Consider the following 72,089-nt stretch of genomic DNA (forward strand, 5'->3'; position numbering starts at 1 on the left):
GGCCGTTTGGAGTCAATGCGATGGCTCTAAAACGGCGTCGTTTTGAAGACCCGATCCGAACGGTGACCCGATCCGGGAAGGATCCGCGCATTATGGATCGTTTGGTTTATTTATCCAATAGGTCCCTCCGTGTTTAAGGGGATTGCAATTTGATTTCCTTTAATGATTTGTAATTTGTACCTCATATTTACTTCTGTATTCATTTAGATCCCAGCTTAAACGGTGCCATTTCTGTGATTGATTTGTATTATCCCAGTGATTGCGTTGAATTGCTGATTTGGTCCTTCAGTTTTAAAATAAATTTTAATTTAATGCAAGTTTGGTTTTCTTTCTTAAAATTCAACAATATTTTTTAATTATAATAAATCCTACTTTCATATATTATAGTATTTAATATTATTTGTAATATTTATTTTTAATAGTGTTTAAATTTATTATTATAGTTTAAAATGTAATAAATTATTATTTTCGTTTGTATTTTATTTTTTAAATTCATTGTACACCAATATTTTGAGTCAATTGTATTTTAGTTTTATTTTTATTTATTATTATTCTAATTTTATTTAAGCTTCGATTTAAAAATTTGTTGATTATTGTTCTCAATTTCCAAAAAAATAAAATATTTTTCATATTTAATTCTGATTTCAAATTTTTTTAGATAAATTGATTCTTATATTCATTGTTTTTAACATTATTTTAATATTAGCTTAATATTGTTTTCAAACTTATTATTAATATAATTCAAAGATATAATATATTATTCTTTGAAGTTATTATCAATATGTTTTAAATTCATTAAGTATTATTTTAAATTTTTATACTTTTATTTCTCAATTTGATATATTATTATAAAATTCATAATTTATCAATACACATTTTAATAGATTAGACATAATTTATATATTTTAATGTTGTATAATGTGAGTAAAATTATCGTTGCTACTTTATTTGTATTTATTTATTGCATATTTGGCTACACCTTAGTTCAAGTTTGAATTATTATTCATCGTTTTACATTACCTAATCCTTTTAAAATTTTGTACTTTTATCATTCTATTTCATATTTAAAAGGCCTAGCATTTATAATTCTCGAGAGAATTGTGTCCTAACATACTGGGTTCCAATTTTTCTTGATGAGTTTAAATAGTCATGTGCTTATTTTATTCAAACCATACAATTTTAAAATAAAGCTTTTGAGACTTCAAAATTTTGGATCCTAACCCACTGGATACGATATTTTGTTATCCAGACTTTTAAAATAAAGGCGATGTTTGATGTTTAGGAATTTCGAGAAATTGAACCCTAACTTACTGGATTCTAATTTCTCGTTTGACTTAAATGACCAAATAAACTTCTCAGAATACATGAATTTTAAATTTTAAAAATTTGAAAAATAAACTTGATTTCAAAGATTAAAATGTTACACCCTAACTCACTGAGTGTGACAATTTATTTCTTTGAAATGAGTATGTCTTATCATCCAATTCGTTTATTCAAATTTTCTTTTCACAGGATCGTATTTTAAAATCTTTTCAAAATTTCGACACTAAGACATTAAACAATCAATTGGGTACCAATTTTGGGTGTCACGAGGGTGCTAATCCTTCCTCGTGCGTAACCAACTCCCGAACCAGGTTTCTCAAAATTCGTAGACCTAAAATCATTTTCAAGGTGATGCGATCACACCTCATTAAAGATCGGTGGCGACTCCGATTTTCATTTTTTAAAGTCGATCCCCATTATTTTTTTAAATAAAAAAGAGGTTTCCACAGCTTGGCAACTCCACTGGAGAAACCATTTAGAGAGTCAAGCCGTAAATTTAATTGTTTTCTGTCTTATCATCAAAAATTGAAAATTTGATTTGAAAAATTACGATCCTTTCTTTGAATTTGATTGTATGATTATTGTAGGTTGAGTTTTGTAAAAATCTTCGCATCATATTGCATAAAGGCTATTTTGGTCTTACCCCTCTAAGTGGGAGTGAGAAGCTACTCCTTCGTGAGGTTTTCACCTCCGTGCAGGATAGTGGATCACTTTCGGGATACATCCGTACCTATGTCTTTGTGAGATTTTTATCTCCGTGCAGCCATAGGGAAATGTATTCCCCTGAACTGAACCCAGTCTATATGATCCTATAATTGGTGAAGATCGAGGAATCTGCTGGTTCGGGTACTTTAACTTTAGAACCAAACTCCATATAGTGAACTTAGGAACCTAACCCAGGTAGAACTACTCCAAACTCTAGCGATTGTCCAAATAGGTGCTTGAATTTCTTATACTTGCTTTGAATTTTGTTTTGTGTTGTACTGACTTGTTTGTGTTTTGTTGATATTTTTGCATGTCACTGCATATCTCAAAGAGTGTCGATTCAAGTTCAATTACTAAATTAGAAAATTTTCATGGAAAAAGAATTTCTTGATAAAGTGGAAGACAATGCCATTGTCCGTATATGGTCAGAGAAGGTGCAATTGGAGAAAGGAGACAGTTTAGCTAAGGGATATGTGTCAGAGCTTTGGGACTACACTCGTATTAGTGTGACGCAAAATAGCCTTCAAGAGTTAAATGAGATTTGGGATCGGTGGAATGATGAAACCAAGTAGTTGTTCTACTCTAATTATGGGGACTTGTCGTACTTACTTAACATCAAGGTGGATGAACGACTGTTTCGCGCCCTCGCTCAATATTGGAATCCTGCATATAGCTGTTTTACTTTTGGAAATGTAGATTTGATACCTACAGTGGAGGAATATACAGCTTTACTGCACTGCCCCAGGCTTCAGGTTGATAAAGCATATTCCAGAGCCGCATATGTCCCAGCGTTTTGGAAGAAATTAATGAGTATTACGGGAATGAGCGAACAATGGATCACGACCAGGATCAAACAGAAGGGCGAGTGTAAATATATCCCATGGAGGAATTTGCGAGACTTGATCCTAGCACATCCTAATGGGAAAAAGAAGGTCGATGTGTTTGCTTTGAGTATCTACGGGTTAGTAATTTTCCCTAGAGCATTGGGGCATGTTGACGAAGCAGTTTCAGATCTCTTTGATCGGTTGGGTAAAGGGGTCACGCATGTTCCTGCGATTTTGGCCGAAACGTTTAGATCTTTGAATGTGTGTAGGCGAGCTAGTGAGGGTAGATTTATAGGTTGTGCACAATTTTTGATAGCTTGGTTCCATAGTCATTTCTGGAAGGTCGACAAAGTTTCGTATCGGGTTTTCTCTGGGCATTACTTCCCGTTAAAAGAGATAGTGGCTACGCCAAGAGGATGACGTGGAGTGGAGAGCTCCTTGGATGATTCCTGATGGAATTCTCTACTGTTGTGGAAGCTTTGACTGGGTTTTGTTGCTTGGGATTTGGGGAGCCGTCGGGTATGCACCTTTGCTGGTCCTAAGGAAATACAATTCAAAACAGTTTGTGCCGGCAACGTATAGTTTAGCTCAATGTGAGTTCTCGTATCGAGGAGACAATTACAAGAAAAAGGTGAAAGAAATTTTTTAGGCTTGGAATCAGGTTCATAGGATGAAAAGGCTAGCTGTGGGTTCGATGACAACTCCAGAGTACGGTGAGTGGCGATGTAAGAGAATTAATGATAACATTCCAGAGTTAAACTTGGAGGGTGTTCGACCAATGGAAGAGTACCTCCAAGTGATCTCATCAGAGTTGGAGATTATAAAACAAGATTTTGAAAAGAGCAATTTAGAACTCGAAAAGAAAATAGAGCGGTTGGAAGAAGAGAAGATGCATTTGAGGCTAGACGTTGACGTCCAAAAGTTAGAAGCTAAAAAATTAAAGAAAGGGAATAATAAAGTAGAGGAGGATCTGGATAGCTTAAAGATAGACTACAAAAAGCTACGACTATTAATGAGAACTGCTGGGTTGGGAAAGACTTCGGAGCAATGGCTACAGGAGATCCAGGAAGAAAGAGACAAAGCCGATCGGTGGGAAAGAAAGTCCTGGGAGACTCAAGTTTAGAAAGAGACCTTAGAACGGCAGGTGTTAGAAACTCAAAACTATCAAGAGAACTTAAAAGCTAGAATAGCGTAACTCGAGAGATCACTTGCTTTGTATAGAAGTCGTAATTCTATGGTGGAATTAAAGACAAGTCTGTGCAAGATTGAAGAAATGAAAAAGAGGATAGGAGAATTGGAGTACGCATTACAAGGCTGTGGACAACGGATCAAATTCTTGGAAGGAAATGAAGAGCGTTGGAGGGAGCAACTTTATCATTCGCAGAATGAAATTTAGAACAGAGATTACATTATGGGCAGGGCTATTGCTCAGATTCGGGAGGTAGCTGATCATTTGCAAACAATGGCAATTCAGGCTGATGTGTTAAGCGTAAAGTATGAGCTGGAATCAGATCGGGGTCAGAAGTTAGCTTCATTGTTAAAAGAAGTTAAAACTCTTAGCATTAGGGCAAAGCCATATTTGTAATTCATTTTATGTAAAGAATTTTGTTTATCAATAAAGTTTTCTAAAAGAAATTGGATTAGAATCGACACCTTTTTGCATTCATTCCATGCATTTGCATTACATGACATAATATGCATTCAGGATTATTAAGAAGGGTTTTAATTAGTTAAAATTGCCTCAGTTAATCTGGAAACCAACAAAAACTCATCAACCAAGCACCGTTTCGGTACCCGTGCAAAGTCAAAAATTATGGATCAAAGATTGGAAAAGTTGGAGCGACTTCAAAAGGAAATGCAAGATCAGTTACAGATGCAAATGAATGAGCAATTGGAAAAAATTCAACATGACATGATAGAAAGGATGTTAAAGTCTCAAAAGGACATGATGACTGAGCTGACGCAATTACTAACCAAAGGAATAAATAAGGGGAAAAGTCCTATGATTAATGATGAAGAAGAAGACAAGAATGGACCCACCTATCCTCTAGGCTTTAAGCCTCTGTATGCGTAGGTTCAGACTGAGGTGCATCCACGTAGATCCTCTATTTCAATAAGGCCTCAGCAGTTTCAAACCGATATTCCAATACCGATGAACTCCTAAGCTGGATCAGGTTCTAACCCTGGTGAGAACTCGGTTAATCTACTATCCCAGACTTCGATGAAGTAGTTGAGAAGGATAAAGAAAAGGAAGAATTACCCAAACAGTTTGAGGAGAAATGGAAATGGATTGAAGAGAAGTTTAAGGCAATAGAAAACATTGAAAGTTATCGTGGAATAGATGCAAAAGATCTGAGTCTGGTCCCGGACTTAATGCTTCCTTATAAGTTCAAAATGCCAGCATTTGAGAAGTATAGTGGACCAGTTGCCCTGAAGCCCATATTACAATGTTCTGTAGGAGAATGACTGGGTACATTAACAATGATCAGCTATTAATACATTGTTTTCAGGATAGCCTCATTGGGGCGGGATCTAAATGGTATAACCAGTTAAGCCGAATCAAAATCAGCACTTGGAGGGATTTGGCGCAGGCTCTTATGAGACAGTACAGTCATGTATCTGAAATAATGCTTGATAGAATCACTTTGCAGAACTTGAAAGAGAAATCAAACGAAAGTTTTAGACAGTATGCACAGAGGTGGAGAGAGATTGCAGTTCAAGTTCAACCACCACTTTTGGAAAAAGAAATGACGATGCTTTTCATCAATACATTGAAGGCCCCATTCATTACACACATGTTGGGAAGCGCTTCAAATAATTTCTCAGATATAATCATGAATGGTGAAATGATTGAACATGCTATTAAAAGCGGAAAAATAGATAGTGGGGAGAATAATCAAAGGACAGCTCCAAAGAAAAGAGAAAGTGAAGTAAACAATGTGAATGCATACAGCAAATCAATTACGGTAAATTAACCAAGGAAGATGGTTGCTAATCAACAAGGCTTATCGAAACAAGAATCAGGGATGAGGCAAAATACTGAGAAGCCCAGTTCACGCCCATTCCAATAACATATAAAGAGCTGTATCAGAATTTATTTAATGCACATGTTGTTGCTCCTCGTTACTTGAATCCTCTACAACCCCCGTATCTAAAATGGTATGACACGAACGCACAATGTGACTATCATGTAGGAATTTCAGGACACTCAATAGAGAATTGTACTGCTTTCAAGAAGGTAGTAGAAAGACTTATCAAATTGGGTGTTACCAAATTTGATGACTCCCCAGCACAGAAAGTCCGTTGCCCAATCATGATAAAGGAGTGAATATGTTGAGTGAAGGTACAGGGGAAGAAGTCAAGACTGACATTGCTGAAGTAAAAACTCCATTGAAATGGGTCTGGAAAGAGATGGCAAAAAGAGGGTTAGTTATTTCGGGTTTTGAGGAAGGGTATGAGATGGGAAATTATTGTGAATTCCACCATAAAACAGGGCATGAAATCCAAGAATGTGAAGGATTCAGGGCTTTGGTTTAGAGTATGATGGATAACAAGGAGATGAGGTTCTATGAAGATGCGGAAGAAAGGAGGAGCATATGCGCGACAGAGTCAGGAACAGGGACTCCGAAAATAAATCATCCTGTGGTCATTATCTCACGCCCTAAGAGTAATGAGGCTAGGGTTCAGGTAACACCAAAAATTTTAATCACAAAACCGTCAAGTTTCACATATAAGGATGACAGAATGGTCCCGTGGAATTACAGATGCAATGTGACAATCCCAAGAAAAGAAGTTGAGGGCAATATAGTAAAAGAATATCAGGAATGGGGTTCTTATACACGTAATGGGAAGCGTTATGACACTCAAGCAGAATTTCCAAGAGAAAAGACTCCGATGGTAGAACAGAGGAAAGGGAAAGTAGCGGAATCTGAGCTATTGGTCAATGAACCAATAAAAGAAGAAGAAGCAAAAGAATTCTTAAAGTTCTTGAGACATAGCGAATACAGTCTTGTGGAGCAACTGCACAAACAGGCAGCCTGTATTTCAGTATTAGCTTTTCTCTTAAGCTCAGAAGTACATCGAAATGCATTGATGAAGGTACTAAATGAAACATATGTGGCCAATGACATTTCAGTCAATAAGTTGGATCGGTTGATCAATAATATAAGTGCTGACAATTTTATTTTCTTCAATGATGATGAAATATCGTCTGGAGGTAGGGGTTCTACTAAAGCTATACACATTACTACCCGATGTCAGGGGGACACATTACCGGGGGTTTTGATCGATAATGGATCCGCATTGAACGTATTGCCTTTGTCCACTCTTAATCAACTACCTGTGGACAGTTCACATATGAAAGCTTGCCAGTATATAGTAAAGGCATTTGATGGAACAGAAAGAGGGGTTATAGGAAGAATTGAAATACCACTAAGGATTGGCCCAACTACTTATTAGGTGGACTTTCTAGTAATGGATATTAAGCCATCCTACAACTGTTTATTGAGGAGACCGTGTATACACTCAGCAGGGGCAGTACCTTCATCGTTACATCAAAGGGTCGATTGGTAACAATAAGTGCGGAGGAGGATATCATTGCGATGGTAACGGGTGAAGCACCTTATGTAGAGACCAATGATGAGGCAGTGGGATGTTCTTTCCGGTCCTTGTAATTTGTGAATGGAACATTTATCGCTGAGGGAAACAGAATTTCGGTACCAAAGATATCCAAGACTACCGAGATGGGTCTACAGTTGATGGTAAGAAGAGGAGCTTCGCCAGGGAAAGGGTTGGGAAAGTATGTTCAAGGAAGGATTGAAGCACCCATGCTGAAGGTAAAGTTTGATTGTTTTGGCTTAGGTTACAAGCCAGATATAAAGCAAAAGAGGAAAGAAGCAAAGAAAAGACAGGAGAAAAGAAGGGCACGTTTAAGCGGAGAAGAAGTCAAGTGGGAGCCTTTGACCTTCCCCCACATATCTAAATCCTTTGTGTCGGGTGGGTTTATTTACCCTGAGTGAGGGGTGTCCAGAAGGGAAGGCATTGAAGAGATGTTGGAAAATGTTCATATCAATGCTATAGAGACAGCTGAAAGAAGGACCTTGTTGGAGATTTGCCCTTACGAACATGGGAGTGCGCTAAACAATTGGACTGCGGAAAAAAGTCTTTAGAGCTTATTCAGAGTAATGTTCAAAACATTCTTGTTGTTTTAGCCTAAGAATGATAGGAAATCCTTTGTGAAATAGGCTTAAGTTTGAATATATTATTCTAATAAAATACATCTTTGCATTCATTTCGAGCAATTATTATTTTATTCTTTCCAGGCAAGTAAATATTTTCCATTTGATTGATTGTCTTCCAAATGATTCTTTCATTTATAACCTTATTGTACAAATAATTATTCTTAAATTTATATATTTTTTGTATATTCTTTAGTGTATCCCTATAGGTCCTCAGATATCAATGATATGAGTAATGCTGTTTCAAACACGGAAGCTCTTTTTGAGCAAGACATGTGTTTGGAGGGATCTCATGACTTTGAAAATGACGAAGACTGTGGTGTATCTCTGGACTTGTTGAGAATGGTGGAACAAGAGGATAAACAAATCCTACCTCCTAAGGAATCATTGGAAATTGTGAGCCTAGAGGAAGGAAAAGAGGTGAAAATTGGGACTGGCACCACCATAAAGACAAAACATGACCTCATTGAGTTACTCCGAGAGTTCAAAGATGTTTTTGCATGGTCATACCAGGATATGACAGGGCTAAATACTAGCATTGTGGCACATCATTTACCTATAAAAGAAGATTGTAAACCAGTTCAGCAGAAGCTCAGAAGAATGAGACCTGATGTTGTGTTGAAAATAAAAGAAGAGGTCAAAAAGCAATTCGATGCTGGGTTCTTATAAGAGGTCAAGTATTCAGAATGGGTAGCAAAAATTGTATCTGTTCCCAAAAAGGATGGAAAGGTACGAATTTACGTGGATTATAGGGACTTGAATAAGGCTAGTCCAAAAGACAATTTTTCGTTGCCACACATTGACACTTTGGTAGATAACACAGCGGCTACTCATTATTTTCTTTCATGGATGGCTTTTCTAGATACAATCAAATAAAGATGCATTCTGAATATATGAGGAAAACCATATTCATTACCCTATGGGGAACATTTTGTTACAAAGTAATGCCCTTTGGATTGAAGAATGCGGGAGCAACGTATCAAAGAGCAATGGTCACCCTGTTTCATGACATGATGCATAAAGAGATTGAGATCTATGTTGATGATATGATTGCAAAATCTAGAACTAAAGAAGATCATCTCCGAGTCTTAAGGAAATTATTCTTAAGATTGAGAAAATTTCAGCTCAAGCTCAACCCAGCAAAATGCATATTTGGAGCCAGATCAGGAAAGTTATTGGGCTTCATAGTCAGTAGGAAGGGGATTGAGATTGACCCGGATAAAGTTAAAGCAATACGAGATCTGCCTCCTTCAAGCACTCAGAAAGAGGTCTGAGGTTTCCTAGGAAGGTTGAACTACATTGCTCGGTTCATTTCACAATTGACTGAGAAATGCGATCCAGTATTTCGTCTTCTGAAGAAACATAATCCGGGAGAATGGGATAAGGAATGTCAGAAAGCTTTTGACAAGATAAAACAATACTTGGCTAATTCTCCAATACTATCACCGCTTAGTCCATATAGGCAATTGATATTGTATCTAACAGTGTTTGACAATTCCATGGGATGCGTCTTAGGCTAACATGACGAAACGGGAAAGAAAGAAAGGGCAATATACTATCTCAGCAAGAAATTCATTGGTTGTGAAATGAGATACTCATCAATTGAGAAATTGTGTTATGCTTTAATCTGGGGAACACGAAGACTAAGGCAGTATATGTTGTATCATACGACTTGGCTGATTTCAAAGTTGGATCCTTTAAAATATATGATGGAATCAACTGCTTTAAACGGGAGAATGACTAGATGGCAGATCCTGCTCTCTGAATTTGACATAGTATATGTAAGTCAGAAGGCCATAAAAGGGAGTGCAATAGCTGATTTCCTGGCTAGTAGAGCCTTGGAGGATTATGAGCCTTTAAACTTCGATTTTCCAAATAAGGACTTGATGTATGTGGCAAACACTGAAGAAAATTCTCAAAGGGATCACGTGTAGAGGTTAAATTTCGATGGAGCTTCAAATGCTACGGGTAATAGAATTGGGGCAGTCTTGGTATCCCCGAGTGGAGATCATTACCCTGTGGCTAGCAAGTTGGACTTTGATTGCACAAATAATATGGCAGAGTATGAAGTATGTATTATGGGCATTCGTGCAGCTATTGAATGGAACATCAAAATGCTAAGAGTGTATGGGGATTCCGCATTGGTGATATACCAACTCAAAGGGGAATGAGAAACTAGAGACCCTAAGTTAATCAGTTATAGAAAGCTGGTCATCGAACTGGTTGATGAGTTTGACGATATCACCTTCTGTTATCTCCCACGAGAGGAGAACTAAATGGCTGATGCATTAGCTACTCTAGCTTTGTTGATTCAGGTAAATAGATTAAAAGTAATGAGGCCTATTCAGATGAGTATTTACGAAACCCCAGCTCATTGCTACAGTATTGAGGAGGAGGGAAAAGATGATCATCCTTGGTATCAGAGTATCCTACAATATGTGAAGAATCGTGAGTACCCTAGTCAAGCAACGGAGAATGACAAGAGAACTCTGAGAAGAATAGCTATTGAATATGTCTTAGATGGGGAAGTGTTGTACAAGAGAGGAAAAGAACATGTGCTGTTAAGATGTGTAGATGCCGTGGAGGCTAGAAAGATCCTGGAAGAAGTCCATGAGGGCATTTACGGAACCCATGCAAATGGTTTTACAATGGCCAGACAGATCATGAGATTTGGATACTATTGGTCTACTATGGAAGGGGATTGCATTAGCTATGCCAAGAAGTGTCATAAATGTCAAATTTATGGAGATAAGATACATGTACCTCCTTCACCTCTGCATGTTATGACTGCTCCGTGGCCGTTCTCCATGTGGGGCATGGATGTTATTAGGCCAATATCACCGAAGGCTTTGAATGTGCATCGTTTCATCTTTTTGGTCATTGATTACTTTACCAAATGGGTGGAAGCTGCTTCATATGCAAATGTCACGAAATCGGCGGTTTGTAAATTCTTGAAAAAGAGATCATTTGTCGATATGAAATGCCTGAAAGAATCATATCCGACAATGCATTGAATTTGAATAATAACACAATAGCGGAGGTTTGTAGTCAGTTCAAGATCAGTCACCATAACTCGTCGCCATATCGCCCAAAAATGAATGGTGCAGTGGAGGCGGCCAATAAGAATATTAAGAGAATTGTGGGGAAAATGACTGAAACCTACAAGGATTGGCATGAAAAGCTTTCATTTGCTCTCTTAACATACCGAACATCTGTTAGGACCTCTACTAGGGCAACACGCTTTTCTCTAGTTTATGGGATGGAAGTCGTTTTACCCATTGCAGTGGAGATTCCTTCTCTTCAGGTATTAGCTGAATTAAAATTAGATGAAGCAGAATGGGTTCAGTCTCGATACGACCAGTTGAACTTAATTGAAGGGAAAATGTTAAAATCCATCCAACATGGTCATATGTATCAAAAACGGATGATGCGAGCCTATAACAAAAAGGTTTACCCCAGAGAATTCTACGAAGAGGATCTGGTGTTGAAGAAAATTCTTCCTATACAAAAAGACTTTAGAGGAAAATGAATGCCAAATTGGGAAGGTCATTATGTCATAAAGAAGGCCTTTTCTGGTGGAGCTTTGATTCTAAATGAGATGGATGGAAAAAATTTGCAAATCCTGTAAACTCAGATTTAGTTGAGAAATACTTCACTTGAAGGAAAGAGACCAAAGTGAAAACCCGCAAAGGGCGCTTTGATTCCTTAAAAAAAAGTAAAGTAAAAATAGAGAGGCCAAGGTGAAAACCCGCAAAGGGCGCTTTGATTCCTTAAAAAAAGTAAAGTAAAAATGGAGAGGCTAAGGTGAAAACCCGCAAAGGGCGCCTTGAGACCAAAGGGGATTTGAGTTGAAAACCTGAAAAACGCGGCTCAAATATTGATCAGAATGGGGCATGAGGTGATCAGAGCAGTTCAAATTTTGATCAGATTGGAGTATGTAAAGATCTTGCTATACCTGAATCAACAGGAAAGGGTATGCGACATCTTGAAGCATTGACAGAGTACTGTAGATCTCCTAAATACATGTCAAACTCAGAAGGGTCTTCAGAAAGTTTGTACAGAGAAGTTCAAGCTGCGATATCTGGGGCATCTAGTTTTTATACTATTCATATTTGCTTCCTTGGAATACTTCATTCTTTTTCAAGATACAAGTCAATTCCTCTTTTATTCTCAATATCCTTGATATTTTATTCATTGCAAGTTAGGCTCTCAAATTAAGTCTATTTCTATCCATTGTTGTGTTCTCTTTGCACGCATGTTGCATTAGAATAAAAGATTAATGGACTAATAAAACTTTCACAAATGAAGTTCTGCATATTACTCGAAAAAGTTTCTAAATAATACAGTAACCTGAAATAGAACTTTTGTTTAGAACGAACCAAGTTTAAATGTCAGAAATCTAATAAGGAAAAGTCTGAATCAAGACAATCCTTTTGGATTTTGTTGACAAAACATTGATTGAACAAAATAATCATGAGTTAGTAAGAAGATATCTCTTTGGTAGAAAATTTTTCGTGCATAAATTTTTGATGTGGCATTTTGAGAGTGGTATAAAGACCAAAGAATTACACGTTTGGCATCCTTAAATGGCGATGGGAAAGGATTGAGAAAAGACCAGATCTCCTCATTTTGTAGTTACATCTTGAGAATGAAGATACAACTTTTTGCGGCCCAGAGGATTGAACTTGTAGGTTTACAGTGGGGGCAATTTAATTAAATGTTTCATTGAAGACACCGGCCAAGAAGGAACGTGTTGAATCATGGCCGTGACAAAGCCTTAATAAACTTTGAACAATGATAACCTAAGTGATAAAGAAGGATCATTCTCGAAAAAAAAATATATATAATTCTGCATTCATGCAAACACCATTCACACATGTCTAGTTAGGAGCATTTGATTCATTTTGATCATGCCATCCCAATCATTAGGCATAATTAGGTTCATTATACAGGTCATGTCCCCCAGAGAATAGATCAGTGAAGATAATAGATCTTGTCTTCCTGCAATCGATAGCGAAGCAGATCGAAGATGGCGGATCTTATCTCCCTAAGATTACAGCGGAGCAGATTGAAGCCAGTAATCCTATTTCCCTGAGATTACAGTGGAATGGATTAAAATAAAGGATCTTATCTCTCTGAAGTTACAGTAGAGTAGATCGCATCAGGTCTTATCTCCCTGAGATTACAGTGGAATAGACCGAAGAATTACAGATCTTATCTCCCTGAGATTACAGCGGAGCAGATTGAAGCCAGTAATCCTATTTCCTTGAGATTACAGTGGAACGGATTAAAATAAAGGATCTTATCTCTCTAAAGTTACAGTAGAGTAGATCGCATCAAGTCTTATCTCCCTGAGATTACAGTGGAATAGACCGAAGAATTTCAGATCTTATCTCCTTGAGATTATAGCGGAGCAGATTGAAGCTAGTAATCCTATCTCCATGAGATTACAGTAGAGTAGATTAAAATAAAGGATCTTATCTCTGAAGTTACAGTAGAGTAGATCGTATCAAGTCTTATCTCCCTGAGATTACAGTGGAATAGACCGAAGAATTTCAGACCTTATCTCCCAGATAATGTACTGAAGCAGATTAAAGCCACAACGGCGAATCTTGCTTTCCCGACATTGCAGTCAAGAAGATTAAAGCTACAACAGCGAATCTTACTTCCCAGATAATGCAGCGAAACAGATTAAAGCTATAATAGCGAATCTTGCTTCCCCGACATCACAATTACGAGTTACAAATATGATCTCCTCGACATTGCGGTGGAGTGGATCGAGGCACCGATTCCTATACCTCTGAAGATACAATAGGATGGAATGAGGCAACTCAAAGTAGAAGAGCACTAAGGTCCAACATGACCAGGCAAAATTGGCTATTTTCTAGAGTCTTTGCTCCGTTCTCGTTACAGGATAACGAGCAAAGAGGGGCAGCTGTAATACCCAAATTTTGCCCGACCCGAACCCAAGTAGTAAAACCCAAATATAAAATATATATATAAAATAAATATAATAAAAGTTCAATACTGTCCAGTATTACAAATTTAAATCCAAGCCCAGATTACATTAAGCCTCAAACCCACTAAACACCAGTCCGAAAATTAGCCCAAACAATTAAGGTCCAACATCTAATACCCAACCCAATAAGCCCAATACCGAATCTAACCCCAATCAGGAAACCCTAAACAGCAACAACTTCATGCGCCGCAGCCAAGCCTTCTGCGCATGACTAGCCTCCGTACGCCCCAGCCACGCACGCCTTCGTACGGCCACCTCCGTACCTCCAGGCTGGCCGACTACCTACAAAAAAATGCACGAAAATAGCAGCAAATTGGAAAATAACAGAATAGGGGGAACCTTTTATTTATTTTTTATTTTTCTGTAAATCGGGCTATAAAAAGGCCATTCGAACACTATAAACGGATTACGCATTCAGAATACAAAAATCAAATACCAAAAGGTGATTTCCGAGTATCTTTTTCATTTTTCATTCTGCTAGTATCAGTTTTCTTTTTTCTCTTTTCTGTGTTCAATAATCATTAGTTAAGAGAGAAAACAATAAAGAGGAAGGGGAAAGACGTACCTGGTGAGGAGATCCTGGCCCTCTCTCCATTGTCATCGGAGTCTCGGTTGGGTTCGAAAACCGTTCATATGCCGTTAGTACAAAACGGCGCAAAACTCATCTGATGCTACTTAGGTTTTGACAAAATGAAATAGAATTTTAGGGTTTTGGCATTTAAGTACGAAGATGAAACGCGGCCATTTGGAGTCAATGTGATGGCTCTAAAACGGCGTCGTTTTGAAGACCCGATCCGAACGGTGACCCGACCTGGGAAGGATCCGCGCATTATGGATCGTTTGGTTTATTTATCCAATAGGTCCTTCCGTGTTTAAGGGGATTGCAATTTGATTTCCTTTAATGATTTGTAATTTGTACCTCATATTTACTTCTATATTCATTTAGATCCCAGCTTAAACGGTGCCATATCTGTGATTGATTTGGATTATCCCAATGTTTGTGTTGAATTGTTGATTTGGTCCTTCAGTTTTGAAATAAATTTTAATTTAATACAAATTTGGTTTTCTTTCTTAAAATTCAACAATATTTTTTAATTATAATAAATCCTACTTTCATATATTATAGTATTTAATATTATTTGTAATATTTATTTTTAATAGTGTTTAAATTTATTATTATAATTTAAAATGTAATAAATTATTATTTTCGTTTGTATTTTATTTTTTAAATTCATTATACGGCAATATTTTGAGTCAATTGTATTTTAGTTTTGTTTTCATTTATTATTATTCTAAATTTATTTAAGCTTCGATTTAAAATTTTGTTGATTATTGTTCTCAATTTCAAAAAAAAAAAATTCATATTTAATTTTGATTTCAAATTTTTTTAGATAAATTGATTCTTATATTCATTGTTTTTAACATTATTTTAATATTAGCTAATATTGTTTTCAAACTTATTATTAATATAATTCTAAGATATAATATATTATTCTTTGAGGTTATTATCAATATGTTTTAAATTCATTAAGTATTATTTTAAATTTTTATACATTTATTTCTCAATATGTTTTATACACATTTTAATAGATTAGACATAATTTATATATTTTGATGTTGTATAATGTGAGTAAAATTACGGTTGCTACTTTATTTGTATTTATTTATTGCATATTTGGCTACACCTTATTTCAAGTTTGAATTATTATTCATTGTTTTACATTACCTACTCCTTTTAAAATTTTGTACTTTTATCATTCTATTTCATATTAAAAAGGCCTAGCATTTATAATTCTCGAGAGAATTGTGCCCTAACTTACTAGGTTCCAATTTTTCTCGATGAGTTTAAATAGTCATGTGCTTATTTTATTCAAACCATACAATTTTAAAATAAAGCTTTTGAGACTTCAAAATGTTGGATCCTAACTCACTGGATACAGCATTTTATTATCTAGATTTTTAAAATAAAGGCAATGTTTGATGTTTAGGAATTTCGAGAAATTGAACTCTAACTTACTGGATTCTAATTTATCGTTTGACTTAAATGACCAAATAACCTTCTCAAAATACATGAATTTTAAATTTTAAATTTTAAAAATTTGAAAAATAAACTTGATTTCAAAGATTAAAATGTTGCACCCTAACTCACTGATTGTGACAATTTATTTCTTTGAAATGAGTATGTCTTATCATCCAATTCATTTATTCAAATTTTCTTTTCACAGGATTGTATTTTAAAATCTTTTCAAAATTTCGATACTAAGACATTAAACAATCAATTTGGCACCAATTTTGGGCGTCACGAGGGTGCTAATCCTTCCTCGTGTGTAACCGACTCCCGAACCAGTTTTCTCAAAATTCGTAGACCTAAAATCATTTTCAAGGTGATCCGATCACACTTCATTAAAGATCGGTGGCGACTCCAATTTTCATTTTTTAAAGCCGATCCCCATTATTTTTTTTAAATGAAAAAGAGGTTTCGACACACACATTACATTGAAGCACCTATCTTTCACACGCTTATTCAAGACGTAGCTTACTGTTGCCATATATCCATTTTGGTTAGCTTTGTGAACTTGCTTGTTGTAGTCGATCGATGTGGGCTCGTTAAGTCAAATGGGCCAGGACAGAAGAGAAGCGCGTAAAGAACAAGCAGATGAGTTTTCGGAGAATTGACATATTATTATAGATGAAGGTTGGAGAAATAGGTTTGGATGTTTTTTTTAATTTACAAAAAAATAAAAAAAAATAAAAATGATCATTTTATAAAATTTTAAGGTTAAATTTATTAAATTTTTTTAGAATTTGAGCTAAAATGACAAATTTTGTAAACAAGGAAGGATAAATTTGTTGAAAATTTTATATTTAGGATCAAATTGATAGAATGTGTAAATATTAGATAGCTATATTTGTTATTATACCAATAAAAAAATCCACATCAGCACTTCCATCAAATTTCAAACATCTGATAATGTTTGGTGACCAAATAATTATAAGTTTAATGATCAAAATAGAACACAACTTTATAAATTTAAGTTTTAAATGATAAATATTTTCGATAATATTTATAAATCTTTAGCATATTATCGTAAACAATTGTTTCCTCCTTTTTCTTTTGGTAAAAATGCGATAAAACGAACAACCAATGGTGGAGCCTAGTAGAGGCCCAGGGGGCCATGGCCCCCTAAAATTTAAAATTTTTGCAATTTAGCCTTTTGTAGATATACTATGGCCCTCCCAAAAATATAAGGAGCCCCCCAAAGTTTAAGATTTTTACAATTTCCCATTTATATATATACTTGTTTTTGGATGATCAAATTTGGTTGATTTTGGATGATGATGAATTGGTCAAATTTAGATTGAATCGATTGTTATGTTGAAATATTACTTCTTTTAAATCGATTGTTTTTATGTTTAAATTGATTGTCATGTTAGAATACTGCTTCTTCTGAATCGATTGTATATATGTTTAAATCGATTGTTATAGTGGAATACTATTTCTTATTCTTTTGAATAGATTGTTTATATATTTAAATCGACTATTATATTTTGTATTGATTGCTTATATTTTTAAATCAATTGTTACGTGATATTATCTAATTTTATTTTGGCCTCTCAAGCTTAACATCTTGACCCCTCGGCGAATAACCAAAAAATTACAGACGAATACTCCTGCTTATGGATCTGCCATTCTTATCCTCCTACAACAGATGCAGTGCTTCATTCGGTGCTTCTGAAAAAACCTGGACTCCCACACCATGGTCAGCTGCTAGTTTCGACAGTAAATCTGCCACCATGTTAGCTTCTCGGTAAATATGTACTACTTCCACTCTCCATGCACGTCTGAGAACGTTGAGAATAGCTCTTCCAAGGCTGGTAGTTGCGCCCTCCCCAATTCTATCAGTGAATTCTTTAACAACAGTTAAATTATGCACCTCCAACACTAGTCCGCATACCATCGACCAAGCCAACTCAGCTTCCTCCACTGTAGTACAGCCAACATTCCGGTTATAGCCCGTTACCCACTCTCCTCTATAGTCTCTCAATACCCCGCCTGCATATGCGTAACCATTCACTCCTTTAACCGCCCCATCAGTGTTAAGTTTCAGCCATCCACTTACCGGCGGCAGCCATTTAATTTCCCAACTCGCTGCCTCCCTACCTCCAGCTGCATTCCTTATTTCCATATTACGCGCGTGCCTCCAGGAAACAAGCCAGTTATTGTAGCCTGTAGGCATACCAGATTTCCTCGTCCTCCATGTACTCCGTATCAAATAGCAATTTGTTCCTTCGATTCCATAATTTCCAGCGCAGCAGTCCAAATCGTAGGTCCCAGTCTTCCTCCTCCTTGGCAAAATATGTCAGTTTTGGTATGTTCACAGTTACCCAGTTCTGCATATGAATAGTCATAAATTCCAACAGCTTATCTTGTCTGACAGCTCGAGTCCAAACCGATACAGCAGCAACGCACTTGCGAAAATTATGATTAATATCTTCCATATCCTCTCCACAAAGTTGACAAGTGGTGCTTCTTGCTCTATCGGCATTGGTGTGCAGCCCGTTCTTACAAACAAGCCAAAGGAACATTCTCACGCGTTGAGTGCCTCCAGGTTTTTTCCTCTATTTGTATTAAAACACAGCTAAGGGTTGTTTCAAATTTTAAATACTGATTTTAAAACAATATACATTAGTCAAACTCTGACTAAATTTTTGCTATAATTACTTCCTATTAAGGTTTTGAAAACACTATGAATTATAAGGAATAGAAGTTCCATAAAAATGGGAAAAGGGAATTACGATTACGGTGGGCTTGACAGTGGTGGAGCAGGTGATGTGGCCAAGTCGGACAGTGTTGGTCTTTAAGGGGTTGCACAAGACAAGTCTTCTGAACTATAATTTTTCATGTTGGTAGTGGAAATTCGACGCTTTCTAAGAAACGTATAACACTGGATGCATACGGCGAAGATCTCTCTCCGGGTGTCGCCATTGTACCGCCATCGAGAGAAGAGATTGCTTAAGATTCCTGAGAAGTAGGAAAGGATTTGACATTTCTATGTTTCTATTAACGAGTTGACACCTATTCTTTTAACTGTTGTCTTTTGATCAAATTTTAGTTTTCCGCCTTTTACCATGGTCGACATTGTGATTTGGCCCATACCATTTTATGCACTTTCCACATTCCCATAACAAACGACGGCTAGAGTCTCAAAACCTTAAGTAATCCCATAACTTCAGGCCTAAAATATGGCCACTAAAAGAATGTGTTTAAGCTTTCTGGAACCTCTAAATAGACTGATTGTTTGGATTCAGGTTTAGACTTTAAATTTGGACCCTGAAAAGTAAAATCTTTAATGGGTTGTCAGTAATATTTAAAATTTATTTAAAAAGAAAAACTGTCATAGTAGAAACCAATTGTATTTTTGTTATTGAATCCATCAAGGTAGATTTTAAGGCCAACTGAATGGCGATTTAACTAAAAAAATTATTGAATTGTGTCGAAAACAATGGAGGGTAGTGATCCAATATGTCTCAAGGCAGGTTAATATGATTGCACATATGCTTGCCGGATTGATGAAGCAATTTTCTGTTGGTTCACATGTTTTTTAGGATATACCTTTAGTGGCAGTGAAACAATTATGAAGAGAAAATTCTTCCTCTAATTTATGATATTATGATTAATGTGTAATTGATATTATTTTATAAAAAAAATCAAATTTTCATTATTATTCATGTTTTCTTACCCACCTCATCAAATTTTTGAATGGATTTAAAAATTAATTCAAATCCAAAATTATGCCAATTCTAACTTAAAACGAACATGGGACATTATGTTCGGTTTGAGTTTTAATAAAAAAATTGCCCCCAAGTTTATTCTCAAAATTTGGAAAACTTGGGTTTAGCCTTTGTATTAAAACTGAAACTTTAACTTTAATTTTAAAACCAAATTAAAAAATTAATTCAGTCTAAAAATAGATTAAAAGTATATTTAACTCAAAAAGTCTAACTAAGCTCCTGTTTTAATAAAATCAAGGCCCAGTAAATTTAAAATAGAAATGTCTGGATAAAATTAGGTGTCAAAACTTATGAAACATTTGTTGGGCTATATAATGTTGTTTGGTCAATGATAAAGTGGTAGCATCCACAAAGTCCCAAAAGTATACAAAGTTGCTTCGATGGCAAGAAACAAATCGAATAGAATAGGGAAGCTCTAAACCGATCCTAAAGATGCTTTGGAGAATGACTCGGATAACAAGAAATGATGGTAGACCTGAACAAAATTGAAAAACAAAACACTAAACAATCAAAATCAAATAGCAAAATGAAGGAAAATTTTAAAATCAGAAAAGAAAGAATCGACTTAGGGAGAAAAGATGGAGTTCGAATAGAGTTGATGGTTTCCCAAGGCCGTCCGAGTGCTTAGATGTGCTTTTTTGAATCTGGAAAATGAGAGTCAAAATTAGAACAATTCAAGAAAAATAAACTAAGTAATTTAGAAAATAAGAAAACCAAAATTGATAGATGGAAAGATAAACCGATGGATATGGATATAATGATTAGTGTCCGATTAAACCTTTCAAGAAATATTTCCTGACAAACTCAAGACTTTAATCGACTATTCAAGAATGAGTTCTTAGGAACTTGGGGTTTGAAGAACTTTTCTCAAAATCTTGAATAATATTTAGTAAAAAAAATTTTCTGAATAAAAATTACAATTGAATCTTGTAAAATAAAATACTCCAAGAAGTGCTTTCATTCAAAAAAATGCATTGCAAATTAATTGATTTATTAGAATTTAAAATTGGCAGTTTTAGTGGACTAAATTTAAAGAATGTCAACCTATCTGCATATGTATCAGTCTAAATACTAAAATTGAACATTGAAGCCAAACTCAAGTATCAAATTGAGATTAAAAGAAACTTAAATATCCAATTAAATATTAAAACCAAACTCAAATATCAAATACTGCATTAGGCTTAAATCGTTCTCAACTTGCAAGTTGCAACAAGTTCTAATTCCAGAGGACGATAAGAAATTGAGAAATTATTTCAAGAGAAAGTGAGAAAATTCTGTGAAGAAATTATTTCAGAAGATTTCTGGAGGTATTTTTCTTATTTACAGCTTAACCTCAAAGTTTAGAGAAATTGTAAAATTGCCCTAATAGTAATTTTGTGGAAAATTTTCTAATTCGAAGCAAACCCACACCCGGCAGACGTAAGCTTGAGGATAGCAGAGAAGGCTACTCGATCAAAGTGTTCATCCTAGACAAATCGAAAAAGTAAAATTTTGATTAAGTGTTTATTACTTATCACAACTAAGTTTTTGTTTTTGGAAAAACAAATTAAAACTCTAGATTTTCCCTTAAACATATTTTTTGCCGCGTTTTTTTCCAACAATAATTTTCCAAGTTAATTACTTTGGCCTAAAACTCCTTCTCTAAACCTGTGTTTAAAAGCATACATCGAGATTTCTCAAGTAAAGTTTTGTTCATCCTTTCAGCAACACCATTCTGTTGCGGGGTAACAACTGTGCGTTGTCTTTTGATTCTTTCCCATTTGCAGTAACCGTTAAACTCAGGTGAACAGAACTCGAGACCATTACCCGTTCTTAACCGCTTTATGGACTTCCCAATCTGCTTTTCAAGTAAGGTCTTCCATTGTTTAAAGATCCCAAAGACTTTATTCTTGTTTTTCAGGAAATAAACCCAAACTTTCCTGGAGTGGTCATCAATAAAAGTTAAAAGATATATGCTACCTTATTTGGACACTACTAGAGTCGGACCCCATAAGTCAGAATGAATGTAGTCAACGGTCCCTTTTGTCTTTTGCACTGCCAAATCGAAGTCGACTCGAGTCTGCTTCCCATAAATGCAATGCTTGTAGAAATCAAACTTTCCTACTCTAGTGCTTGTTTGAAGACCTCTTTTATTTAAAGTGGGCATACCTTTTTTGCTCATATGACCAAATCACAAGTTCCATGACTTAGTTGATTTAGAATCCGTAAAGAGGGAATTTTGTCATGTCATCGCGACATTATGGGAGTCCTTGTCGCTACGTGGCGACGATTTCTTCTTTGTTTTCGTAATTTTTGCCGAACCAGTCACCGTTGAACCTTGTAGAATGTATAGGCTACCGACTTTCTGCCCTCTCATCAAGACAAGATCTCCATGAGATATTTTCAAACCACTTGACTTAGTGATGACCTCGTAACCATTCGAGTCTATAATACTTAAAGAGACGAGATTCTTCTTTAAATCAAACACACGCCTGTCATTTAATAATGTTCTAATTATCTCATCATGCATCCTAATCTGAATGGTACCAATGCGAGTTAATTTGTAGGGTGAGTTATTTTCCAAAAGCACAACTTCACCTTCAATTGAACTATATGTGGAGAACCAGTCCTTGTTGGGACACATATGGTAGGAGCACCCTGAATTCAAGATCCACTTGGATGTGAATTTAGACCTTTGAGTCATTGGCACCAACAATAAATCATCACCTCAGTCCTCGACTACACTAGCACTTGCTACATAAGCTTTCTGCTTCCCTTTTCTCATCATTTTTGGTAGCTCACTTTTTTTTAAAATGACCCATCTTTTTGCAGTAGCCACATTGTTTATCTTGACTTATTAATTTCGATCTCGCCCTAGGCTTATTCTGATATGATTTTCTAGATTGTTGCTTGCCTTTTGCAACCAAAATTGAAGCTAGCCCATCTGACTTGTTGTTTGAACCTAACTCCTTCTTAAGTTTATCCTTACTCAATAAGTTTACCTTCACATCTTCAAATGAGAATCTTTCTCTACCACAAATTAGGGTTTCTGTGAAAGTTTTATATGAAAGGGGCAAAGAACACAACAATAACATAGTCTGATCTTCATATTCTATGTTGGCCTCGACATTCCTCAGGTCATTCAAGAGAGAAATAAATTCACTAATGTGAGCCCTAATAGACTCGCGTTCGGCCATAGGGAATGTGTATAATCATTATTTCAATACCAAGCGATTTGCGAGAGACTTTGTCAAGTGAAGGGCTTCTTATTTTCTTTATAAAGCTGTTGTCATTTTCTATGTAAGCACCTCGTGCAATACATTGTTTGTGAGGTACAATTGAATTGTTGATAGAGCATTCTTATCAATATCCTAACATTCCGTCTGATTCACATTCGCGGGCTTTTACCTTGTAACGACCTTTTTCAAATTGTTCTGAACAAGAATTGTTGTCATTCGAACTTACTATAAATTGAAATTTGTGATTCCATCGAACTTCTCAATATCGTATCTCATTTCTATATTTAAACGGTTTGAATACAAAATCTAAACCAAGCTCTGATACCAGTTTGTTGGGGATAAACCTGAATTAATCAACAAGCATGAATGAATAGAGAAAATTGGACACAAATATTTATATAGAAAAACTCCTCTTAAGAGGATAAAAAACCACGGACAAAGAAAATTTCACTAAAACGAAAAATAACCGATAAGGAATACAAGATGGAGAAACAAAAATAAACTCAAACTCAAGATACAAAGTTCTCTCGAAATTCCCACAAAACTTCGTCTTGATTGTGTTGTTGATTCTAACTCTTTAGGGTTGCTAAAAGCCCTATTTATACACTAAAATTTGTTAGCCAATCTGGTTACAATATCCTTAGAGTTATTAGAGTTCAACTAAGAAAAGATAGCAGATTTTAACTAGGAGAAGAAACCCAGTTTAGTAGGGAACACGTCGCTACGTTGTGACATCACTATCGGCTCGTCGGGATGTCACATGTCGCGTCTTCAAGACTTTCGGTTCTTCTCGTCAGGACGTTGTGTGTCGCGTCATCGGCTTTTTGTCACCATGACTTCGAATGCATTTTAGCCAAAGTGTGAGGCACACTCCACAAAAAACCTTAACGAAAAACAAACTCCTAATTGAAATAAACTTCTAATTTTGCTAAACAGTAAGTAATTCTAGTTAAACTAAATCTTCTTGTTAACTAAGAATAATAAACTTCTAAACAACCTAAAATATTTAAAAGTATCCTAATATTCAAAATAAATAAATACAAAAAAAACATAAAACTTAACAAATAAAATATCGGGGATTACTATAATCAAAATTAAGCCTTAAAACCAAACTCAATATGGTTCAAAGACGAATAAGATCCCAAAATTCATAATTCCCATAATATTCTCACCTTGAAAATTTTACTCATGTAGTTTTCATTAACATGGTCATAACTCGAGCTACCGAACCCAAAATAAGGTGATTCAAAGTGAGTTTTGAATATAAGAGATCGATCTTTCATTAATCAGAAGACATCTTGACTAAAAAAGTCTAGATTTTATTAAAAAATACGTTGCAAGTTAACTGATTCTTCAGCATTTAAAATTGTCGGCTTTAATGAACTAAATTTAAATAATGTCACCCCATCTACGCATGTACCAGTCTAGGTACTAAAATTGAATTTTCAAACCAAACTCAAGTATCAAATTGAGATAAAAAAACTTATATATCCAATTAAATATTAAAACCAAACTCAAATATCAAATATTGCATTAGGCTTAATTCTCAACTTGCAAGTTGCAACAAGCTCTAATTTTGAAGGACAATAAGAAATTACTCAATTATTTCAAGAGAAATTTGTAGAGAGAATTTTTTGAAGAAATTATTTCAGAAGATTTCAAAAGATATTTTTCCTATTAACAAATTAACCTTAAAGTTTAGAGAAATTGTGAAATTACCGTACTAGTAATTTTGTGGAAAATTTTCTGATTCGAAGTGAACCCACATTCGGAAGATGTGAGCTTGAGGATAACATAAAGACTACTCGGTCGAAGCATTCATCCTAGATGAATCGAAAAGATACAATTTTGATTAAGTGTTTATTATTTTAGATATCACAACCAAGTTCTTGTTTTTGGAAAAAAATTTCAAACTCTAGTTTTTCCCTTAAACTTATCTTCTGCTACGTTTTCCAAACTTGTTTTTCCAACAATAATTTGCCAGGTTACTGCTTCAACCTAAAACTCTGTTTCTAAACCTGCGTTTGAAAGCATACATCAGGATTTCTCAAGTAAAGTTTTGATCATCCTTTCAGCAACACCATTCTTCTGCGGGGTAACAACTGTGCGTTGCCTTTTGATTCTTTTCCATTTGTAGTAATCGTTAAACTCAAGTGAACAGAATTCCAGACCATTACCCATTCTTAACCACTTTATGGACTTCTAATCTATTTTTATAGTAAGGTCTTCCACTATTTAAAGATCCCAAAGACTTTATTCTTTTGCTTCAGGAAATAAACTCAAACTTTCCCAGAGTGGTCGTCAATAAAAGTTAGAAGATATCAGCTACCTCATTTGGAGACGACTAGAATTGGACCCCATAAGTCAGAATAAATGTAGTTAAGAGTCCTTTTTTGTCTCGTGTACTACCAAATCAAAGTTGACTTAAGTCTACTTCCCATAAACGCAATGCTCGCAGAAATCTAACTTTCCAACTCTGGTGTCTATTGGAAGACCTCTTCTATTTAAAGCGGTCATACCTTTTTCACTCATATTACCGAGTCGTATGTGCCACAACTAAGTTGATATAGACTTCATAAAAAAGGAATTTTTGTCTCGTCATCACGACGTCATGGGAGTCCTTGTCGCAACATGGCAATGATTTCGTCTATGTTTTTGTAATTTTTGTCAAACCGGTCACCATTGAACCTTGTAGAATGTATAGGCTACCAAATTTTTTCCCTTTTATCAAGAAAAGAGCTCCATGAGATATTTTCAAACCTTTAGACTCAATGACGACCCTGCAACCATTCGAGTCTAGAATACCCAAATAGACGAGATTCTTCTCTAAATCAGGCACATGCCTGACATTTGATAATGTTCTGATTATCCCGTCATGTTTCCTAATTTGAATGGTACCAATGCTAGTTATTTTGCAGGGTGAGTTATTTTCCAAAAGCATAACTCCACCTTCAACTTAACTGTATGTGGAGAACTAGTCCCTATTGGGACACATATGATAAGAACACCTTGAATCCAAGATCCACTTGGATGTGAACTTGGACCTTTCAGTCATTGACAACAGGAATAAATCATCACCTCTGTCCTCGGCTACACTAGCATCAGCTACACTAGCTTTTTACTTCCCTTCCTCATCATTTTCGGTAGCCCTCTTATTTTTAGTCTAAAGTTTATAGCATTCTATTTTGATGTGATCCACCTTTTTGTAGTAGCCACATTTCTTGTCTTAGTTTCTTGATCTCAATCTCGACCTAGGCCTGTTTTGATCTGATTTTCTAGATTGTTGCTTACCCCTTGCAACTAAAATTGAGACTTGCCCATCTGACTTGTTTTTCAAATCTAATTCATTGTCAAGTTTATCCTTGCTCAATATGTTTCCCTTCATGTCTTCAAATGAGAGTCTCTCTCTACCATAAATCAAGGTTTCCTTAAAAGTTTTATATGAAGGGGCAAAGAACATAACAATAACATAGTCTGATCTTCATCTTTCATGTTGGCCTTAACATTTTTTTAGGTCATTCAAGAGAGTGACAAATTCACTAATGTGAGCCCTAATAGACTTACGTTCGACCATATGGAACGTGTATAATTGTTATTTCAATACCAAGCGATTTGCGAGAGACTTTGTCATGTGAAGGGATTCTAATTTTCTCTATAAGGTTACTTTTATTCTCTCTGTAAGCTCCTCCTACAATAGATTGTTCGTGAGGCACAATTGAAATGTTGATAGACCTTCTCATCAATATCCTCCCATTCTGTCTGATTCACATCTGCGGGATTATGTCCTACAATGACATTTTTCAAACCATTCTGAACTAAAATTATCGTAATCTAAACTTACCATAAACTGAAATTTATAATTCCATTGAACATCTCGATATCGTATCTTATTACCATCTCTAAACGGGTTGAATGCGGAATCTGAACCAAGCTATGATACTAGTTTGTTGGGGATAAACCCAAATTAAGCAATGAACACAAGCAAATAGAGAAAATTGAACACAAATATTTACGTAAAAACTCATTTTAGGAGAATAACAAAGCCACGAGTAAAGAAAATTTCACTAAAACAACAAATAATCGATAATGAGTATTAGATAGAGAAACAAAAATAAACTCAAACCCAAGATACAAAGTTCTCCCAAAATTCTCACAAAACTCTCTCTTAACTGTGTTGTTGAATCCAACTCTCTAAGGTTGCTAAAAGCCATATTTATACACTAAAATTCATGGGCTAATTTGATTAAAATATTCTTAGAGTTATTAGAGTTCGACTGAGAAAATATAGAAGAGATTAACTAGGAGAAGAAACCCGATTTAGTAGGGAACACGTCGCCACGTCGTGACATAACTATCTGTTCATCGGGACGTCACATGTCACGTCGTTAAGACATTGTGTGTCGCGTCGCTGAGACGTCAGCTCTTCGTCGTCATGACATCGAATCCATTTTGGCCAAAATGAGAGGCACACTCCACAAAAAACTTACTGAAAAACAAACTCCTAATTCAAATAAACTTCTAATTTGGCTAAACAATAAGTAATTCTAGTTGAACTAAATCTTCTTGCCAACTAAGAAATATAAAACTTCTAAGCAACCTAAAATATTTAAAAAAAAATCCTAATATTTGAAATAAATAAATTTAAAAATATTAAACTTAACTAATAAAATATCAGGATTATATATAATCAAATTAAGCCTTAAAACAAAACTCAATATATTTTAAACACGAATAAGAGCAAAAAATTCATAATTTCTATAATAATCTCGTCCTGAAAATTCTGCTTGTGCAGTCTTCACTGAAATGGTCATAACTTGAGTTACCGAACTCGAAATAAGATGATTCAAAGTGAGTTTTGAATATAAGAGATCGATCTTTCATCAATCATAAGACATCTTGACTAAAAAAATGTTTATATTTTATTCAAAAATGCGTTGCAAGTTAACTGATCTTTCAGAATTTAAAATTGGCAGCTTCAGTGAATTAAATTTAAAGAATGTCAACCCATCTGCTTCTGTATCAGTCTAAGTGCTAAAATTAAATATACAAATCAAACTCAAATATCAAATTAAGATAAGAAAAACTTTAATATCTAATTAAATATCAAAATCAAACTCAAATATAAAATACTATGCTTAAATCATTCTCAAGTTGCAACAAGTTCTAATTTCGGAGTACAATAAGGATGATGAGTGAATATGTTATTGTTAGTGGGTCAAATGTTTAGTCATTGATGAGTCAGCCATTCCATATTCAATTTGTCGTTATGATAGGATGATGCTACAATGCCAGACTGTATGTTGCAGAACCTACTGAATATAGAAAATCATTTCAATTGTGATTGCATTAGGTCATCCAAGACCCACCATTTTTGGAACCTGCTTAAAACAAACACCATGTTATTAATTTCTAAGCATACATGCATAAATACACTGAGCTTATAACTATTAAATGTGTCAAATAATAATACTAAAATGGGCCATCATAGAAAGCAAAAGATCAATTAACCATAAAAAAAAGAAAAAAAAGGAAAGGGATAAATGGGTGGTGACAAAAAATGAGGGTTGTTGCACAAATAAAGCTGCCTAATATGACAAAGGGATTGGCTTTCCAAAAGATTCTCGTTATCAACTCTTTATTTTTAATGATGAAGTCCCTTTTCTTTTTCTTTTTTCAATAAAGTCCTATTTCATCATTAATAAGACTTCATTTCAACCTTAATAATTAAAATTTAATTGATGAGTGTCACAAAAAAACTTTAATTGATGATTCAGTTCATGATTTTTTATTAAATTAAATTATGTGATTTGTTTTTAAAAAATATTTGTTTGGTTAATATTATATTTGTGAGAGGTTAAATAAGCAAATAAAAACATTAAATATGATGTTGTAAGATTATTCATACTTTTTTTCATGGCTTTCATTGTATTAATTTAAAAATATCACATAATTCACTGCGTCATAATCAATTTTAAACAAAAATAAATTTACGAATTTGAGAAAATATAAAAAAATTTAATTTCAAAACATTGGGTTTTTATTAAGAAAACACAAGATCTTTTTCTGTTAATAACAATAGTCATGGGTAGAAAATAATCATAAAATTCAAAAAGCTTGAATCTTTTTATTGTGCAAATCAAGCTTAATTCGAGTTTGACTCGAACAAAAAATGCTTACAACACACTTTAATATAAATATTTTAATGATTTTATTAATTAAAATTTAATTATTAAATGAACAGAATTGAGGGATTTTATAGAATTAAAAAAAAGGACTGAATTTCAAATGTGAAAAAATACATGAACTGAGAGCATAATTAGAACATGAAACGTTCCAAATATATTGCTTACGAACTTTCCATATGTATTACGGAATTTAGCATTAATCTTTAGTCAAATCAGGAAGAAACAAACAACGTATGGCAATTATGAAATTACCTCTCAAATGTGGGCCTTTTTTTACATTAAAATATCATTTTAAATACCTACTGCTATTCGCTAGTACTATTATATATGCCACACTCTGTGAAATAATAACTAAGCCAAGTTGAAAGCAATAGCTAAACCCCATTTTTGTCATTGTAACAGTGCGACGAATATGGGATATTCGGACAATGAATTTGACGTAATTGTCGTAGGGGCGGGCGTCGTGGGGAGCTCCACGGTGTACCAACTAACCAAAAGAGGCCAAAAAACGCTACTCCTCGAGCGGTTTGACTTTCTGCACCATCAAAGCTCCTCTCATGGTGAGTCACGCACCATACAAGCAACATACCTTGAAGACTACTACCTCGGCTTAGTCGATGAGTCCTATCGGTTGTGGGAGTAGGCTTAATCTGAAATTGGGTTCAAGGTTTACTTCAAGGCCCAACACTTTGACATGGGCCCATCCGACGCCAAGAGTCTCCTTTTTGTGCTCGCTACTTGTAGAAAGAACACCATCCCGTACCAAGTCCTCGATCACCGGCAAGCTGCTGAGAGATTTTCAAGACAGATCGATATACCGGAGGTCTAGATTGGCATGTTGTGCGAGCTCGACTGCATCATCAAGCCCACCAATGCAGTGCTAATGTTCCAAATGTTGGCTTTCAAGAATGGTGCATGCCTTAAGGACAATACCACACTGGTTAGCATAAACAAAGATGGTGACCAATGATTGAAGGTAGCTGCAAGCAATGGTGAAATTTTTTGGGGTAAAAAATATGTGGTGGTAGTGGGCGATTGGATGAGAAATTTGGTTAAAACAGAGGGCATTGAACTTCCTATCCAACCATTGGAAGCCAATGTATGTTATTGGCGGATTAAGGACGGACACGAGGTCGAGTATGCAATCGGGAATGATTTTCCGATGTTCACTAGCTATGGACATTCGTACATTTTTGGCACACCATCATTGGAGTACCCGGGATTGATTAAAGTAGCGGTACATGGAGGATATCAATGTAACCCAAACAAAAGACCATAGGGACCAGAACTTGTGCTCGACTCATTAAAGCAATGGATCGAGCAATGATTCAAAGGGAAAGTCGATTTGAGCAAACCGGTCATGATTCAATTGTGTGTGTACTTGATGACACCTAATGAGGATTTCATGATCGATTTTTTGAGAGGGGAGTTCAGGAAGGATGTGGTGATCGAAGGTGGGTTTTCAGGTCATGGAATCAAGATGTCACCTGCAATAGGGACCCTTGACTGATTTAGCGCTTATAGGAGAGGCATAGGGAGTTGAGCTAAAACAATTCAGGATAGCAAGATTTGAGGAGAATCCTAAAGGGAACATTAAGGAATATGAAGATCAAGTTGGGTTATTAAAAACTTCATTGTGAATATTTGATTTTGTATGTGTTTTTTATTCATTCATATTAGTTGCCATCAACATCACCCTCCTCCCCTCAAATCTTAATCTTTTCTTCTTTTTCTTTCGCTCTAGAATAATCATCAAGAAAAATAAATAAACTTCTATCATGTTGATAGAAAAATTTGCTATTGAAAAGTGATTTAAAATTTCAAGTCCAAACCATCAACTCCTAGTATAGACACCCAAGTATTTTATCCAATCTACTAATTATTTAGATTAGAAGAATTTTTATTGCATTAATTTAAATTTGAGCCATTTTCACTATTTGAGTCATGTTTTAAAAGTTTTGGGCTTCAATTCATTGGTATGTATATATAAAAAGCCTTTTGACTTTCACAAATTATGCATTTCGATCCCTCACATAGTCACTATCTCATCAATTGAATACATTCCTTGCCCTATCGCTCCTACGTTGCCACCACCATACCTTCTGCTGACAAATCCCATCAAGCACCCTACTGCACACACCAGCTTCACCAAAGTCCCACGCCAATGCTCCGTTATAAGCACCCTGCAATAAGAAGTGGAGGTTAGCAACATTTTCATTAAAAAAAGAAGACAATAATAGCACAACAAGATTCTTAGTTTGTCTGAGCTAACCCAGAAGCTAAAACCTCCATTACCAACACCAATCAAGTACCCCACTGCCTTCACCATTCAACACCTTCCCTCGTCTATACACTAGCTCCCCTCCCTCAATTAACCATTACCATATCTAAATAGCAACCTCCTCAACTTGCCTAACTCCACCATTTCCATAGCCATCTTACAACACCTTACCTATCCATCATCATACTTTAACACCAAGCCTAGATCCCCAATCCATAACTCACAAACTCAACAGCCCGAGAAGAGAGACCGATAGAAAACCAACCACAAATTCAAAAAAAAAACCAAAAGAGAAAGAGACCTGAATCGAAGCCTACAAAATTGAAAAAAATGAAGAGCTTCATCTGAACTGCATCTTCAAATAGAGAAAAGTCGGTATTCAAAAAATAGTAAAAGAAATGCCACTAATCTTTTGGGTTCAGAGCTCCAGTTGAACATCGGTCCGATCAAAAAAAAGAGCCAATTACAGAGAATAGCATATTGGAAAATCTCTAATGGGTTTAAAGTCCTTCAAGCATTCGATCCTTGATTTATGAATAACATCAAGTCATTTTCTTATAACTTTTTATAGATTTGGGGTAATGAAAGCTTGATTTAGCTAGCCCATGTACCAATTTGATAAACTGTTACAGCGTGTTTGGTTCGCTGTAATGGGTATGCGATTACCCATCTATTCCGCGCGCCTCACCTAATCCGGCGTTTGGTTCACTGTATGCCTATTACAGGCGTATTACATTACCGGCCTATTCCCCAAAATCTCTGCTTTTGTATTCCCTTCCCAAATGACGATTAGCTATTACGGACGTCTTCCCAATTTCTATGCCCTGTTTTACCCTCCCAGTCTTTTTCAACCAACGCTGAAAACTCGACTCTTTCCAGCTCCCTCTCTGAACAAGTCTTTAACAACCATTTCCCCATTTCCCGTTTCCCCTTTTCCCCAAATCAGAATCCCTAAACCTTGCCCGACTTTGAACAAGTCTTTAATTTATTTTTTTGTTATGTTGTTAAACTTTGTTAGTTCTTTGGTGCCAGAGCTGAAAACCCGAATCAAGAAGTACTTTGAAGGGTATGAAGAGGCACTCCCTTCAGTTCTTGAGGCCATTTTGCGAAGAAAGTTGGCTGGGAAGCATAAGGAGACCGATGATGAATTGATGGATGAATTGGAGGTGCAACCACGAGTCGATGTGGATGATGAAAAGTTCGAGTCAAATTTTACTAATTTGTACTCGACTGGTGATGAAGAGGACTCTTCGCTGGGACAAACTCCTCCCAGGTTTTTATTGATTTTAATATCATATATGTTCTTTTCTATGTAAGGCTTTCTGGTTCATTATACTGGATTGCTTTACTTTCTATCGTGGACCTGTAAATCCCTGCCAATTCTAGCTTATCATTTGCAATACTGATGGATGTTCAGATTATCAATCTATTTTCTTGTGAAATGATCGAATGCAATATTTTCAGGGTGTCTTTGTGTAGTGAAATGAGTGGTAGACTTGGTAAACTTGCATGTGTTACAAAATTGAATCTAGAGATCCGTTTCCTAGTCTTGACTTGAGCAACTTACTGCCAATCTTCCTCCAAAGTAGTTTCCTAATCAATTTGGCTTTATGTTTAATAATGAGAGTTTGCTATTGGTTTTTCTTGTTAGAGATCTGTGTGTTTGTTATAGTTGGTTATAGGTAAAATGTAGGGACGAATTGAAAGAGAGTAGAATGAGTGTGCTTCAGGTTATTATTGTTGGATTGAGAGAAAACCAATAGCTGACAAGGTCTATGAATCTTATGGTGCAAAGGCAATGTGTTTGGCTTCAGCATATATGGAGTATATAACTGGGCTTCATTTTGACTGTCCTTATGGTAATTGATATTTTCTTTGATTGCAGGATGATTCCTTGCAAAGACTAAGCATGGGGTGGCAGCTTTCGCTGGTGTGAATTGAAGGCTTATGAGGGGATTCTTGCACCATATGACAAGACAAGAGAATGGTTATTCCTGATGCTCTCAAGTTTTGCAGTAGTTGGTTTCTTTTGTGGAATTTAGAATTTCGTTTTCTTACTTGCTTCTGTGGATAGTTAGTCATGCTCAATGTTTTTAAAATTGGTGGAGAAAATAACATTAGCCTGGAGTAAATATGAAATATACCATTGAACGCTTTTATGTAGGTTATTTTCAAGTTTTGTTTTTGGCTGTTCGTAATTCTGAATTCTCTTCACGAACATTGGTGTTGCCTTGGATATTATATAAGTTTCTGTTTCTGATTGTTCGTATGCTCGACTATGAAATGGTTCCTATTAGCACAAAGGAGTGCATAATGAATTAGACTTCCTTCCTGTCATTTAAACTAAATATTCTTTATTGCTTACTAACTGAGCATGTTGTTTTCTAATTATGCCGTTTTCAAGGTATTCATTTTCATTTTCTTTCATTCCTGGAAAACCCCTTTTCTCTCCTTTGCTTCTTCTTACCAAGATTCGGCAATATATATCAGTTTGAGGGCTCATAAGGTTTCTGCAATTAAGCTGTAGGTTAAGGGGTTGGACTGGTACTTGTGGCTTGTGATTGCGGTTGCTTTTAGTGCCCAAACAAATTCAATCCTTGACATGCTGGTTCTTGTGACTTGTGGTTTACTTTTGGTGCCAAAACAAATTTAATCCTTGACATGCTGGTAGTTGTGGCTTGCGGTTGCTTTTAGTGCCAAAACATAGCAACTTTTCTGTAATTGATTATGTGTTCAATGTCACACATTTTGAAGCTTCATTTTCTTTGATTATTTTGAACTTCAATTTCATATGCTTATTTCAGATGTATGGTTGCCAAGTTAATGGCTTTGTTTTCCTTGTACAAGATCCAGCCAAGTTAATGTTTAATATTTTTTTAAATTTGTCTAATTCTTTTTCATTGCTTTTTCTCCTTAAATTGTTTTATTTATAAATTTATTATTCTAATAAATAAATGTCATGTTAAAAAAATGAGAAAAATAGATATTCATTTATTTATAAATATTTTTAGAATTTTGTATGTATTTTTATCGAAAATAAATGTTTAAATTTTTTAGTTTTTAATTTTTATTTTTGAATTTTAAGAATAATGGTTAAATTTATATAATATGTAAAATTGAAGGTTAAGTTTATTGAATTTTTTAAAGTTAGGACCAGATTAATAGAATTTGTAAGTATTGTAGTATTATATATATTATGATTTTAGAAAATTCATATAAGAATATTTAATATTAAGAATTTTATTAAATTATATATTTTTATTAAATTATATTTAATAATAATTATGTTAAATTATATTTTATAGTATTATATATTATGATTTTAGAAAATTCATATAAGAATATTTAATATTAAGAATTTTATTAAATTATATATTTTTATTAAATTATATTTAATAATAATTATGTTAAATTATATTTTATAGTATTATATATTATGATTTTAGAAAATTCATATAAGAATATTTAATATTAAGAATTTTACTAAATTATATATTTTTATTAAATTATATTTAATAATTATTATGTTAATTTATATTTTACAGTATCATATATTATGATTTGAGTAAATTAATATAAGAATATTAATTATTAAGAATTTCATTAAATTATATATTTTAATTAAAATATATTTAATAATAATTATGTTAATTTATATTTTACAGTATCATATATTATGATTTCAGTAAATTAATATAAGAATATTAATTATTAAGAATTTCATTAAATTATATATTTTAATTAAAATATATTTAATAATAATTATGTTAATTTATATTTTACAGTATCATATATTATTATTTCAGTAAATTAATATAAGAATATTAATTATTAAGAATTTTATTAAATTATATAGTTTAATTAAAATATATTTAATAATAATTATGTTAATTTATATTTTACAGTATCATATATTATGATTTCAATAAATTAATATAAGAATATTAATTATTAAGAATTTTATTAAATTATATATTTTAATTAAAATATATTTAATAATAATTATGTTTAAATATGATTAAATTATTTATTATTGATAATAATAATCTTATTATAATTTAAATAACAATAACAATAATCATTTACCAAAACAATTTTATGCTAAGGGTATTCTAGTCATTTTAGTTTTTTCCATTATGCTATTACACCTCTATTCCATTCAACCAAACACAAGATTATTATTACGCCTCTATTCCATTACATTCAACCAAACAATGGATTAGCTATTACACCTCTAATCCAATACACCTCTAATCCCAATACACCTCTAATCCAATACATTATAGTTTTAGAAAATTTCCATTGTTGATTATTTGAAGAATTAGGCTTGGAATTGATAGATTTTAAGCTTAAATTATGAAAATGACTAGATTATAAAGTTAATTTAGCTAGTTTGTTAAATTTGTAATATTATGGACAAAATTGAATAAATGCAAAACTTTTTATGAAATTATGTTAGAAATATAAAATATAATGTCCCTAATGAGAATATATGAAATATGATTTTAACCTGAAGCTAGAAATTGAAAGTTATGTTATCCCTAGTTTAAGGACTAAATAAAATGTAAAATATAAAAGGAATCAAAAAGTAGAATTATATAGGGTCATGCATATCATGGCATAGTATGAAAATGTTTGGTATTAAATGGTTATATAAAAAAATTGTATGGATCAAAATTTGGATCAAAGTGGAGCTAATAAGGGAAAGGCTAAAATTACGGATTAGTCCTTGAAGAATCCACTAATTTTGGTGTTTTGAATAGTTAAGTTCATATGGAACTTACTAACTCATCTTATGTGGTATGTGTACTATTATTTAATTTGGTATATAAATGTATATGTATGTTTGAGTATAAATTGATATACTAATAATTTGGCACATATGGCTAGAAAAGATTGAATTGAAACATGTGAACAACTACAGGGTATAAATGTATGAAAATGATTGATTATAAGGATGATAATGAAATATATGTAATTGGTGCCCATGTGAACTTAGTGAAATGTCAGGATACGATTGACATGATAATAGGGTAATATGCGTGCTTATACATAGATAATTACATATTATAACGAGATTTAGCATTTGTTGCAGATCCTCAAGTAATATAATGAGATCTAGCAATTTTTGTGGATTCTTGGGTAATATATGATATAAGTTTAGCTCGGATGGATAACTTGATGTAATTTTAGCTAGGACAAGCAATTTAATTTTCATGTGTATCTGAGCCCGTTTTACCAGGGTTCCATCAGACAAAACATTATAATTGAAAATGGAAGCTTGAAAATGTATTGAAATGGATATCTCACAAATGGTGTGACTTTATAGATTGAATATGGAATGTGACATTTATATGTTATCATGAATTGTGTTTCAAATTGAAATGGTATATGCTTATAACTTGATAAATGGTATGTAAGTACTTCGGTATTAGGTGATGTTATTTATGATATAAAAATGTGTCTAACTTGTTTGGATGTTAATGTTGGCATGTGACTAGTTATGGCATTATGTTCCAAGGATAACCAAATTTTATGCTAAAATGTTTGGTAGTTATCATACTTTTAAGTGATCAAGGTAGGCATAGTATTTCCATTTGAATTTACTAAGCATTTGTATGTTTACTCTAGTTGTTTCTCTACTTGTAGATCATCAGCTTACGAAATTTGCCGAGCCAGATCAGTGTGAAGCACACATTAACAAAAATGATAAAATTGTTGTAACACTTCAAACCTGATCCAATGAATCAGATCCGAATCTTGGGTGTTACCACACTAATATAGATATAACTTAACTCTACTTATATAAATTACAATCGACTTCAACTGCTTAATTACCATACTTCATAATACAACACATAAGTATAAACAATGACAAATTTCGAGTATAATACATAGGGAATTTGATTATAAGTATCACTAATATGATGTCCTGGTCTAACATAATTGTCTTGATTCAAAGGTTTTTATATGCCAAACAGACTTGATCATGCCATCAAAGCTTGCTTTGTATGCATAATAATTTGATATGTTGTTCCTTGGGCATAGTCCCGGCATTATGTCCCCCAGGTGCAGCCTCACATTCAAACTAAAATAGAAAACACAATCCATATTAGTTCATTAGAACTTAGTGAGATAAACACCAATTTACCTAAATCGTTTTTGTATTTCACATCTAGTAATTCAATTCGCCATCTCATTGTTCTTTGTTCCTCAACTTGTCTTTGGTGATTTCCTTCTCAAAATGCCATTCTTCGTACCATAGTTGTCACCCCTAACTCTGAAGTCATGCCTTACTTTCCGCATCTTTGATACGTTACTCACGTTCTTCACTCTGTATTTTTTTTATTCCTTAACCATATCCATTCCTGAGGCCCATACAGACAAAATACTGTTATTCTTGCATACATACTTTAAGCCATCGTTTTTTCGAAATCCATGAATGATTTCATACTTAGATAGAAGATACATTCTTTAATTATACGATTTGATCCTTTATAGAGAATACCCTTTTTCTTCTAATAATTACAAACAAATAACGTTATTCAATTTACCAGACATAGCCCTTACTTAGATTTGTTCTTCAAGTCTAATTAACACATTCTTTGAATTTGCTACATGCTCTAGTGCATTCCAATTTCTCCGTTCTTGTCTTCAGGTCATGTAGGATACGTCATAACATTTCATAAGAAGCTCTCCACAAGGGAAGTTTATTAGAATATCTCATCGAAGGTGTAACATAATACACCACAAGGGCTTGTCCTTTTGAGTTTATTACAACTATCGTTCCTTTAGAGTTTCCTGTGAATACCATTTCTTACTCTCAAGGTACACCATAGAGGCGTTTCCTTCAGATGGACGCAAAAAGGGTCATTCTTTATAGATGGCCACAAAGACTTCCTTTTTATAGATCGCCACAGAGGTTTCCTTTTCATGGATCGCAATAGAGGCTTCATTTTCATGGATCGCCACAAAGGCTTCCTTTTCATGGGTCACCACAAAGGCTTCATTTTGATAGATTTCCACAAAAGCTTCTTTTTCATAGATCGTCACAAAGGCTTCGTTTTCATAGATTACTACAAAGACTTCCCTTTTCTGGCGTGTTCACGTTAAGGATTCACCTAGACTCACATTTTGTGAGGTTTTCCCCTCATTATCTTGCGTCACACAGAGAACCTTTTTGGGTAATCACATTCCTTAGTTCTTTTCCATATGATGCCAAAGCCCAACTATGGTCTTACACAATATGGTGTCATGGCCATGGACTTTTCCTTTAAGAGATCATGTGTAAAGTCCCGATAGACCCCTTTAGAAGACTTCGCGGAGATAGACATAGACTCATCATGCTCCCAATCTTATCATAACATATCGTATTACATACAACTAAGACGCATATACACAATACATACATCTAAATGCAACCATACTTCACATCGACGTACTTGAACTCAACAAATCTATACCAAGTATGCATATCATTCTTATCAAACATTAGCACAGCCATAAACATACATCAATAATCACACAAAAGGTCACACATAACATATTGTAACTTTAAGGATCACAACATCATCTTTCAGCCACTCTCTTACAGATCTACAAGTACTATCATCTTATAAACAAGAGTCAGCATAGAGACTCATCTAATTCTCTCCTATTTCAATTCAAAGCTTCATATCCAGACTTCCATTCTACAATCAATAGAATCTACTACTACAAAATAAAAAAGCTCATCAAGATATATTCATATACCCCATTTCCCCATCATTTTTAACATTTAAAATCCTCAATGAGGGCCCCTTTTATCCTCTATTTTACTGATCTTCCCAGTCTAACAGATTTACTCTTTGCAACATAGTATGCGGAGTCTTAAATCTTACCTTGCCATGGTGCAATCACTGGTAAATATCTAAGTCTTCATCTTTAGCTCAAGAGTGAGAAAGAAATATTTTAGGTTCCTTTAGATCTAGACAGAAATACTTCTTAAAGAATGAAGAATAAAGCTCCCTCTTTTTAAACCTAAATACTTATATATAGAACCCGAGCTCTTACTAGAACCTACCACGTGTCATACACTTTCAAAGATACTTTTATAAATGGTTTACAACTGTAAATAGAAACCCAATATTTTTATATTTCTTGGTTCGTCCCTTTTTTCCTTTCCAACTACTTCGTTAAAACGTAACTAGAACAACAACTATAATAACCCATTTTTCAGTGATGTCAAAATAGTGATTTTAGAACCAAAAATTCGATGAGTGAGTCTGTGGATATTATTATTTAATATTTACGAGTCAAATATAGTTTTATATTGAATTTTTAATATGATAAATTTTGCTAATTCAATGAATAGTTAAGTATAAGTAATTTATCCCTAAAGTGATTTTGGAAAATGAGGTACCAGATCCTCATTGCTATAAATCGAGCTCGTAAGTATTTTTATTAAATACTTACGGAGTGATTGTATAGGTGTATTGAAATTTGTTCTAGAAATTTTGACGTTGGGATAGTTAATTAAGGAAAAAGGACTAAATTGTAAAAACTGTAAAAGTTAATCGCTATTGGTCTATAAGGGCTAAATGGGTTTAAATTAATTGTTGGATGGGTTTAATTGGAAAATATGCCATATTTACTTAAGTTGGCCGGTTAATAAATGGTTTAAGTATAAAAATTATATGTTTTATTATCATTTAATAAAGTTAAAAGTTAATAAAATAAAAATAAGAAAAAAGTGGTCATTTTATTCTCACCTTCTTCAACCTTTCTTCAACCGAAAACCATCGTTAAGAAACCAAAGCTTCGGCCAAAGCTTGTTTCTTTTGCACGAACAAGAAAAAAATTAGTCAATTGATAATCATGGGAAATGAAAAGTTGTCAAGTAGTCATCGTTTAAGTGTCGGTAACTAGTGTGTTTTGGTAAGTTCGTAAATTGGTTGAACTAATTAATTTTTGTTTTTGTGATTTATTACGTATTTATGTATGTTGCGATTGAGTTTATTTGCTTGATAAATGGTAAGTGATGAAATGGATCAAGTTGCAATGTTAATTAAGTTAAAAGTCATGTTTGAAAATTGGAAACTACATGGGTTAAGTTCTATCAAACAGCCTGATGACCCTTGTTTTCACTTTTTGCCTAAATTGTTGTAAAAGTTTCAGTTTAGTCTAAAATTATTTTCGATTTGTTTTAAATGGTTCGTATGCTCAATTTAAGTCCGAATATGATTGATTAGCATGGAAATGATTGTAATTTAATTGTGAAGCGATATTTAGATATTTATGTCTAGTTAGTGAACAATGTTAACATTTTACAATTGTAATACCTTATAGCTTAGACCAGGTGATCGGACTGGGAATAGGGTGTTAAATTTTGTGGTAATAGAGTTATGGTTGAGTCGAATCTAGGACTAAACATAGCATGTATTGAATCTAGAAATACATGCCACTTTATAACCTGTGATAGTGTGATAACTCCTAATCAGTTTGACTTGTTTCTTATAGATCAAAGATGTCAACTGAATCCAATCGAGCAGATTCCAACGGAGTACATACTTATGTTCTAGACACCGATCAAGGGGCTGCTCATAATGTGCCCGAGTATCGAGGGCTCGAGGAAGAGGCTGTAGGATGTTAATATGATGTGTGAGTTGTGCAAGTATACACGTCGAATCAAGTAATAAAGGGATGAGTGAGTATAGTTCCCATGAGGATTGGATTAGTATTCTTTGTCTAAATTATCACAATTGAGTAGAAAAGATAAATGAATCAAATGATATTTTTATAAATAATAATGCAATTAATACACTAAAGATGAAAGTAATAAAATGTACTATCGTAGATTGCAATTGCAACAAATCGAATAAAAACACTAAGGATTCTAGCAAGACTGGAATATTGATTGTAAAGGCTAGGATTACTAATGAATCAGTTATAACCCAGGAACAATGCCATGTCAAAAATATGATAAACTACTGCTCGATTGGGTACTAACATGGTCTACCTCTATCAAAAACGATACCTAAAGTTGCTCACTCCTAAGACACTATACATCTATAGGCTAAGAATTAACAACCATGACTGAAGCACAATCCTATAAATCGTATAAGTTAAAGCTTTATTTCTAGAGTTTACATGAGCATTTCACTCAATGTTCTCTTATATTACCCAATTTTTGTCCAAGCAACCTAACTCTATCGATATTAAACTACTTTCAAACTTATCAAGCATTTATCAAAACCCTAATAAGCATATAAATAAACATTAGGTAAAGTAGTAAACTGAATCATATTCATCCATAAACATTCATCGGAGTTAAAACATCATCAAAAGTAATCCCCACCTGTGTTAAGTTAGTTCATGATTGGTCTACGAAAATTCAGGTATTTTAATATCATCAACATCCCAAAATAACAGTTTAAATCAACATATTTAGAAGAAAGTGCAAAGGAAGAAATCTGGGTTTAGAACACGAATTCCCCCAACTTGGCTTCTGGTGTATGTTTTCACCCAAGCTCCTAGTAGCTCAAATTACCTTCATTGTCACAAAAAGACCTCATTCGAAGCTTCGTATTTGCAATCAGCTGTACCTTTAGCTCTAATTAATGGCAAACCTCTCTTTTCATCCGTCAATCCCCCATTTTTCTTTTATACTTAGGTCTTTCTTTAGGGTAAAAGCCGTCAGCCAATGATTATTTTTTTCCCTAATTTTGAGGTGGATATTTTCCATTACACGTGCATGTGGGGGGAATTGTTGAATGCTCTAATTGATGACTGGGTATTTTTCATTTTCTTTCTCATTATTGCCATGGAAATCTCTCATAATGCCTCGAAAAATCTCCATCCTTTGCTATCTTTCTTCCCCAAACCTGTCATTCAACCACCACAAAGCCTTTCCACAAACAATTAAAAGTATAGATGCACTAAAGTAATCACCATCCCAAGCCTTTACATGCAATGCTTGATTAACTAAAAATAATCATGCAATTACCTAAAATGAAACTAATTTTACTTAAGTACAAGCAGTTAACTAAGTCTAAAAGTATGAATTATACCTCTTTTTAAGAGTTATCACACCCCAAACCTGAATCATTGCTTGTCATCAAGCAAATATGCATGAATGTATGAATGCAAAAATTACCATTGTACATAACCACCTTGTACTACCAGTCCACTCAAAGAACAATTTATATATTAGTTCTCAGCAATCTTTTATGTCTAAAAACTTGTTCTAGTTTTAAAGGATTGCTTTGCGAAGGTAGTGTAAAGAATCTCACCCTAAAAAAAATCCTAAGTGCTCATGTGTGCATTTTGGCTATAGCTAGTATCTCCAAATTTACTTAGCTCGTCTTTTATCTAAACTTATTTTTTTAAAGCAGTAATAGGGGCTCAGGTCGTCACACAATTCTTTGACTCGACAATCACAATGGAGCATACACTAAATTACCGGGTACTCAATCATATTACGATTTGAATGGAATTTACGCATGAAGCTAAGGCTTTTAACTTAAAAGATGGATGGAGCAAACAACTACCTCCTTAGCTACTCAGCTTGTTACTACAGTGGAGTGCCCCTAATTATCCTCTTTCTTTATTACACACTCTTACTTAAGCTATTTTTTAGCCAACAACACAATGGAGCAAACAAAGTGTTGCTGACCTATTTGGCAATTTTAAGTATTGAAGTGTCTACTGGTAATTCTTTAAGTAATGCTTTGGGAATTTTACTGAGTTTAGCTTCAAGAATCTCTAAATTCATTAAAAAAACTCAATATAGTCTAATGGTAATTGCGGTTAGGATATCTCAGTTTTAGGATTCGATTCTCAAGCAACCTAACATAAACTAAATTCACCTAATCCACTATCACATGTACTAGGTTTATTGAAGAATTAAGCTCATCATCAAACATCACAAGTAAAAATTGTACTCATTATAGTCTAACTAGTTCTTGGTAGTTATGTGGTAAAACAAATTTGGCTATACTAGAATGTGTATATTAAAATGAGCATGCTTACTAAATACATGATGCATCTTCAATGCTCGATACACCCCCAAACCTAAGGGATGCATTGTCCTCAATGCATGAACATCTATGTAACATGAATGCAGGAATATATATACAAAAAATGTCATAGTAAAAAAATTATGAATGCATGAATATATAAGGGGAGGAGAACTCCCCTAACTTGGATGTTAGTGATTATTTCTTCATTGTCTGCAGGTAGATTTGCGTGCACTGTGCTTATAACATGGCTTTCTTTTCATTGAATGGAGTGGCACATCCTCCCCTTCTTTATCATACTTAGTGATCTCATTAATAATGCGATCAATTTTACGATCTTGGGTAGTCATGGCTTCAAGTGGTGTGGGTTGAACAATTTTTTTGCCTTTCTCGGTGGCTTTAGCGGTAGCTGTAAGTTCATTTTGCTCATTTTTGTCACTTTCAATATTCAGAGATTTTGTTTTCTTAAGCTCCTCCTCAGCTGCTTTCACTGTGTCAAGAGTAGCTCTCATGTTCGCATATTCAACCTTGTCAGAGTCGATTTCAACTGGTTTCTCCTCAGCCTTGGAAAATGGTAGCAAAGGTTTGGGGAAACTAGGGAAGTCAAGCATAGGCTTGGTGAAGTTCTTCTGCAAGGACCATTTTAGAGCCACATCTTTGTCCCTCATATAGGACTAGTAGCATGCCTACTGTTCCTAGGCCTTTATCATCTCTTCAGCAAGTTAAAATTGTTGAATCTCAAATAGGGACATTTTCTGCTCCAATTTCTCTAATGATTGCTGCACTTATTTTTTAAATGAGCTCTAAGATGGTGAGGCTTCTGTTGTGGGTAAGTGCTTGGCATATGAGGTGGGTGCCTTACTGTGCTGAGGTTGTTTTAATGTGCCCACTCATTGGGTCTTGGAAAATATAGCCTTGGACATTCCTCCCTTTTTTGGTGTGTCGTCCTTATTGGCATTTAGAGGTACTTAAGCTATTCTACAAAAAGAAATGATGAGGGAAGGGAAATTGAGGATGTACTTCATGAAAAGTGACTCGACCAATGTTGGTTTTTGATCAAACTCTTAGTTTTTCATCAACTAAGGTAATGATTCATCTTCCTATTAGTTTTAAATGTTATTTAGTCTTTAAAACCAAGTTTTTAGCCATTAAATTGCATGTTTTAAATAAAAGTAAAAAATTAGGTCTTTAATGGTGAATTTTGGGTTTGTGGATAAAAATATGGTTTCAAAGTGTTTCTCAACTTGTTTTAACATGATTAGAAGGTTTCTAAACTTACTTTGAAGTTTCATTAAATATTTCTTGAGTTTTAATGAATTTTTAAAACATAGCCATAAAACATGTCGATATCTTGAATTGAGTAGTTTTTTGTAGTTTAAAGGTTGAGAATTAGTCATAAGTGAATTATAAGATGAACATAATTAATTTTAGGCAAAAATATTAAGTATAGATCGAGATATTCAAATTTAAAGTTTGCTATGTTATAAGTTTCGATTACATGAGAACTTAGTTTAGGCTTATGTTTTACATGCTTGTAATGAGTCATTAGTTGATTTTTGGATTTTTTGTTGTGTAAATTTATTTTTTTGAAGTTTCGGATTCAATAAAACCTTCTACGAGTAGAGATAAAGGCAAGGAAAAGCTAGTTTGAACTTTCGGCTTTTCGGCAAAAACGTAATCGGTGAGTGTTTGGGATAATTACTTGTGGACATGATTCAATGCATTATTTAGGAATTTAGTAGTAGCCTAAACCTTTACTTTAAATTCTGAGTGTAAGCTTTCTCATACCTATGCTTATCTTGTAATTTATGTACTTATGAGAATGTGAATATGTGAACTGGGATGAGATGCTATAGCATGTAATATGTGGATATGAAAAATATTGTGTAAAGTGCAATTATATACATAAAATAAATGTGTAATTTATATGTTATATGACTATGCTAGTGTTTTGCAAAAGATGTTAATATGCAGTGACAGTACACGGATAATCGATAAGAGATATGTATTATTTTTCAAATATTTTGGCCTTGTGATCTTGGAACCATTGGATATAGTTGGCATGCCATAGGATTGTGAGTACTCACCTATATGTACAGTGGTTTTGGGCATTGAGGCCCTAGGACATGTTGGAGGGATAAGAGAATGTGAGTTAAGCTTCATTCAACGAGACATGAGAGGGGTAATAAGGAGATTGTTAGCATTATGCTTCACTTTTGGGACATGTTTGACTCTATGAATCTATGTTGGTGTGTTGGAGATCTGTGTATCTGATGAGTGATGGTAGAGCTCAATTTTATGTTTCATAGCTCAAGTGCGAAATTATCTATAAATATGATTATGTGTATTGTGATATATGTGTAATGTGATGTATGCCTAAATGAGGATGTAGTTGCTATGAAAATTATATTAAATTGTATATATGTGTAAAGTGTGTATTGTGATATGTGTTTATATGACATGTGACCATTATGCAAATTATCGATAAATATGGTTTCGTGTATTGTGATATATGTGTAATGTGATGTATGCTTAAATGAGTATGTGGTTGCTATGCAAATTATCTTAAATTGTATATATGTGTAAAGTGTGTATTGTGATATATGTTTATATGACATGTGACCATTATGCAATTTATCTATAAACATGTTTTGAATATTGTGATATATGCTTGAATGTTAGGTGATTATATGTATAATAAGATTTATGCTTAAAAGTAAATATGTTTACCATGTAAAAGAACTAGAAAATAATGCACGAATAAGTATATTATAACACTAAAGTTGGAACCATTGAGGTTGTGCTATATGGTTGTTTCTTTGATGCTTGATAAATTGTTTACATGGTAGTTATTCTAGGCCTTCACTGAGCTTGTTAAGCTCGCCCGCTCATTTCTTAAACCTTGCAGATTAGTTGTGTGTCGGTGTGAGCAATGTGGCTTTCTGAGGGGTGATCTAAGCAAGCCCATTTTCGTTATTCGTAGGTTTTGATTATTTGGGTTTGTTTTGGGAATAAGGAAATGTGGTAGTGTTTGTGCTAATATTGGACATGATATTTTGAGTTGTCTCCATGATTTAATTGTTCTTAGGATTATGGGATTTGTTTCGTAATATGTTAGTTATTGCTCAGATTTACTTTTGATGTTTGAAACTATTATTATGGTCGTTTCAGTGTTTATTTGATGACAATATGATAGCATGTTAAATTAGTACGAGTTGGAATGACTTGTATGCTTTAAAATATTGTATTTTTCGAGTCTGGAACAGAGATATCGATATTCGTATGTTAAAAACGATACCTCTGAAAATTTTGAAGTGCAGAAAGTCAGTCTTGCTAATTGGTATCGATACCTTGCCCGAGTATTGATACTCGACGGTGAAATTATAGATACTTGTTCAGTGGTACCGATATTTTTTGATAGTTGAGTTTTTGATTGAGAAATAGTAAGCTAGTTTGGTACCAATTTTCCATGAGATGTCGATACCTCTTGAGCAAAATATCGATACCTACATTGATGTTTTGAGATTTTGCTAAATCGGACCACATGCATGCTTAATTACTATTTTTTAAGGCTAATTGATGTATGTTAGCATGTAACGATGATAACTAAAAAGTAAGAATGACTTAACACCTATACGAATACTAAAATAAGAAGACAATTCTTTTAGAACAAGACTTTAAAATGTTTTGTATGACACAAGACGGTGATGTGGCATCTTGATATTCGAGCTTGGCGACCAGGCCAGGTATAGGGTGTTACAAATTGCAGAAAAAAATTTAAATTTAATACTGAAACCTCCCCGGCAACGACGCCAACAACTTGACTGCCACCAAACATGAGAACGTTTGACTAGAAATACTACAACAAAAAGATATAGAAATATAGTAGCAGTGTCTGCAAGTATACAAGTCAAATTGCAATATAGTAAATGTACAATAGGGTACTAGAAGTACTACGAGGATCGTACCAAGTGTGACAGCCCAAAGTTGACCCTAGTCGGGAAGTGGTTTCGGGACCGCTAAACCGAGTCACCGAAATGTTTGAATGTGATACTTATTGTGTAGAATATGTAATTATGAATGTGTGAAAATTTCAAGCTTCAATTTGGTTGATTTCATGTGAATTTAGTCAATAGGACTTATGTGAGAAAATTCTAAAATGTGATAGGTCAATGTGTGAGGACCTATTAGTGCATGTGGACAAAGGGGGGGACTTGCATGTCAAATTCCCCCCTAATGAGTAGTGGCCGGCCATGACAAGGAAGGATGGGCAAAACATGTCATGAAACATGTTTTGTTAGTGGAAGAATAAAATAAGGAGTATGGGTAATAAAGAAATGGAAAACAAAAGAAAAAAAAATGTGTGTGTGGTGTTTGTCCCCCCATTGCCGTGAGCTAAAGAAGAGAAAGGGGGGAATTTTGTTCATCCTTTTCTCATCTTCATGCTTGCCAAAAAACTAGAAAGAAAAACAAAGAAAAATTTTCTCATCCTTTGGTTCATCCTTGGCCAAAAAATTTTAAGGAGGAAAGAAGAAGAAAGGTGAAGAGATTCGGCCATGCATGTAGCTAGGCTAAGGTATGTTTGATGATGTTCCATGAGAGGCATGCATGTTTTAGTTGTTAGCTTGAGTTCTACCTAACCCATGGTCTAAATCTTGCTATGTGATGGAAATGGCACTTGACCATGGATGAATCATTCTTGGTTGATGTTTGATGTTGTGGTGATGAGGCATGAGGATGAGTTAAGATTCGGCCTAGGTGGAGGTTGTGTTAATGCCATTGCATGCAAAATATGAAGCTTGTTAATGATGCATGTGATGATGGCTTGATGATTCTTGAACCTCCTTTTTAGCATTTTTTTTTGTGTGAGCACATATGTGCATTGGTTGCTAAATGGAGAAGAATCGGCTAGCAAGATGTGTGCTAAGGCCGAATGTAACTTTGCATGTTAATGAGCAATGCATGTGTTAAATTGATGAAAAGGGGGAGGATGCTTTACTAGTGTGTATATGTGTGTATTAAGTGTTGAAATCGACCCCAAAAATGGACATGCATATTCGGCCAAGGGCAAAGAAATTAGCTAATATGTTGTGTTGATGCATGATTTTTGCATGTATGAGACTTTAATGTCTAATGTATAAATATGGGCTAAGTGCCTTGTGTTCATCTTTTGATGCCTAAATGATGAAATCAATTTATTTGTTTGATTAAGCTCAAGAGCAAAGGGGAAATAAAACCGATAAAGGGAAGGAAAAAGTGGTTGAATAGCTAGCGGAATCGTTCGACAACACCCGAGGTAAGTTCTTGAGTAAGAGAGCTTAAATTTCGATGTGATTAAATCATGCTCTATGTGTGGCTATTAAGCCGAATGTGCAAGGACAATATGTGCCTTATGTTTGAGTTTCGTAAACGAAAATGAAATATGAATGTACCATGAATTATTGTTAGATGTGCATGATTAATTGAATGCTGTCCGGGCTAAGTCCCGAAGGCTTTGTGCTAAGCGAATATATCCGGACTAAGATCCGAAGGCCTTTGTGCGAGATACTAAATCCGGGTTAAGTCCCGAGGGCATTCGTGCGAGTTATTAAAGCCGGGTTAAGTCCCGAAGGCAGTCGTGCGAGTTGTTAAATCCGGGTTACGTCCCGAAGGCATGGTGTGAGTTACTAAAACCGGGCTATGTCCCGAAGGCATTTGAACGAGGAGCTATATCCGGTTAAATCCCGAAGGTACGTGATTTGGTAATGAATGAGCTTGCTGTAAAATTCCAGCGAATACTCGAAAAACATCCCAATATGGGGATATGTTACGTATGTGTTGAATTAAATCGAGCCCTTACAAATAAATGTTCGCTCAGTTGATAAACGAGCTATCGGCCTTCGGCTAAGTTAGTCTATTGTGTATGTGCATAAGGGTTGTTAATGTTGTGAAGCAAGTTTAATATCGATAAATTGCGTATTATGAAATATTCCGTTTAGCTAAATGTGTGATATTCTTTGTTTATGCTGGAATTCCTTGCTCAAACTTACTAAGCATAAATTGCTTACTCGTTACATTGCTCCTCTGTTTTATAGATTTTTGGTTCTCCAGCTATCGGACTCGGGATCTTGAAGTCGAAGTCGCCCACACTATCAAAGGCTCTTTTGGGTACTATTTTGGTTGAATTTTGTTATGGCATGTATAGGACTACCCATTGTTGTCTTTCGAGTACTTTATGAAATGTATAAGTGTACAGCCATGCGAAAATGGCTTGTAGAAGTGGAGTATGGCATTAGACCATTCGTATTTATGAATGTATAGATGGTTTCATGATGTAACTATGTTGGAATGGAAGTGTTGAGCAAATGATCAGCCACTAGAATGGCTAAGTATGATCATATGTGGGCTTATGTATGACAAGGCCCTAGTTGGTCCATGAAACCCCAAATTAGGTAAGGTTCACTTTGAAAACAGAAGCTGATAGCAGCAGTGGTGTGAATTGGAAAAATCACAAGAATTCGTAGGAGTGGAATTAAATAGTGAATAAATTATGTAATCGAACCTTGATGAATCTACTTTCATATGGAAGTAACGAAACAATTATAGGAACAGTACAGAAAGAGATATTCGGGTTCTTGTGGAACAGGGCCAGAACAGTTTCTGGATTCACTGTTCCGCCTTTGGAAATTCACTATAAATTGACCAGAGATAATTAGGGGTCATACCATATATGTATGGATTCCTCTCTGAGTCTAGTTTCCATAGAAACAAACGGCATCAGTATTGAAGCTCTGTGCAGAGAGATATCCCAGTCGTAATGGGAAAAGGTCAGTGTAGTCGACCCCTGTAACATGGGAGACTTTGACTAATAAACTGTACTAATTGGCCCGACCAAAAATTCTAGAAAAAAATCCATAGGTGGGGACATGAGTCTAGTTTCAGGGAAAAATGACAAAACTGATTTTTGAGTTGTGAAACTCAAGATATGATTTTTGAAGCGACTAGTACTCAGACTGGGCAGTGTCTGGAAAAATTTTTTTCAAAGTTTGTTAACATCTCGTGTCCGACTCCGGTGTCGGTCTCGGGTTCGGGGTGTTACATTTTATTGGTATCAGAGCTACGGTTTAGTCGATTCTAGGACTACCGTAATGTTTTGGGTCTAGCTATACATGCCATTTTATGTGATTACTTGATAGTGTGGTGATTTCTGACAATCGTAAATGTGTTTATTTATAGTAATGGATCCCGATCGTGACCGAGAAGTAGCTGATGATCTTGAGAGTGTAGCGCCTGCTCCCGCACAAGGGACAGTGCCGGCGGACTCTCAACCTAATGCTAGTAATCAGAATGATGAAGCTAGACAAGCATTCTATAGCGTGATGAATGATTGGTTTAACCAATACATTCGAACTAATATGGCTGTTCCACAACCTCCATTCCCGACAAATACTACCCCCGCACCTACAATACCACCGGTAACGGACCAAATAAGGTCAAATAAGCCCCCAGTTGACAGAATCCGAAAACATGGGGCTACTGAATTTAAGGCTATGGATAGCGATGATGCCGAGCAAGCCGAATTTTGGCTGGACAACACTATCCGGGTACTCGATGAGCTATCTTGTACACCCGATGAATGCCTAAAGTGTGCTATCTCCTTGCTACGTAATTCTGCCTACTATTGGTGGAGTACTCTGACTTCTATTGTGCCCCGAGACCAAGTAACTTGGGAGTTTTTCCAAACTGAGTTTCGGAAAAAGTATATCAGTCAGAGATTTGTTGATAAAAAACGGAAGGAATTTCTTGAGCTTAAGCAAGGCTCCATGTCGGTTACTGATTACGAGCGAAAATTTGTTAGACTTAGCAAATACGCTCGGGAATGTGTTTCGTCCGAAGCTATTATGTGTAAACGCTTCGAGGATGGGCTGAATGAAGATATAAAAATGTTCGTTGGCGTTCTTGAAATACAAGAGTTCGTGGTACTTGTTGAACGAGCTTGTAAAGCCGAAGAGCTTAGAAAAGAAAAGCAAAGAGTTGATGAGGGAACTGGAGAGTTTCGTAAAAGATCCTCGGGGAGGTCTCTTCAACAGACATCGAAGAGATTTCGAGATGATGCGGGCCAGTTTAGAGGCACTTCGGGCCTTTTTGGACGAGATCGTGATCGACCCCCTGTGGGTACACGAGGCACTTCGGTCGCCAGTGTTGGGAATGAACGTCGAGACAGGACGAAATGCCGATATTGCGGTAAATGGCATTCGGGGAGTTGTAGATTTCCTGACCGCTCCTGTTACAAATGCGGATCAGTGGACCACTTCATTAAAGATTGCCCGAGGTTGTCGGGGCAGAATGCAAATCAGAGTGGGAGACCGGGTGCTACCACTGCTCGAGGTAGACCATCTGGAAATATGGGCAATGCTGGTGGTGGTCAGAGAGGATCTAGAGATGATATAACCAGATCCGAAGCCCGTGCGCCTGCTAGAGCTTATGCTATACGTGCCCGCGAGGATGCTTCTTCGCCTGATGTTATTACCGGTACATTCACCCTCTTTGATACTAATGTAATTGCTTTGATTGACCCCGGTTCTACTCATTCTTACATATGTGAAACCTTAGCATCCAGTAAGACTTTACCTATTGAGTCTACTGAGTTCGTAATTCGGGTGTCAAATCCCTTGGGTCGTTACGTGCTTGTCGACAAAGTGTGTAAGAAATGTCCCCTGGAAATTCGAGGTTCCTGTTTCCCGGCGAACTTGATGCTCTTGCCGTTTGATGAATTTGATGTTATCCTTGGTTTGGATTGGTTGACCGCGCATGATGCGATTGTGAATTGCAAGAGCAAGACTATTGATTTGAGATGCGCAAATAACGAAGTAGTCCGAATTGAGTCTGCGGACTTAGAGGGGATGCCAGCTGTAATATCAGCAATGTTGGCACAGAAATATGTAAGAAAAGGGTGCGAAGCATACCTTGCGTATGTACTTGGTGACAAAGAATTAGAAAAGAAACCCGAATCTGTGCCGGTGGTTTGTGAATACCCGGATGTTTTTCCGGAAGAATTACCGGGTTTACCACCTGTTCGGGAGGTAGAGTTTGGTATTGAGCTTGTACCTGGGACTACGCCGATTTCGATAGCTCCGTATCGTATGGCACCAACCGAGTTAAAGGAGTTGAAAGCTCAGTTGCAAGAACTGACGGATAGAGGTTTCGCTCGACCAAGTTTCTCACCTTGGGGTGCACCAGTATTGTTCGTGAAAAAGAAGGACGGAACCATGAGGTTGTGCATTGACTATCGTCAGCTGAATAAAGTGACGATAAAGAACAAATATCCGTTGCCGCGCATCGATGATTTGTTCGACCAACTGAAGGGAGCCTCAGTGTTCTCAAAAATAGATTTGAGATCGGGCTATTATCAGTTGCGAATCCGAGATTCAGATATTCCCAAAACTGCCTTCAGAACGAGATATGGTCACTACGAATTCTTAGTGATGCCGTTTGGGCTCACTAATGCCCCTGCAGTATTTATGGATTTGATGAATCGGATCTTCAGACCGTATTTAGATCGGTTCGTAGTGGTGTTCATTGATGACATTTTGGTCTATTCAAGAGACGAGACCGAACATGCTGAGCATCTGAGGCTAGTGCTGCAAATTTTGCGGGATAAGCAGTTATATGCTAAGTTCAGTAAGTGTGAGTTCTGGTTAAGAGAGGTTAGCTTCTTGGGTCATGTGGTATCCGCGTCGGGTATTCGAGTTGACCCGAACAAAATTTCAGCCATACTTGACTGGAAACCTCCGAGAAATGTTACTGAAGTTCGGAGCTTTTTGGGGCTCGCCGGTTATTACCGACGATTTGTGAAAGGTTTCTCGATGATAGCCACACCAATGACGAAGCTACTTCAAAAGGATGTTAAGTTCGAGTGGACGGAGAAATGTCAGAAAAGTTTCGACCAACTGAAAACTCATTTGACTGAAGCTCCAATCTTGGTGCAACCCGAATCAGGTAAAGAGTTTGTCATCTATAGTGACGCATCCCTACTTGGGTTGGGTTGCGTATTGATGCAAGAAGGTCGAGTCGTGGCCTATGCGTCGAGACAATTGAAGCCACACAAGAGGAATTATCCGACCCATGATCTCGAACTAGCTGCCATCGTGTTTGCTTTAAAAATATGGCGACATTATCTATTTGGTGAGAAGTGCCATGTATTTTCGGATCACAAAAGTCTCAAATATTTGATGACTCAACGAGACTTGAATCTGCGACAAAGACGTTGGCTTGAGTTGTTGAAAGATTACGAGCTTGTCATTGATTACCACCCGGGAAAGGCTAACGCGGTTGCGGACGCCTTAAGCCGGAAGTCATTGTTTGCTTTTCGAGCGATGAACGTGCATTTGTCTGTTCTACCAGACAGTGTGTTAGTAGCTGAATTAAAAGCTAAACCATTGTTGACTCACCAAATTCGTGAAGCTCAGAAAGTCGATGATGAATTGGTTGCAAAACGGGCTAAGTGTTTTCCGAACGAGGAATCGGAGTTTCAAATTGATGATGATGATTGTTTGAGGTTCAGAAATCGTTTGTGTGTTCCAAGGAATTCGGAACTCATTTCGATGATTCTGAACGAAGCCCATTGTAGCCGAATGTCAATTCACCCGGGGAGTACGAAAATGTACAATGATTTGAAACGTCAATTTTGGTGGCATGGTATGAAACGGGACATCTCTGACTTTGTTTCGAGATGTTTAATATGTCAACAAGTGAAAGCGGAACATCAAGTGCCTTCAGGATTACTCTAGCCGATCATGATACCCGAGTGGAAATGGGATCGAGTCACAATGGACTTTGTGTCCGGACTGCCCTTGTCAACAAGTAAGAAGGATGCGATATGGGTTATTGTTGATAGACTGACTAAGTCGGCTCATTTCATCCCCGTACGTACGGATTTTTCATTGGAGAAACTAGCTGAATTGTACGTTTATCAAATTGTGAGATTACACGGGGTACCTGTTTCTATCGTGTCGGATAGAGATCCGAGATTCACCTCACGATTTTGGAAGAAATTGCAAGAAGCTCTGGGTACCAAGCTGCATTTTAGCACTGCTTTTCACCCCCAAACCGATGGTCAATCCGAGAGGATAATTCAGATACTTGAGGATATGTTGAGATGTTGCATCCTCGAGTTCAGTAGTTCATGGGAACGGTATTTACCTTTGATTGAATTCGCTTACAACAATAGTTTTCAATCAAGTATTAAGATGGCACCTTACGAGGCTTTGTACGGTCGTAAATGCCGTACACCATTGTTTTGGACCGAGCTCGGTGAAAGCAAAATTTTCGGAGTTGATTTGATTAGAGATGCTGAACAGAAAGTAAAGGTAATCCGTGAAAGTCTGAAGGTAGCCACGGATCGTCAGAAATCGTACGCAGATTTGAAACGAAAAGACATCGAGTATCAGGTGGGAGACAAAGTGTTCCTTAAGGTTTCACCTTGGAAAAAGATACTCAGGTTCGGCCGTAAGGGCAAGTTGAGCCCAAGATTCATTGGGCCGTACAAAATCTCCGAACGAGTTGGTCCGGTTGCGTATAGATTGATTTTGCCCCCGGAGCTTGAAAAGATTCATGACGTCTTTCATGTTTCGATGCTTCGACGCTATCGATCTGATCCATCGCATATAATTAGCCCATCAGAGGTTGAAATTCAAGTCGACATGAGCTATGAAGAAGAACCGATGCGTATCCTAGCTCGTGAAGTGAAGGAGTTGCGAAACAAAAGAGTTCCGCTAGTACAGGTGTTATGGCTCAAACACGGGATCGAGGAAGCAACTTGGGAGACCGAGAGCTCGATGAAAGAACGATACCCAAACCTATTTACCGGTAAGATTTTTAGGGAGGAAAATTTCTTAAGTGGGGGAGAGTTGTGACAGCCCAAAGTTGACCCTAGTCGGGAAGTGGTTTCGGGACCGCTAAACCGAGTCACCGAAATGTTTGAATGTGATACTTATTGTGTAGAATATGTAATTATGAATGTGTGAAAATTTCAAGCTTCAATTTGGTTGATTTCATGTGAATTTAGTCAATAGGACTTATGTGAGAAAATTCTAAAATGTGATAGGTCAATGTGTGAGGACCTATTAGTGCATGTGGACAAAGGGGGGACTTGCATGTCAAATTCCCCCCTAATGAGTAGTGGCCGGCCATGACAAGGAAGGATGGGCAAAACATGTCATGAAACATGTTTTGTTAGTGGAAGAATAAAATAAGGAGTATGGGTAATAAAGAAATGGAAAACAAAAGAAAAAAAATGTGTGTGTGGTGTTTGTCCCCCCATTGCCGTGAGCTAAAGAAGAGAAAGGGGGGGAATTTTGTTCATCCTTTTCTCATCTTCATGCTTGCCAAAAAACTAGAAAGAAAAACAAAGAAAAATTTTCTCATCCTTTGGTTCATCCTTGGCCAAAAAATTTTAAGGAGGAAAGAAGAAGAAAGGTGAAGAGATTCGGCCATGCATGTAGCTAGGCTAAGGTATGTTTGATGATGTTCCATGAGAGGCATGCATGTTTTAGTTGTTAGCTTGAGTTCTACCTAACCCATGGTCTAAATCTTGCTATGTGATGGAAATGGCACTTGACCATGGATGAATCATTCTTGGTTGATGTTTGATGTTGTGGTGATGAGGCATGAGGATGAGTTAAGATTCGGCCTAGGTGGAGGTTGTGTTAATGCCATTGCATGCAAAATATGAAGCTTGTTAATGATGCATGTGATGATGGCTTGATGATTCTTGAACCTCCTTTTTAGCATTTTTTCTTGTGTGAGCACATATGTGCATTGGTTGCTAAATGGAGAAGAATCGGCTAGCAAGATGTGTGCTAAGGCCGAATGTAACTTTGCATGTTAATGAGCAATGCATGTGTTAAATTGATGAAAAGGGGGAGGATGCTTTACTAGTGTGTATATGTGTGTATTAAGTGTTGAAATCGACCCTAAAAATGGACATGCATATTCGGCCAAGGGCAAAGAAATTAGCTAATATGTTGTGTTGATGCATGATTTTTGCATGTATGAGACTTTAATGTCTAATGTATAAATATGGGCTAAGTGCCTTGTGTTCATCTTTTGATGCCTAAATGATGAAATCAATTTATTTGTTTGATTAAGCTCAAGAGCAAAGGGGAAATAAAACCGATAAAGGGAAGGAAAAAGTGGTTGAATAGCTAGCGGAATCGTTCGACAACACCCGAGGTAAGTTCTTGAGTAAGAGAGCTTAAATTTCGATGTGATTAAATCATGCTCTATGTGTGGCTATTAAGCCGAATGTGCAAGGACAATATGTGCCTTATGTTTGAGTTTCGTAAACGAAAATGAAATATGAATGTACCATGAATTATTGTTAGATGTGCATGATTAATTGAATGCTGTCCGGGCTAAGTCCCGAAGGCTTTGTGCTAAGCGAATATATCCGGACTAAGATCCGAAGGCCTTTGTGCGAGATACTAAATCCGGGTTAAGTCCCGAGGGCATTCGTGCGAGTTATTAAAGCCGGGTTAAGTCCCGAAGGCAGTCGTGCGAGTTGTTAAATCCGGGTTACGTCCCGAAGGCATGGTGTGAGTTACTAAAACCGGGCTATGTCCCGAAGGCATTTGAACGAGGAGCTATATCCGGTTAAATCCCGAAGGTACGTGATTTGGTAATGAATGAGCTTGCTGTAAAATTCCAGCGAATACTCGAAAAACATCCCAATATGGGGATATGTTACGTATGTGTTGAATTAAATCGAGCCCTTACAAATAAATGTTCGCTCAGTTGATAAACGAGCTATCGGCCTTCGGCTAAGTTAGTCTATTGTGTATGTGCATAAGGGTTGTTAATGTTGTGAAGCAAGTTTAATATCGATAAATTGCGTATTATGAAATATTCCGTTTAGCTAAATGTGTGATATTCTTTGTTTATGCTGGAATTCCTTGCTCAAACTTACTAAGCATAAATTGCTTACTCGTTACATTGCTCCTCTGTTTTATAGATTTTTGGTTCTCCAGCTATCGGACTCGGGATCTTGAAGTCGAAGTCGCCCACACTATCAAAGGCTCTTTTGGGTACTATTTTGGTTGAATTTTGTTATGGCATGTATAGGACTACCCATTGTTGTCTTTCGAGTACTTTATGAAATGTATAAGTGTACAGCCATGCGAAAATGGCTTGTAGAAGTGGAGTATGGCATTAGACCATTCGTATTTATGAATGTATAGATGGTTTCATGATGTAACTATGTTGGAATGGAAGTGTTGAGCAAATGATCAGCCACTAGAATGGCTAAGTATGATCATATGTGGGCTTATGTATGACAAGGCCCTAGTTGGTCCATGAAACCCCAAATTAGGTAAGGTTCACTTTGAAAACAGAAGCTGATAGCAGCAGTGGTGTGGATTGGAAAAATCACAAGAATTCGTAGGAGTGGAATTAAATAGTGAATAAATTATGTAATCGAACCTTGATGAATCTACTTTCATATGGAAGTAACGAAACAATTATAGGAACAGTACAGAAAGAGATATTCGGGTTCTTGTGGAACAGGGCCAGAACAGTTTCTGGATTCACTGTTCCGCCTTTGGAAATTCACTATAAATTGACCAGAGATAATTAGGGGTCATACCATATATGTATGGATTCCTCTCTGAGTCTAGTTTCCATAGAAACAAACGGCATCAGTATTGAAGCTCTGTGCAGAGAGATATCCCAGTCGTAATGGGAAATGGTCAGTGTAGTCGACCCCTGTAACATGGGAGACTTTGACTAATAAACTGTACTAATTGGCCCGACCAAAAATTCTAGAAAAAATCCATAGGTGGGGACATGAGTCTAGTTTCAGGGAAAAATTACAAAACTGATTTTTGAGTTGTGAAACTCAAGATATGATTTTTGAAGCGACTAGTACTCAGACTGGGCAGTGTCTGGAAAAATTTTTTTCAAAGTTTGTTAACATCTCGTGTCCGACTCCGGTGTCGGTCTCGGGTTCGGGGTGTTACACCAAGGGAGGTTGGATTAAATCTAAAAATATTGTCCACATCAGTAGGTATAAACAGTAATCACTAAAACCTATATTACAAAAATTAAACCTAAACATCAAGGTCATAAAATAAAAACTAAATTCCTAAATTAAAGTTAAAAAAAATTCTCAAATAACAAACAGAAGATTAACTCGCTTTAATGGTTGTAATTAACTTCAAAACTCGAGTTTTATTAGGGAATTAGTTATTAACTAGATAGTATTACCTTCCGGCCTCTACTACCTAATTAATTAACCAACACTCACTTATCTTCCAACCTCACTTTCTTGACCGAGATAAATCATGATTTACTCGGCAATCTCGTCGTCAAATTCGTTTAACCTAGATTACTTCTTAGGTCATCAATCCTAAAGTTTAAGAACGCATGAATTTATGTCAGCTAATGCGTAAGGAAAACCCTTGATCTTTCTTTAATCACTCTCACATCCACTCGTTAATCTCCCTAAAAGACTTAGTCACTAATTGATTCAATTACCATCTTTATCAGAATTAAATTAATCATGCAAAACAAAAATTAAATTAACACAAGAGAGAGATGGAAATTGGTCCACTGGTAAATTGGATATACTCGGATCTGCGAAATCCTTTAACAGTTGTTGAGGCATCGTTTTTTGCAAACAAGAAGTAAAAGAAAACTGCGAAAATATTTAATAACAAAGACTTGGACTCAAATTGAATCCAAGTTGAAGAACAAAGAAAATAAAATTGTTTTAAAAGAAAATAAAATTGTATTAAAAGAAAATAAAACTAAATTAAAATTCTAAACTACTAAACTAAAACCCTAGAACGGCTTGGCAAAAAGCTCTCTAGCTTTGCCTCAACTTAGCTATTTATAGGCAAAGTTTAGCAGCCCTAATTAGGTCAAATACAAGCCTTAATCACATAAAATATGAGTTATGCAGACGGAAACACCCTTGCTCAATTTCTGCACCATGTTGTACCTGTGTCGCGACACAGACTTATGTGTGTCGTGACACAACTTCAAATATGAAAATTTTAAATTGCCCCAGTTGTGTTGCGACTCCGAAAGCTTGTGCCACGACTCAACTGTCGTTCCTGGTGCTCTTGGGTTAAAAGAAAGGTGTCCTGCGCACTCAATAAGATTGTTAAAAGTACCTTAAAGCCGATATTGGCCCAATAGGTCAACTAATTTGAAATAATGCATAAAAACACTTATTTTGTAATAATTTGAATCTAAACTAGGAAATGTGAAAATGCAATAAAAGAAATTAAAATGATTAGAAAACAAGTTCGTTAAGGGTCAAAAAGTACTTAAATTGTCACTACGATTTGTGGCAGGTTATTAAGTCCAACACATAAAGAAAGGGAGAAATCAAGTAGCTCACCTCTTGGCTAATGAAGGATTCAATCGAAAACAGGATGTCTGGTGGGTGGAGGAAGCTTCGATGACGGTTCAGGAATTGGTGACGCTGGAAAGGCAGACCATATATCACCCCAATTGAAGTTCACGGCTCAGTGGCAGTAAGAAGCTAAAAGACTTAGGCTTCCTTTGGATGCAACTGCATCTCAGTACGTTGGTTTTTTTAGGCTAAAAAAAATTGCAACTGAAATGTTAGTAAACGCAAGGCTGTTTGGAAAGCATTCTTCAGTGCGTTGAAAATGCATTTCACCTCACTAGAGTCTTAATTCCAGACTGGAGCCTTTTGTTCCAGTAAAAATTTAGCAACTTCAATTGCTTGTTGTTTTCCTCTTTTACCCATATATTCTTCAGTTGCATTCTTCAGGCTTTTCTGATGTTTGGTTACCTTCTTCTTCCCTTTCCCCTTCCCCTTCCCTTTCCCCTTCCCCTTCCCTTTCCCCTTCCCGTTGGGTTGCAAATCAGTTTGGTCAAGGACTTCTTCCGGTTCCTCCTTCATCCAGGTAAGGCTCCTTCTCCTTCTTCCGTTTTTCATTCCTTTTTCTTCTTCCGTTCTTCATCTTCTCTTCTCAGCATATTCTATTTTGTTTCCTCTCTTTCTCTCTTTCTCAAGCAAATCTACCATGAATGCTTCCATTAGTACATCAAGAGATCACAAAGTCTTCTCAATTTCCCTCTTAAAATTAATTTTTCAAATTCAATTTTGATGAATTCTTAATTTGTGTAAAGAAGAAAAAGGAAAAACTAATCGGAAATGTTTTCACAGTTCGGAGCGACGGCGGAGACGTTGAGCTAAGCGTCGACGATGGTGTTCCAGATCGGAACCGATGCTCACCTCTACGACGATCCAGATGACATCAGCATAGCTCCGCTTTTAGATAGTAAATTTGATTCGGAGAAGTGTGAGGCTCTCAAGCGACTCCTCGCTCTCATCGCTCAAGGCTTCGACGTCTCCAATTACTTCCCTCAGGTAATTTGTTTTTCATTTTTGATTTCTTTTTATTGAATGAACTCTGAAAAAATTACTTAAAATTTAATATTGAAGTGATCTGGATTTTGTAATTTCATTCAGAGCACCGTTTTGACTGTTGATAAGGTTTCTGGAAAGTGTAAATAAATTTTAAGTGTCTAAAAGATTAAATATCATTGTTTAATAGGTGTGGTGAACTTATCACAGGATAATTGAGAAAGAAAATTAAGCTATCGAGTGTTGTAGTTATAATTCATTGGATCTTTATTGATAATTGTACTCTGATTAGTGAAGAAATGGTTGAATCGGGTCTCGGACTGTGGATAAAATACATATAGCTATTCATAATTGCATTCATGATATGAAATCAGGGTTTGGTAATGGATACTTTTAAATCTTATATTTGTTTGTTAATTGAGGTGTATATATGTTTTTCATCTCTCTGGTTGCTTGAATTACAGGTTGTTAAAAACGTGGCATCTCAATCTTTGGAAGTAAAGAAACTTGTTTATTTGTATCTACTGCATTATGCTGAAAAGTATGTTTCGCAAACTTCTCTTACAATATTATTTTTATTTTCCCATGGTTGCTTCCATATGTTAAGAAGCAATATTAGTAAATGAGGGATTTATTAGTATGAACAAAGAACATGCTTGCTTGAAATCTATCTCTAATTGCACCGGATAGAAACGGTATCAAGTTTAACTAGTTATTAGATAAGAGTAGTTATTAGATCATGATTTTTAAGCACTTTTCAAGTTTAATTAATTACAATTCATTTTGAAGAACTGTTCTTTTTCTTAATAAAAGCAGTGCTTGAGATGGTGGAAACTCATTAGTTTAAAATAATAGTGGCTCAAAGGAGAGGTGATGAGTGACCTGGATTGTATTTCTTGTATTTAAGCAGGTAGATTGAACTTATGGTTAATGTTTCTGTGTTTAATTTTGTAGGCGTCCCAACGAAGCATTGTTGTCAATTAATTGTTTCCAGAAGGATTTGGGGGACCCTAATCCCTTGGTGAGAGCATGGGCACTTCGCACCATGGCTGGAATTCGTCTTCATGTTATTGCACCTCTTGTTCTGGTGGCTGTGGGCAAGTGTGCTAGAGATCCATCTGTCTATGTTAGAAAATGTGCAGCTAGTGCTCTTCCAAAAGTACATGATTTGCGCCTAGAGGAACATACCTCGGCAATTGAAGAGGTTCACTTGATAGATTTATTTCTTTATGATTATTTTTGCTTTCATGTTATCCACCATTTATTATGACCTTACTTTGCTACGACTCGATTTCCATTATTAAGATCAGTTGAAAACTGCTTCCTTAAAAGGTTTGGTATTTTTGGAAAGAAGGTTTTAGACTAGTTTGGCATGCAATATGCAAAGATAATATCTTTTCATCTTTTGTGCTTGCATTTTTCAGGAATTTTTTTGTACCTAAATAAACATTCATAGATTTGTGCTTCTTTACTTGGACGTTCAATTTTAGATGTCTTTAGTAGCATGACACCTTAAACATCTATCTCTTGTTATAATATATTCCAATAGGGTTGGATTTATGTTTGATGTTATAGCTGGTATGTCAGCTACATTTTGTTTGTAATTCTATCTAGGCTTTAGTCATGTATTAGTGGGAGCAGTTATACATTAGTTAACTACCATATTTCATTGTAACATAAATGCTTCCCAAGTCAATTAAAAATCTCTGATTTTTGGAAATCAAATTCAGTTTTCTTATTGTTCAAACTTCTTTGCATTCGTTTTTCTTTTTCTCCTTAGTTTTCTGCTAAAAAAACCAACACATGTAATCCGGACTACTTATGTATATGGCATATTGCTTATTCAAGTAATGAAGTTAATCTTTACATCATCCGGGTTACTTGCTTCTGTTTTCTTCCTCTGCTGTCAAAACCCCAACAGATGTGATTTTTAACTCTTCCCTTTAGCATTGATGACCAGCTCAAGGCTCGACATTGCACGTTCTACATGGTGGCCATAGGCTATTTCAGTTACTAGCCAACAGTTGATTTTAGTTTTAAAGTTATTTGGTGCTAGCAATGTCTTGCATTGAGTTACTGATGACAAACATTTGAAATAACATGCATTAAGACCCTTATTCTAGTGTTGATTTATTATTTTATCTTTCAATAATGTTTTATTTATCTAAAGGCTCAATAATTTCAATAATCTTTCAATAATGAATTGAGCCCTTATAATTAAATATATGATTAATTTTGAAATATTAAATAAAATAAATTTTTGAACTTTTTTTCTAGTTTTAATTCATTTTTAATTCTTTATTATTAAAAATAAATATAATTGTAATAATTTTTAATCATTTATTAATTTTGTAATTGTTAAATAATTTTAAAAACTTCTATTATATATCATTTTTAATCTAATGTCCTTAAAAGTTATTTCTTATTCTCACCTCACCGCGACAGCTGCGTTTGAATCCAAACACACACTCCACCGCTGTTTCTAATCTCACTGCTACAGTATCCAATCTCACCGCTATAGTACCTAATCTCACCGCCACCACTGTTTTTAACCTCACTAGAGCTAAACACACCGCCCATCTAAACTAAGCCTTAATCTTTAGCTAACAGAGGTACAAATGTTTCAAATTAAGAGTGGTTTATTGATTTTTTTTCATCAATCTGAAACGTTTACTAGCATGTTGAGGCTCTAGGGCTGGAAAAGGAAGGACTAATTTATTTATTATTCTGCTATTTGACAGGTGCTTTTTGCAATATTAATAAAGCATGCCAATTTTGCAGTAAAAAATAAAAAAATAAAAAAATAAAACAAAATTATTACTTTTCTGTTTTTATCTTGTCTAGCTTTTTTTTTATATATAAAAAAGAAAAAAGAAAAAATAATTTATTTTTATAATTTAGATTTGATAAACAATTTAAATGAATTGAAATTTTGAATTGAGTTTGGAAAAGAAAATTTTGAGGTGTATTTTAACTTTTTTTTACTAAAAAAAGATATTAGAATCAATTTCATAAGCCTTTCTAATATCAATTTTGAATGTTCTTTAAGGGCATGAAACTTGACTTTAAAATATTACTAATTTGTTTTGAGAAACACTTAGGAATCGTGTAATGATCTAACTCCTTTTGGTTTTGTTATGTTTTTAATTTGTTATTAGATTATATTGAATGATCATTTTCTTTATTTCTCATACATATTAGTTCTTCAACAACAATATTTCGAGATTTTATCTTTTCAAAATTTTTATCTAAAATTTTTTATTTTAAAATAGTTTTAAATTTTTTAAATAATTGTAATATAGAATCAAGGTAAAATTGATAAAAAAATATAAAATTTAATAACTAAATTATTATATCAACTGAAAAAATATCATTTAATGATTGAGCAACATAAAAAATAATTTCGAAAACTTTAATAATTAAATTATATTTTTTTAATTCAAGTGATCAAGATAAAAATTCATCCACTATTTAGGGACTAATGATATATTTAAGGCTTCAACATGGGCCCGCCACTTCCTTTTTATAATTATTTTTTCCCTTTTTTTTCAGCCCTTTCCTTTTCTACTTTCTTCGTTCTTTTCTTTCTCTACTTGTCCTTCCCTTCACAACCCTACCACCATGAGCCACCGCCGTCCATGGCTTTCTCCGGCTGGTCCCTACCATTAACACAAAACCGAAGATCTTTTCACCCTCTCCTCATTTAAGGCTTAGATATTTTAAAATGGCCTAAAACCCTTCCTAATCTACCCTTCAGATCACGATCGATCTGCAAATCCCGCCGTTCAACCGCCTCGATTTTCCAGTATGTTATTCTCCGCACTGGAGCTCCGAACCCGAAAGATTAGTGGCGTTTCTTTTTATTTTTTGACTTCTTTTACTATTTTTTGAATACTGAATTTTCTCTGTTTGGAGGCGCGGTTCGGATGAAGCTTTTCCTTCTTTTCGGTTTTGCAGACTTCGATTCAGGTCCGTTTCTCTTTTTTTTTTGTTGAATTTGTGGTTGGGTTCTCTATTGGTCTCTGTTCGCTTGCTGCTGGGTTTGTGAGTTATGGTTTGGGGAGCTAGGCTTGGTGCTGAAGTATGATGATGGATAGGTAATGTGTTGCAAGAGGGCTATGGAAATGGTGGAGTTGGGCGAGTTGAGGAGGTTGCTGTTTAGAGATGGTAATGGTTAATTGAGGGAGGGGAGCTAGTGTATAGACGAGGCAAGGTGTTGAATGGTGAAGGCAGTGGGGTGCTTGATTGGTGTTGGTAATGGAGGTTTTGGCTTCTGGGTTAGCTCAGACAAACCAAGAATCTTGCTGTGCTATTGCTGTCTTCTTTTTTTCTGAAAATTTTGCTAACCTCCACTTCTTCTTGTTGCAGGGTGCTTATAACGGAGCATTGGCGTGGGACTTTGGTGAAGCTGGTGTGTGCAGTAGGGTGGTTGATGGGATTTGTCGGCAGAGGGTATGGTGGTGGCAGTAATCGGTTGATGAGATGGTGACTATGTGAGGGACCGAAATGCATAATTTGTGAAAGTCAAAGGGCTTTTTATATATACATACCATTGGGTTAAAGCCCAAAACTTTTAAAACATGACTCAATTTAAATTAATGCAATAAAAATTCTTCTAATCTAAATAATTAGTAGATTGGATAAAATACTTGGGTGTCTATACTTAAATCACTTTTCAAGAGCAATTTTTTCTATCAACATGATAGAAGTTTTATTTATTTTTCTTGATGATTATTCATTCTAGAGCTAAAGAAAATGAAGCTAAGATTGGTAGGGTGATGCTGATGGCAATTGAAACAAAAACACATACAGAATCAAATATTCACAATGTACTTTTTAATAACTCAACTTGATCTTCATATTCCTTAATGTTCCCTCTAGGATTCTCCTCAAATCTTGCTATCCTGAACTGTTTTAGCTCAACTCCCTTTGCCTCTCCTATAAGCGCTAAATCAGCCAATATCCTCCCTATCGCGGGTGACATCTTGAACCCATGACCTGAAAATCCACCTCCGATCACCACATCCTTCCCGAACTCCCCTCCCAAAAAATCGATCACGAAATCCTCATCAGGTGTCATCGAGTACACACACAATTGAGTCATGACTGGTTTGCTCGAATCGACTTTCCCTTTGAATCTTTGCTCAACCCATTGCTTTAATGAATCGGGCACAAGTCCTGGTCCCCATGGCCTTTTGTCTGGGTTACATTGATAGCCTCCATGTACTGCTACTTTAATCAACCCTGGGTACTCCAGTGACGGTGTGCCATAAATGTATGGATGTCCGTAGCTAGCGAACGTCGGAAAATCATTTCCAATTGCATACTCGACCTCGTGTCCGTCCTTAATCCGCCAATAACATACATTGGTTTCCAATGGTTGGATAGGAAGTTCAATGCCGCGCACCGTTTTAACCAAATTTCTCATCCAACCACCCACTGTCACCACACATTTTTTACCCCAAAAAATTTCACCATTGCTTGCAGCTACCTTCAATCCTCGGTCACCATCTTTGTTTATGCTAACCACTTTGATGTTGTCCTTAAGGCATGCACCATTCTTGAAAGCCAGCATTTGGAACATTGACACTGCCTTGGTGGGCTTGATGATGCCGCCAAGCTCGCACGACACGCCAATCCAGTCCTCTGGTATATCGATCCGTCCGGAAAATCTTTCAGCGACTTGCCGGTGATCGAGGACTTGGTACGGGATGCCGTTCTTTCTACAAGTAGAGATCACAGAAAGGAGACTCTTGGCGTCGGATGGGCCCATGTCGAACTGTTGGGCCTTGAAGTAAACCTTGAACCCGATTTCAGATTGAGCCTGCTCCCACAACCGATACGACTCATCGACCAAGCCGAAGTAGTAGTCTTCAGGGTACGTTGCTCGTATGGTGCGTGACTCGCCGTGAGAGGAACCTCGATGGTGGAGAAAGTCAAACTGCTCGAGGAGTAGCGTTTTTTGGACTCTTTTGGCTAGTTGGTACGCCGTGGAGCTCCCCATGACGCCCGCCCCTACGACGATTACGTCAAATTCATTGTCCGAATATCCCGTATTCATCGCACTGTTACAGTGACAGAAAGGGGGTTTAGCTATTCCTTTCAACTTGGCTTAGTTATTATTTCGCAGAGTGTGGCATATATAGTAGTACTAGCCAATAGCAGTAGGCATCTAAAATGATATTTTAATGTAAAAAAAGGCCCACATTTGGGAGGTAATTTCATTATTGCCATATGTTGTTTGTTTCTTCCTGATTTGACTAAAGATTAATGCTAAATTCCGTAATACATACGAAAGTTGGTAAGCAATATATTTGGAACTTTTCATGTTCTAATTATGCTCCCAGTTCATGTATTTTTTTCACATTTTAAATTCAGTCCTTTCTTTTTAATTCTATAAAATCCCTCAATTCTGTTCAATTAATAATTATATTTTAATTAATAAAATCATTAAAATATTTATATTAAAGTGTGTTGTAAGCATTTTCTGTTCGAGTTAAACTTGAATTAAGCTTGATTTGCACAATAAAAAAGATTCAAAGATTCAAACTTTTGAACTTTATGATTATTTTTTACCCATGACTATTGTTATTAATAAAAAAGATCTTGTGTTTTTCTTAATAAAACCCAATGTTTTGAAATTAATTTTTCTTTAATAAAAGTATGAATAATCTTACAACACCATATTTGCTTATTTAACCACGTAAACATTTAAAAAAAAACAAATCACATAATTCAATTTTGAGTTAAGTCAATGCACTAAATATAACAGAAATACAAGAACAATGAGCATAATTAATGCTCGTATGATTTCGCTTTGTGAATGGCATCAAAATCAAGTGCAAGGAAAACATTATACTTTTGCTGCACATTGATAGGACTTTATTGAAAAAAAGGGGCATTATCATTTAAAAAAAGAGTTGATAATGAGAATCTCTTGGAAAGCCAATCCCTTTGTCATATTAGGCAGCTTTATTTGTGCAACACCCCTCATTTTTTGTCACCATCCATTTATCCCTTTCTTTTTTTCTTTTTTCTTTTTTTTTTATGGTTAATTCATCTTTTGCTTTCTATGATGGCCCATTTTAGTATTATTATTTGATACATTTAATAGTTATAAGCTCAGTTTATTTATGCATGTATGCTTAGAAATTAATAACATGGTGTTTGCTTTAAGCACGTTCCAAAAATGGAGGGTCTTGGATGACCTAATGCAATCACAATTGAAATGATTTTGAATATTCAGTATGTTCTGCAACATACAGACTGGCATTGTAACATCAATCTATCATAACGACAAATTGAATATGGCATGGCTGACTCATCAATGACTAAACATTTGACCCACTAACAATAACATATTCACTCATCTTTATTGTCCTCCCAAATCAGAACTTCTTACAACTTGCAAGCTCAGAATGATTTAAGTCTAATGTGGTATTTAATGTTTGAGTTTAGTTTTAATATTTAATTAGATATTTAAATTTTTTATCTTAATTTAATATTTGAGTTTGATTTTAATGTTCAATCTTAATATTTAGATTAATACATGCGTAGATAGGGTGACATCCTTTAAATTTAGTTCACTCAAGTTGTTAATTTTAAAATTTTAAAAATCAGCTAACTTGCAATGCATTTCTTAATGAAATCTAGGCATTTTTTTAGTCAAGATGTCTTCTGATTGATGAAAGATCGATCTCTTAGATTCAAAACTCATTTTGAATCATCTTATTTTGAGCTCGGTAGCTCGAGTTATGACCATTTTAGTGAAGATTGCATAAGCATAATTTTTAGGACGAGAATATTATGGGAATTATGAGTTTTGGGCTTTTATTCGTGTTTAAATGATATTGAGTTTGACTTTAAGGCTTAATTTTGATTATATATAATCCCTGATTTTTATTTAATAAGTTTTATATTTTTTGTATTTATTTATTTCGAATTTTAGGATATTTTAAAATACTTTATGTTGCTTAGAAGTTTTATATTTCTTAGTTGGCAAGAAGATTTAGTTAAACTAAAATTACTTATTGTTTAGCCAAATTAGAAATTTTATTGAATTAGTTTGTTTTTCATTAAGTTTGTTGTGGAGTGTGCCTCACATTTTCCCTGAAATGAATCCGACGTCGTGACGACGACAAGCCGACGTCTCGACGACGCAACACACAACATCCCGATGAGAAGAACCTGAAGTCCCGATGACGCGACATGTGATGTCCTGATGAGCCGATAGTGACGTCACGACATGGCGATGTGTTCCCTACTAAATTGGGTTTTTTCTCCTAGTTAAACTCTGCTATCTTTTCTCAATAACTCTAATAACTCTAAAGACATTTTAATCAGATTAGCCCACGAATTTTAGTCTATAAATAGGGCTTTTAGCAACCCTAGAGAGTTGAATTCAACAACACAATTAAGAGATAGTTTTGTGGGAATTTTGAGAGAACTTTGTATCTTGGGTTTGGGTTTATTTTTGTTTCTCCATCTTGTACTCATTATTGATTATTTTTTGTTTTAGTGAAGTTTTCTTTGCTTGTAGTTTTTTATCCTCTTAACAGAAGTTATTCTACGTAAATATTTGTGTCCAATTTTCTCTATTCATTCATGTTCGTTGTTTAATTTGGGTTTATCCCTAGCAAACTGATATCAAAGCTTAGTTCAGATTCTGCATTCAACCCGTTCAGAGATGGCAATGAGATACGATATTGAGAAGTTCAATGGAATCACAAATTTCAGTTTATGGTAAGTTCGAATGGCGACAATTTTGGTTCAGAACAGTTTGGAAAAGGTCGTTACAGGGCAAAAGCCTGTAGATGTGAATTAGACGGATGAGAGGATAATGATGAGAAGGCTTTGTCAACAATTCAATTGTGCCTCGTGAACAATGTGTTGCAGGAGGTGCTTACAAAGAAAATGACAGCAACCTTATGGAGAAAATTAGAAGTCCTTCACATGACAAAGTCTCTCACAAATTTCTTGGTATTGAAATCACGATTATACACGTTCCGTATACCGAACGTGTGTCTATTAGGGCTCACATCAGTGAATTTGTTACTCTCCTAAATGACCTGAAGAATGTCAAGGCCAACATAGAAGATGAAGATCAAATTATGTTATTGTTTTGTTCTTTGCCCCATTCATATAAAACTTTTAGGGAAACCCTGATTTATGGTAGAGAGAGACTCTCGTTCAAAGATGTCAAGGGAAACTTATTGAACAATGATAAACTTGAAAATGAGTTAGGTGCGAAGAACAAGTTAGATGGACAAGCCTCAGTTTCGTTGCAATGGGCAAGCAATAATCTATAAAATCAGATAAGAACATGCCTAGGGCAAAATCGATCAAGAAACCGTGACAAGAAATGTGGCTATTGCAAAAAGATGGGTCACATCAAAGTAGAATACTATAAACTTCAAAATAAAAATAAGAGGGCTTCTGAAAACGACGAGAAAGGGAAGCAGAAAGTTGATGTAGCCGATGCTAGTGTGGCCGAAAATAGAGGTGATGATTTGTTGCTGGCATCAACAACCGAAAGGTCTAAGTTTTCATCTGAGTGGATCTTAGGTTCAGTGTAACACCCCAAACTCAACCCAGTCGTTATGGCCAAATTTAGAAAGCTACATTGGCCACCGGAATGACCCAAAAAACCTTTCTTGATTTCAGACGTATTTTTTTAAACCATTTGCACACTTCGTTCAAAACTAGTAAAATTGAATGTTTGACTTTAATTTCAATCTCATTTCAAAAACTATTTGTCCACAAATATGACCAAAATAAACTTTCAGAATTTTGAATTTTTTTAAACTATTGGCTTATCATTTCAAAACAAATGAAATAAAACATTTGTTTTAATTTCATAACAACCATGAAAATTTCAGGAATCAAAATAAATAATATCTCAATTGTAAATATTCAATCATTTATTCAAAATTAGTTCAAATTTTCAATCATACTTGTAAATCATGTCTTTTTATTCAAAATTGGAGAACTTGATTATTCATCATTATTTTAGAAATAAAAACATATTAACTTCATAAATCAAATGTGTTCAGAAAACTCATTTGTAAACATTAATAATTTTGAAATCTAAGTCTAATTTTATTAAAAACTCATTTTTCAGAAATGCAGCGGAAAAATGTGTTATTAATAGATTCTATTTTAAAAATCAAGTTTCAAGCGAAATCTTATCAAGTACTAATTTATCTAGTTTTTAAACATGCAAGCAATTTATGCAAATCAAAATGAAAAATCCCCAAAATAAAGTCCCATGCCACAGTCCATACACAAACTTATTACAAACCCAAAATATCAAAATATCAAAATAAAATTTAATTAATTTAAGTTAAAAAGATTTACGAGAAACTCTTTCAAATGCCATCATCGAATTCTAACATCGAGGTTATCTGTGAAATTAGAAAACTAAATGGGTGAGCTATAAAGCTCAGTGTGAGATTAACATAAACACAATCGCATACATATAAAGATATACATTATCCAATCACAATAATCGTACCAGTTTCATATAACTCAATATTTTACACTTATACTATGCATGATCATGTCAATGCACATTTTGTAAAACAATGTAGATTTTGTGAAAATAGTCATACTCATCTATACTACACACCATAATCGAGTTTTTCCCAGAACTCGTCCATCTAACACACCAAATTGTAAACAGTGTCACCAAAATCGTAGATAAACTGACAATAATCAATATCGTGGACAAGCCATCAAAATGGAAGATATACTGCCACATAATCAAAATCGTGAACAGTGTCACATTAATGTAGATAAACTACCACATACTTCCACCTTTCACATATCCCACCCCATGCATGTGATATGGCCAAAATCACTCAAATTATATAGGACTGTTTAACATGCAAATCTCATATGTACACATGGTACCAAAATTTCACAATTTATTTTCATGCGAACATTACGTATGCCATATAATCACATAACATGAGAATGAGATGTACATATTTTTCAAATCAATAATAAAAATCAATACCACACAACATGCTTTTCACAATATATACGGTTTGGGGAAATCCTTACTTGACAAAATTCATATTGAGGGGTTATCTCTCTTTATGGATACATAAAATATCCTTGTTAATAA

At 35.2% G+C, this 72,089-nt stretch overlaps 2 protein-coding genes, 2 long non-coding RNA genes and 1 pseudogene across 4 annotated transcripts; 4 read left to right on the forward strand and 1 right to left on the reverse strand.

Moving 5' to 3' along the window:
* The first annotated feature begins 29,640 nt into the window (after window positions 1-29,640).
* On the forward strand, window positions 29,641-31,111 carry LOC107901639 (probable sarcosine oxidase; annotated as a pseudogene).
* A 1,589-nt stretch (window positions 31,112-32,700) lies between these two features.
* On the forward strand, window positions 32,701-33,759 carry LOC107901638 (uncharacterized). Its single transcript, XR_001685335.2, has 2 exons — window positions 32,701-32,858; window positions 33,471-33,759. It is a non-coding gene; the product is annotated as an uncharacterized lncRNA (long non-coding RNA).
* Window positions 33,760-60,115: 26,356 nt separating this feature from the next.
* Window positions 60,116-62,432, forward strand: LOC107963373 (AP-3 complex subunit beta-2). Its single transcript, XM_016899918.2, has 4 exons — window positions 60,116-60,497; window positions 60,761-60,964; window positions 61,426-61,502; window positions 61,916-62,432. Exons 2-4 carry the CDS (start codon window positions 60,800-60,802, stop codon window positions 62,229-62,231), a joined length of 558 nt encoding a protein of 185 aa, XP_016755407.1. The 5' UTR covers window positions 60,116-60,497; window positions 60,761-60,799; the 3' UTR covers window positions 62,232-62,432.
* Window positions 62,433-64,383: 1,951 nt separating this feature from the next.
* Window positions 64,384-65,540, forward strand: LOC121218339 (uncharacterized). Its single transcript, XR_005914575.1, has 3 exons — window positions 64,384-64,766; window positions 64,877-65,238; window positions 65,330-65,540. It is a non-coding gene; the product is annotated as an uncharacterized lncRNA (long non-coding RNA).
* Window positions 65,541-65,646: 106 nt separating this feature from the next.
* Window positions 65,647-67,326, reverse strand: LOC107901637 (probable sarcosine oxidase). Its single transcript, XM_016827710.2, has one exon. The coding sequence runs from the start codon at window positions 67,020-67,022 to the stop codon at window positions 65,784-65,786; it is 1,239 nt and encodes a 412-aa protein (XP_016683199.1). The 5' UTR covers window positions 67,023-67,326; the 3' UTR covers window positions 65,647-65,783.
* Between the last annotated feature and the right edge of the window lie 4,763 nt (window positions 67,327-72,089).

The sequence above is a fragment of the Gossypium hirsutum genome, chromosome D06 (assembly GCF_007990345.1).
Source record: "Gossypium hirsutum isolate 1008001.06 chromosome D06, Gossypium_hirsutum_v2.1, whole genome shotgun sequence".
Classification (NCBI taxonomy): Eukaryota; Viridiplantae; Streptophyta; class Magnoliopsida; order Malvales; family Malvaceae; genus Gossypium; species Gossypium hirsutum.

What these genes read in the sequence shown, in the direction of transcription:
- LOC107901637 (XM_016827710.2), bottom strand. Translation starts at nt 67,022, where the DNA reads ATGAATACGGGATATTCGGACAATGAATTTGACGTAATCGTCGTAGGG.
- LOC107963373 (XM_016899918.2), top strand. Translation starts at nt 60,800, where the DNA reads ATGGTGTTCCAGATCGGAACCGATGCTCACCTCTACGACGATCCAGAT. An exon ending in TCTCCAATTACTTCCCTCAG is followed by an intron (nt 60,965 to 61,425) that starts GTAATTTGTTTT and finishes CTTGAATTACAG; the next exon opens with GTTGTTAAAAACGTGGCATC. An exon ending in CTACTGCATTATGCTGAAAA is followed by an intron (nt 61,503 to 61,915) that starts GTATGTTTCGCA and finishes TTAATTTTGTAG; the next exon opens with GCGTCCCAACGAAGCATTGT.